The 72,089-nt window shown below is 41.8% G+C and overlaps 1 protein-coding gene and 1 pseudogene across 1 annotated transcript; one reads left to right on the top strand and one right to left on the bottom strand.

Moving 5' to 3' along the window:
- Positions 1-26,768: 26,768 nt before the first annotated feature.
- LOC147617027 (glutamate dehydrogenase B-like) lies at positions 26,769-51,061 on the top strand. The gene is made up of 9 exons (XM_086776661.1): positions 26,769-27,381; positions 30,150-30,263; positions 30,653-30,874; positions 49,367-49,441; positions 49,615-49,731; positions 49,839-50,089; positions 50,189-50,264; positions 50,359-50,445; positions 50,539-51,061. Exons 1-9 carry the CDS (start codon positions 27,274-27,276, stop codon positions 50,722-50,724), a joined length of 1,236 nt encoding a protein of 411 aa, XP_086632787.1. The 5' UTR covers positions 26,769-27,273; the 3' UTR covers positions 50,725-51,061.
- A 12,868-nt stretch (positions 51,062-63,929) lies between these two features.
- On the bottom strand, positions 63,930-64,629 carry LOC147617028 (uncharacterized; annotated as a pseudogene).
- Positions 64,630-72,089: the final 7,460 nt, after the last annotated feature.

Here is a 72,089-nt window from a genome sequence, read left to right on the forward strand (position 1 = left end):
AGTCATACCTGGTAGGACATCCATATAAGGAGAATCTTTTCCATCATCAGTCTCTTTTTTGCATGTATAGCAATACCTTAATGGGGCGGAGTGAATAGTGGTATCCGATCGATTATCGATGATAACCTTGCTTCCTAAAGGATGCGCAGGACCATTCTCAAGATCAACTCGAATGACAGAGTCCTGGAATTGTAGATAGACATGGTTTTTCGACCAGTCATGCACCATTTGTGCTTCCCTCATGAAAGGACGTCCTAAGATCATTTGATATGACATAGGATGCTTGGAGAAATCCATTACAATGAAGGTATGTCGTACCTTATATCCCAGAACCTTGATCTTAAGGTCCCTTAACATTCCAATAGGTTTAGCAATAGTTCCGTTTGCCATCTTAACCACTATGTTTGTGACTTCGAGGTGAGGTCTCCCCATAGATTCCCAACAGTTTTTAGTCACAATGCTCACTCCAGCACCACCATCAAGGATTCCCTTTAGAGTTAATCCCTTGGAAGTAATGGGGAGGGTTGCATTAGATTCGTCACCTTCAAAGTACTGTCCCAACTTGTTAACAGGTATTTCAATGACCGCATCTTCATCTAGGTTGGGTTGTAGATCCCAATGTTCCCCTTCATCTTGAAGCGTGTCGGGTCTATCCATATTTGCAAATTGTGGTAGCCCTGCCTTTAGTTCTCCATTGAGAAATGCCCGAAGAGCTAAGAATAGCTCAGGATCTCCGTATAATTTGGATATGATCGTGGTTCTGATTTCAGAGGACATGAAATCCATTAGCTTGGACACATTAAATGGTACTTTTCGAGATATCGCCCCTTAACTAGGGGCTGGTGAAGATGGAATCACTTCCTCTTCAATGGGGTCAGGCATTCCCTCACTAAACATTCTTTCAAGCAAAAAGGGTGTTTGCCCACTTCCTGATGTCCTATCCTCACTTTCTTCCCGAATGATACTAGGTATAGCTAACGGTTTATGGTTCCTATGAGGCTGAACTTGCGTAGGAAACACTGTGTCTGGAATTTTAATTTTTCTCGGGTTTGGCTCCAGTTCTCTTTGTGTTTCTTCCACCAAACCCCTTAAGTGTTGCACTTGTTCAATCTCCTCAACTGGGTTTGGGTAAGTTCCAATCTTTTTCTTGAGGGTTTTTGGGCCACGTGGCTTGTCTTGGGGAGTCTCAGTCAGTTTTGGTGGTCGAGAGGGCATTAACTGACTTGGTTGTGGGGCCGAGGAAGTTTCCTTCTGTTTCCCCTTATTTATGTACTCGCTTGATTCTCCTTCATTGAGCTCCCGAGTGGGTTCCTCCCTTAAGGTAGTGGCTTAGGTCCCCATGGTTTCTATTGAATCGGAATCATCTTCAGGATCATTCATATACACGGGATCGTCTCCTGTCCCTATGTTAGTCTTTGAACTAGGCTTGGAGCTCGTGGCATTAAGCGATCTCTTCCGCCGTGTTTTCTTTTTCTTTGCCTGAGCGATTGATGCAGTATCCCTCTCTTCAAGAATGTAGTTTTGATTTTGAAGCATTGACCGTGTAACTACATTCGCGGGTACAACGGGTGTGGTTCCTCGTGCTTGGTTGGTGACCTCAACCAAATTTAATGGCGTAATCTTGGGTGCATTAGGATTATGTAGACATTGAGCAATCAAATGATCTATGCCACAAAGATTACATGTAAGTACCGGCATTCCCGATGTACTCCCTTGATTTGGTTGCATCTGAGTAGCGATCTTCTGTAGCCTATTAGGGCAGTCCGCTACACGATGCGGTCCACCGCACTCGTAGCATTGAAGAGGTGGTCTCCTCGCCAAGGTATTAAGGTTTTGCCCTCTTGTGGTGAGAGCAGCCGCTTGATATACAGGCTTGACTTGCCCGAAATGATCCTCCATGTAGTACTGGGGAGTCATTTCAAACGTATCAATCCCGTATGGAGCAGTGGGGTCTGTCTCCTCTTCATAATCCCCACACGCACTATGTGACTCACAATCCATCTAGTTTATTGGGGTAATCCTTGGTGGATGTGGAGGTTATGGTCGTAGCACTGGCGGTGGTAATGGCACAGACTGGACTACATTCGGATTCCTTGAAACTATGTGCTGTGACGGTTGCTCGACAGGTTGTGCAAGCATTAGCGTGGGTACTTGAGGTGTGTTTGAACAGGCTAGTGGTGCCTGATTCCCCAACATTCGCTTAAGTACTAGGCAATCTTTAGATTGATGGCCATACTTACCACATGCATTGCAATTCCCATTGAATTTGACTCTGAATGTGGGACATTCACTCGTGCTATGTGGTCCTAAGCAAATCGAACACCATTGTTGCTCTCTTCTTGGGTACATATGGCTATTTTGAGGAGCTCGATTACCCCTAAAGTATTCTTGGAGAGCCTTAGTAAGGTCAGTCATCACAGACATTTCGAATATCTTGGGCTCCTTTTTGGCAGTAGGTTTTACCGTCATTGGCTCGTGCCCAGATACTTGCGAACTAACGGATTTTGTCTCCGAAGACACCTTTTTACCTGCAATCATCAAGTTGTCTTCTAACTGGATTGCATTGGCAGTGACTGCTTCCCACGTTGTAAGACCTCTTATGACTAGGCCATTGTATATGTCCTCGTGGCGCAATCCTCGGATGAATCTATCGAGCAGTTGGTTATTATTGAAGCGCTCATCGGGAGTGCAGCGAGAATTTAGATGCTTCAATCGACTTATAAAGTCTCTCACTGACTCCCCTTCCTCGCGTTCAGCTTTTTGGAGTTGAGATGCTACTCCCCAAAGCACACCCTCACGTATGTATTCCTTCAAGAACAATCTCTTGAGAGTGGGGTAGTGAGTGCGCTCTTCAACCCTTAAGGTTCGATACCAATCTCCGGCCTTCCCCCTCAAGGTTAAGCCTAAGGCTTTACACTTATGCAGCTCATTGTGCTCTTCCAAGGAATCACACACGTGTTCAAAGACTTCAATGTGCTTCCTAACATCCTCGTTTTTACCACTGAAGTTTTGAGTGAGCTTAGCCACTTGTACTGCTTTGCTTCTAGGTTCTCTCTCAGGCATACCCCGCATGTTTTCCGCAATAGATCGTCCGATCGTCTGAGCAAACGCTGCGAGATCACCTAGGTGAGTAGGCATAGCTGGTGGAGGCACTTCTGGGATAGCCTGGCTGATAGGAGTTGGCGTTGGTCTGAGTATGTTGGCAAATGACGTAGGATATGATATGTGGCTAGGCCTAGCTCCTCTTGGATAAGGGTTGTGATAAGGCGGTCGTGGGGCATACGCCATTGGCATACTAAGAGGCGTAGGAGCTACATGAGCATGAGTAGCGATAGGTACATAGGGTCGATAGGCACTGGCACGCACTGTTGTAGGTACTGTTCCTCTAGGTAGCGGTGTCGTACTAACTACAGTGGTAAACAGGTGCACTTTCTGTCATGCTCATCATTTGGGTAGGCATTGTGGATTCCTTAATGGAAAGTTGAGCCAAGGTTGGAAAGCTAAAGTTACTGCTCGTGGGCTCAACTTGCATTGAGACTCCAGGCGAAACAACATACAAAGGGTCTATGGGACTCACCGAGGGAGTCTCCAATTGTGATAGGGTTGGTTGTTTGGCCTTGCCTGTATCCAAAAATCTCATAGGGCCAGTGGAAACTAGGTTCACTCCCCTATTTTGCCTCTCAAATTGGATAATTCTATGAATAACCTCACATATCATTTGTTGTTGCTCCTCTAGATTAGTGGCGCTAGATGTAGATCGTAGGACTTCTAACCAACCTACATGGTATGTGTAACCCGTGTATAGGTCAGTTAGAGTCTCTGTGTGTAGATCATATTCCCAATTTTCATTGAGAAATATCCCATCCAGACTTGGTGTGCCAAACGGTTCTCTTGAAGTGGACGCAATGTCACTTCTTATGGATTGGCTTCTAGGGACCTCTACTTTAGGAAGAGCATCGGAAGGTGGTAGCTCAGTAGGGCCCTCATTAAACGAAGTGGGTAGAATATCCACATGGACACTCTTTGGGAGGGTAGGGTCTACATAAGATGTGAATGGCGAATCTACTATCCCTCCTTCCTCATTTACTTCGCTTGTTGCATGTTCAGAGCGTGTAGCTCTACTAAAGGTCTCTATTAGACGACTACTAAACACGCTAGATCCGGGTTGTGGGGCCCAAACTGGCATGTTTTGGCTTGTCTCCTCAAGGTTCTTGGTAGGGTGCCCTTCCATGGCTTCTGAGTCAGAGGACGAGTCACTATCCACTATTCGTGGATCTTGGGTTGCACTCCCTTGGGTTCCAGCCGCCGAAGGCCAAGATGCCAACGTGGAGGGATGGTGTGAGCCTACGTAAACTGAAACGCTTTCTAGTGGTTCAGGCTCTAGCACCCGACCAGAACATAGATGCATGTGACATGGGTATCCTACGTGCATTGGTAACTACCCTTGAAACTCACACAAGTGGTTTCTTAGGTGTTTCGCACCCCATTTTTACTTGTTTTTAGATTGTTTTTAACTCGTTTTTGACCCCCTTACTTACGGTCGAACCTGGACTAGGGCGTGTGATAGCTCGAAACGAGCGTATCGTTCAAAGGGTCCTAGTGTGCTTTACAGCACCATGTTCGCCTATCCAGATCTCTCGTGGTCCTCAAAAAAGTCCGTTTCCCTATGGGGGAAGGGGCAAAAGCCTATTTGCTTGTGGAGGAAAGGGTGAGGGCTTTATCCCACATGCTCACTTTACTCCTTCGGGAGTGGGCTACATATAGGGCACGACTTCCCATAAGCTCTCACTTGAAAGAAAGCTATGGAGGCTCACTCTCCTATATATATATATCAAAAAAACCGAGACCAAGACCGGGGTCGGGGTTAAATGGGGGTTTTTCTTTTCAAAATTTTTTTCTCCAATTAAAAAATCTTTCCTCTCCACACGTTTGGTTTTTTCTTTAGAAATAAAATTTAATTTTTTTATTTTTTATTTTTTATTTTTTGAAATTAATTTTTTCTCTTTTTTTCTTCTTTTTTTTTGAGATAAGTTTTCTAGGGTCTCTTTCTAGGGTTCAGCCTTGGCCGCGGCACAGTTCGCACACAGCACAGGTCTGGGGATTCAGAAATCCCCCCCTCACACGCAGAAAACCAGATAACAGAATGCACGCCCACACGCGGAGCGGGAGAATAACAAAAGAAACAGAAATGCAGAAGACAAATTGCAGAAACAGATTGCAAACCACGGAAACACCTCAACAACAAACACACAGTCGCTTTCCTACAGTGTAAATTAAACTTCACGCAACTGCCCAAGCTGCAAACTGGAGCTTAGTGCACGGAAACTCCCCGACAGCGACGCCAAAAATGTGCGCTTTTGCTGCACAGGTCGTAGCTGGGGACTTGCCGCGAACACCGTACACGAGCCACGAATGGCTGCAAGCATACAACCACGGAAGCAAGCTCAAACAGAATGCAAAAGGTGTGTCACTCACCGCTCAACCGCCGCCTTGAAGGATTCCCGTGTCGCAGTGAAGAAGGAGCCGCCGTCGCCGCTCTACCGCCTCTCCGTCGCCGTGCCGCTACTCAGTGCTCGATCGCTCTCTCACTCTCTCTCTCTCTCTCTCTCACACAGGAGAAGGAAACCAAGCAGATAAGGCAAGAGCACTCTTGTATTCACAACACATGAGAATGGGGGTTTTAGGGTTACATTTGACTCTTATAGGTGACTTGGCCGTTCACACATGGGTGCCCATACATGGCCGGCCGATCCCAACCCTTACCCTGCTGATATTCAAGGTGCGCCTCTCATCGGCGAGATCACCCAATCCCTTTATCCTTAACATATGGTGCCGACAAGCCCGGCCCATGACTCAGAATATTTAAATTAATGACGTAAAACATAGTACGTCTCAATGTCCGTCATGGGTTAACAAAGTACAATGCACCTAATTTTCTCTAGAGTGATGACCTTATCTGCATTCTCAAAATTCAAGGAAAATAATTTCGATTTCCAGACATCTCCAAGCTGTGGGTCAAGGAAATTCAAGACCTACACAACATTAACTCGATAGTAAGAAGACTCAAACTTCTCACACCACTCAAAACCACTTACGAATGTCAAAACATAGAGTGTAGATAATATACCATGCCCATTCGATCAGATATTTTCCATTGCACTGCCCATTTAATTTGGGAGCCCTTTAAGGCGTGAGAGCCTTGGCAACCGTGGCTTCTCTTAGCCCCTTGGCAACCTTCAAAGAGGCTAATATAAGATTTTTTTCATATGTAATTCTTTTGTAGAATTGTATATGGGTGAAAGTACAACTCTTCCTTTAAAGACTAGAGGGAAGGGCAAAGACAAAGCCTCAACACCTCCAAAAAAAATTGGGAGAAAGAGAAAGCCTCCAATTTGTGCAGACACTGAGGAGGGTGACCATGGTGGGGATAGATCCGAGATGGAGGCTCCTACTACTACAGGCACAGAGGACACATCTATAAATGTCCATGATTTAGATGGAGGGGGAGATGAGACAGACTCTTTCATTGAGGACATTAGCTTGGATCTTGTTGGAGGGTGTGACATCATTTCTAGATGTAGGCTACTTAGTTTAGATGAGTGCCCTAGAATCCCCTTGTGTAGACTTATTACCTATGCTAGAGTAAGGGGATTGAGAAGTGATGTCGCTGCACTTAAGAGTGCATTCTAGTATGAGGGATACGTCCCAAAAAAGGGTGCATTTTTAATTTCTATCTACACAGGCAGTGGGGAGGAGATCCAGGTTACACTAGCACTGAGGGAGTCTTGGTCACCCATGTGGAGGGATACCTCCCAGAAAAGGGTGCATTTATAAATAATGCACAGGCAGTGGTGGGGAGGAGACCCAGGTTACACCAGCACTGAGGGAGTCTTGGTCACCCATGTGGAGGGAGGTGGATGAAACCACATGGGTGGTGGATGAACAATTCGAGAAGGAGTTAGAAGCTATGTGGAGGGAGTCTTGGTCACCCATGTGGAGGTGGATGAACAATTCGAGAAGGCGTCTAGTACCTTTCTGGGAAGATGTTCTATGTGTGGGAGGGCAACCATACAACAATGGCTTGGATGTCAGTGTGAACAGAGAGATTCGAGCATGACATATTCGGGTCATGTGCACTTTGATAGACCCACGGAAGACAAGTGAAATTGCGCTGCTTGCAGGGCTACAGAGGATGAACTCGTAAGTCTTTTTCTCTTTTTCCTTTCTTGTTTGTGTTTACTTTAATTTTGATTAAAGTAGATTGATTAATTTAATTTTGAAAATTTATGTTTGTAGATTGAATGAGCATGCAGTTATTAAACCAAGCTTGAGGGATATACTCACGAATGCTAATAACATTTGTGAGTACGATGCTCAAGTTTTCATGAGCTCCTTGACTCCCCAAGAGCGTCAGGTCATAAAGAATGCAAGACCCAGGGAGGTGAAAGGAACTGTGGGCTGGTACCCTTTAAGTAGAGGGTACTTAGTAAGGCTTGTATTTTAGGTGAGAGCAACGTCCCTTTTCTTGCCTCTTGTTTGTTTGGGGTATTGACTCGTATTTTTTGGATGTACATTCTGTTTGCTTTGTCAATGTGTTGCAGGTTGAGTTTACATCAAGAAAGCACCGGAGAGGATAAAGGCTACAGTTCCCATGGAGGAGAGAGCAGAAGAAGAAGGAGATTGACAGGTTCCCAAATTAAATAGGTGAATATTTTAGGAGATATTTATATTGGGCCTTAGAATTAGGGTGAAATTTAGATAAAGATAGAAACTTCATTTTACAACATAGGTTATGTAGAGTGTGATGGCATTATATGAATCATGATGGGCTAGATCCAAGCATCTAAATCTTTTCATGTGAGATCAGTAGCATCATTCAGGTTAAAGAAGCATGCCTACTCTCTCCAACACTATTTGGATTTCACATTGATGATATCCAAATTTTTATTATAGATTAGGAGTCACAAGCTCATAATAGGAATAAATGATGTTAAATAAATTGGAGAGAATGTAGCCACATAACTTGGATTACTTATTATGAGGCTTTAAGTTGATGATTGAGCATAAAGTCGTTTATAAAATCAAAATATTCGTCAAAGACACAACCAAAAAACTAAAGCATTCATATTGCCAAAATGCAAAAGAGATTTGTTCTCCTTTACTAGTCTTCACCACACTCACCATCAACAAAGACATTTTTTCCATGACATCGATCAATGTCAGCTTTATCATATCATCAATCTCTTGTTGATGGCACTGATGTGGCTGGTCTCTCAACTCTTTGAAGTGCCATAAAAAATGAGCAAAGGGGGTAATCGTAAACTCTAAACCCTAAACCCTAAACCTGTGAGCCCCTTTTGCTTGTTTTTGATGGCCCTTCAAAGAGGCAAAAGGCAGCCATTAACATGCCCTTTGGTGGGCAAAAAAAATGGACCAAGAGGGCTCCCAGAAGGCTGCGATATCGCGGCCTCCGGGGAGCCCTCTCTGCCCTTTTTTTGGCACATTACAATGAAGAAAAAGACGCTTGAGAGACCAACCTCGATGCTTGGCGACCCTCGACCTTTTGCTTGGCGACCCTGCAACCCACAGTCGTTATTGAAGCCAAGAAGATGAGAGCAAAGGGGGCTCCCGGGAGGTTGCAATATAGCCATCTTTGCCATTTGATGGCACTACAAAGTGTTGAGAGACCATAAAGCTTTTCCCTTTAATGGAGAAACAAAATGGGCAGAGATGGCTCCCAGAAGGCCGCAATATCGCAACCTTCGGGGAGCCCTCTCTGCACTTTTTTTTGCACGTTAGGACCAACTTGGAGGAGATGGGAGGATCTATTGTGACCCCGATTTGCTGCGATGTGGAGTTGAGGTTTGGGGGAGGGGTGTGTGGGAAGAGATGGGGAGGAGTGGAGAGTAAGGGAGGAGATGGAGAGTGGAGGAGTAAGGGAGGGTATGGAGGAGTAAGGGTTTAGGGTTTGAGTGAATAAGACGTTGGGAGAGGGAGTAAGGGGAGGGAGGAGAAAAGACTAACTAACCTGCTAATAAAGACTACTAATCTATGTAGAAGACTAAGTAAACTGAGACTAAACTAAAGACTAACTCATGATTAAAGACTAAACTAAAGACTAACTCATGATTAAAGACTAAACTAAAGACTAACTCATGATTAAAGAATAACTCATGATTAAAGACTAACTAAACCAGAACTAGAACTAAACTACTAACTGAGACTACTAATCTAGACTGAAGACTAACTAAACTAAAGACTAACTCAAGATTATAGACTAACTAAACTAGAAATAAAACTAAACTACTAACCGAGAATACTAATCTAGACTAAAGACTACTACTAAACTAAACTGAAGACTACTACTAATCTAGACTAAAGACTACTACTAAACTAAACTGAAGACTAACTACTAAACTAAAACTACTAACTACTAATCTAGACTAAAGACTACTACTAAACTAAATTGAATACTAACTACTAAACTAGAAGTACTAACTACTAATCTAGACTAAAGACTACAGCTAAACTAAACTGAATACTAACTACTAAACTAGAAATACTAACTACTAACTACTAAAACTACTAACCTAGACTACTACTAAAGACTAACTTACAAGTGCTAACTAGAATCGGCTAGAATGTAACAAGTAGTAAACATTATTCACAAAGATTTGATGTGGTCTATATTGGGTTAGTGGCAATTAATGGTGGTCCACAATAATCCATTTAGTATAGCTACCATAAATGGCAATTAACGGGCCATAAATGGCAAAGCCATTCTATCCCTTGTTGAGGGTTGAGAAAACCCTTTCTCATCCACTTAAATATTCCATGACTTGTAGAATCAAAAAACATTATGGAGCACAATCTCCTCACAATCCTCACTGCATTAGATGGCACATACTAAAACATAATTGTTTATGCCTACAAATTATATGTGAACCAGATAGGCGCCACTTCTTGATTGAGCATTCAATTCAGAATATGGCATTTGTTGTCATTATTTGGCCACCATATTTGTTTGCGACGTTTAAGTTGGACTATGCCATATCAGCACTTCTGTACACCATCTCTCTGCCTTGGTTGCTCTTTATTGTGTTTCTTTCTCCTAGCCATCCTTGCCTTAGCAGTGCTCTTCTCTGTCTCCCTGCCATTCCTCATCTTTTTTAATTTCTCATTGTTCCACTCACAATGCCGTCCTTCCTTGTTATCAACCATGGTGCTCAGACTTTGGAAATCAGATACGACACTGCCATTTGTGAGGTTTCACTGCTAACAACTCATTGATTCTTTGGTTTACAAAGTAGCGACATTGTCCTCCAAGAGGAGACATGACTTCAAGATGTAGGGATCATTCATCGACCACTTTAGTTGGAAGCTAGAGAATTTGGATTCAAGTTGGAGCCAAAGTATGGTGGTGTGTTCTCTATTGTAACGACACAGGAAGCTACACCTTCTGCCAAATTGAGGGACACTGTGGGTGTGATCAGCTTGCTTGAAAATCTCCCACTTAATAGTTCATTACATGTTGCTTTCTTAAGTGCCACCACTGTAGAGCAGGTTTCAGAGTTGCCCCAACACTATAATGGCTACATTGTGTTTGAGCTCTGCCATCTCCTCTGGGGTCTGCAATGTTTGGGATAGATCAAAAGTTTGATGGTCATGTCTGGATGCTATACTCTACAAGCTTGCAAGACTCTTTCAATGGAATGGTTTGAATAAGTAGGTGTGCAGGCTACTTAAGGTGTTGCAATTTGGATTGTCCTTATATCGATCGGACAAAACTATGCAATGAAACACAATGGAAAGGAAAATTTAGAAAAACATGTCCACTGGGTCCAATTAATAGAGAGTGTGGTTCCCTGGTATGCATTCATTGTGGTGAGATACCAATCTATGTTGCACAATGTAAAGATTTCATTTACTATTGCATTCTGCATTATCGTGAATATACTTCAAGATGTGCAGTGCATGTGGGAGTTTATGAGCATCCTGTTGATGAGGGGAGCAGTCGAGGTTTTTTTTTTAAGTAGATGAAATGGTATCAGACTGTGCAAGAAAGAACCCTTTCATGTCTTGCAAAAATATTGAAGTCGGTGTTGCCAAAGATATTGTCATGGGCATGTTGATTGTTGGGGTAAAGAGGAAGCAACTGAGGAGTTGGATGAGCTTGGTGTTCAACAAGTTCTTGAGACAATCACACCATTGTCACAAAGAAGGAGGATTCAAAGATCCGTGCTATCAACTAGATATGGATTAGGAGTGAACTGTGGGCTTGATTCATTGTTGCTGGATTTGAAACGACGGTGTAGATATCCATTTCTATAGAGTATCCTTTTTCCTGGCAGATGATCAGCAACCTCATGTCTTCAAGATGTCTACTCTTGGTCCAGGTTCAGGGGTTAACTTGGTGAATAGAATGAGGCCAGGTGGTAGCTTGGGGCAACAATGGTTGCACTTTGACCATGTCCACCGAGTTAAGGGATGATCTACCATGGGTGCCCATGTGTATGACCCTTTCATCAGAGAGCTTCTCACAATTGCTACATGTGAATTTAAGCTCAAAGACACTGGTGCATAGATAAAGTTTTGGCAGCTCATTAATGATCGAATATTGAAAAATGGATTCCCTTTGCTAGAATTTAGAGGCTTTATGGCGGGGCAGATGGAGCAGGTGCAAATTGTCTTGCAGTTAGAACAATGTATAATGGTGGACCTGATAATGTGATGGACGGTAAAGAGAGAACATGTGGTTTTCATTGGGAAATGAGCATGATAGAGCATACAAGGAAATGCATTAGGCCTCCTTTTCAAGAAGAGCGTAAGCAGATGTGTAGAAACTAGAACAGAGTGACATCGGGTGCTAGTGCATAGATTTGTAAAGACGTAAGCAGATGTGTAGAGCGTAAGCAGATGTGTAGAAACTAGAACAGAGTGACATCGGGTGCTAGTGCATAGATTTGTAAAGACGCTTTAAAAAAGTGGTGGACACCTATGCATGTAAAAGATGGTGAATTGTCTGCCCTTGAGACATGGTTGGCATGGTGAGATATACGGGTTTGCCAATGGGGGGGATCATTCATGCAACAACATAAGGACACAAGATTTTTTCCTTCTGTAAATTTATTAGAGACAAAGCATTCACGTATGAGGGCTGCTCATGGATATGCTAAACACATAAGCTTATACGAGGCCACTGCTTCAGACCTGGTAATGTCTGTGCTTCAAAGTGTAGACTACAATGCCTATACTACCCTAGACAAACTTGTTAAGATTCTAGAAATGGGATTGATCATGGTGAAGGACATAGATTAAGCATAAGATTAAGGTGGATTAAACCACACTAAAAACTCCATGACTAGAGAGAGAGAGAGAGATTGCACACTCAACACTATTCCCTTGTATTGCATATCACAATGAACCATACAATGATATAGGCTCTCTAGCCTTATCCCACTTTACACATCATCATCCATGTGGCAACTCCTTTTCCACTCTTTTGGTCAACTCTCACACACCATGCAATATTACATGTGGCATTCTTATCTCACCACAATATCTTGCACCTCTAGGGTGCTTTCCCACATACACACAACACCACAATATCTTGCACCTCTAGGGTGCTTTCCCACATACACACAACACCGCGATTATATCTCTCAACACCCCCTCTTAATCGAGGTGTTCCACAACTCACCCATCATCCATCAATGTAGCATTGCACAACCGCAATCGCTACCTCTCAACACTCCCCCTCAATGATACATTGGAGTGTCCATCATCCAAACATGTGTGCACGTGTCTACCAACTTTAGACACCTAGTCCATTTTGAGCCGACTCGCTCACAGCGGAACCACTGAGTCCGATTTGAACGTAGAAGTTCGGGTGGGATCCAACCCATGCGCATGCACCTCACACGTGCATCGCTCATGTACACATCACAACAACCATTTTGAGCTTCTCGGTGAGCTCGGGCATGGTTACCCTTATACCATGGGTGAATAATACATATCGTTTTGAGCTTTAAACTCGGGTACGATTACCCTCATAATCATGGGTGAAACAAATACAATTTTTATCTCCATTTTGGTCGCAAACCGGGCAGGGGACCCTCAATGTGTGTGTGAACATTTTCTTAAAAAGCTTTGAAAATTGGTGTGTGTGAATGAGGCATTACATATAGTAAGGTTAAAACCTTACGCTTGAAGTTTGAACCAAATAACTTCTTTTGGCCGAGGTCAAGCAGCGAACCCTTGTGTGTGTAATCAATTACCATGAAGCAGTTGCTGCCCACCGTTGAATGCGTGAGCTGTCATGAACTGTTTTGTAGCACGATCAGCAGACTCCAGTTGGTTTACGCGCCAGCTTTGGGACCCACAATCAATGGGTCGTCTCATTGCGTGCTGCGCCAAGCTATGGCGACCTTCTTCCTGCTCTGTTGTTGCAGAATAGGCGATGATGCCAGTCGTGTGCTGCCGGCTTTGTCTATAGCTTCCACCACCTCACTGATGCTGCTTCTTCTTCATCTCATCTTCACCTTCTGCTGATATCACTGCTTCTTCTCCCTCATCTTTGCCTGCTATTAATAGTGCTGCTGCTTCTTTTTTAATTTCGCTGATTCCAGCTGCTACTACCTTGGAGTCTTGTCTGTCGCACTCTCTAGTGCTGTCCGCTTTTGCTGGCTATTCGCAGTGGAGATTTTCTGCTCTCCACTGAATGCAAGCTTCTTCAGTGTTTTTTTAAAAAAACCTGATTCCTTTTTGTTTCACGCAGCTCGCTTGCACCTACTAGCCTTCCTCATGCTTACAAGTTTGTTCTCCTCTTCTTTTTCTTATCTTCAAATGTGATACGCCTGTGTGCTGTAGTCTATCTCAAACTGCTACTTCTATTGCAAGCTTGGGCTGCCTTACAATGGTGGTCTTTGCGCTTCCTCATCGAGCTACTTTGCTGCATTAGGCCAGCTATATGTGCCTGTCCACTTCTGTAGCCTTGTCAAAAATGTTTTCTACTCACTCTCTTTCTTTGCATATGTTTTCTTTCTGGCATGGGCATCCATTCTTCCTTTCTACCTTTCCAAACAAGGCATAAGTTATCCACATGAAAGTCTGTCTATTGCTTAGGCACAAATTGCCTCAACTTCTTACATGAATAAACCTCCTCCTTAAGGTTTACAGAGCCATCCATATGGCTACAATAAGCTTCATAATGAGCTTCAAATCTACATGCTCTTCCTTTTCATGCAACCATTCAAGGCTGCTTCACTTAAGGTTTCCCACAAGAAACCAAGGTGCATAAACATGTGGAAACTGCCAAGGTTTCCACCCCTTTCTTTTCTCTCCTTCATTGAGCAAACATTCACAAGTGCATCCTCTTCTTGATGCACACACATGTGAACTCCATTGAGTTCACTATCTCACTTGCCATCATCTTGACAAGCATGCACCTCCTCCACTCTTTGCTTGGAAGCAAAGAACCTTGGGATTCTTCCATCCCATCAAGCAACCCTTATACATTGAGCATTTTTCCATACTCAAGCACAAAACTTTGAGGCAAAACTTCACAAAACCAACCTTCTTGAGGTATAATCAGCAACATATCTTCTCTTGGCAGCTTCTCCTTGATGATGATGAAGACTCCATAGCCTTCATAATGCTGAAATCTCCATTTTCAGCTTCCTTGAGATGATGAGAGCTCTCCATGTTGCAAAACTCCATTTGCAACTCTCTTGGGCAGCTTCTATGCAACCTCCTTGTTGCAAATCTCCTCTCAAATCCTCACAAATGCAAATCTCCTCTCAAATCCTCATCACAAATGCAAATCCAAATGATAATATGAGTGTGCATAATTTTTTTCATAATAAACTGAAAATAATGCTTAATCAAACAAACACACAAACAAGCTAATATACATAATAATCACCCATGACCAAGAGCCCATTTGGCTCTGATACCATGTTAAGATTCTAGAAATGGGATTGATCATGGTGAAGGACATAGATTAAGCATAAGATTAAGGTGGATTAAACCACACTAAAAACTCCATGACTAGAGAGAGAGAGAGATTGCACACTCAACACTATTCCCTTGTATTGCATATCACAATGAACCATACAATGATATAGGCTCTCTAGCCTTATCCCACTTTACACATCATCATCCATGTGGCAACTCCTTTTCCACTCTTTTGGTCAACTCTCACACACCATGCAATATTACATGTGGCATTCTTATCTCACCACAATATCTTGCACCTCTAGGGTGCTTTCCCACATACACACAACACCACAATATCTTGCACCTCTAGGGTGCTTTCCCACATACACACAACACCGCGATTATATCTCTCAACAAAACTAAGGGAGAGGATTATGACAAGAGATTCAAGCAATGTGTCAACAAAGAGACTAGTTGATGTTGCCCACAGTGTTATAGAAGAGGTGGGCTTCAGACACCTGAAATGCAAAGGCCATCAATGGAGCAAACCCAAATTACAAGGAGAAGAGGCTTTGCTGCTCCTGATACAGTGATGGAGCATGACAGTCATAGGCAGGAGTACATTTATGTTGTTATAGGTAGGCGACCAGTTGGTGGGAGGAGACCTACCTCTTCAAATGTACATGAAGAGGAGATTCTATGCAAGGAGAGTGTTGTTCATGACACTAATTGGGCCATCAGAAGAATAGAGCCGCATAGTGTGGTGACATGCTTTGAGTTCATTGCTGCCACAAAGGCTAGATGTGGAGTAATCATAAGTGCATTAGGTTGAAGTGCAATTGAGGGTGTCCCTGCACCTTGCTTCAAGGGGAGAAGACAACATCCTAATGGTATTAAAGAGTAGTTGTGTGTGGTTTTGCAACACCTCTGTAGCCCATACATGGAGTGTTGACCAGTCTATCCTTGGTGTGCGTGGCCATTCCTCTAGGGTCTGGAAGGTTTCTGTTGGGATTCCATAAAAAAATATGAAAAGGAGCAATTGCAGCATGTAGGTTTTGTGCTTGAGGGGGATGAGAGTTTGCATGTGCAAGGACCAAACATGCAACGGAGTGCAACAACATGAAGACATGTTCGGGCTAGTGGAAGGGATAATAGGATCGTGAAGTGGAGATCCAAGCTAAGTAAAGATTTTCAAGAGAGGATTCAAAAGGCTCAATGTTTGAATGCTGAAGTAATGCAAGAGAAGATAATAAGTCCAAATGAAATGCATTTGTTCTACGTGCATACAGAAAGTTCTATTACGAAGGGTCTGACATACACAGTGATAATATCAGAGTTTCCACGCTGCTCCTACAAGGACTTCATGCAACGAGATGCAAAGAAAGGGATGTATATTCCATGCAAACATATCTACTTTATCTTCATCGGTGTTTTGAAATTGAGTGATAAAGTGCACGAGTTTATGCACCAATCAGCTCTTACAAAGGTGGAATTGTTCCAAGCACTAACTTCTCATAGAAACCAGCCAAGTATTAGCCGGCCACTTGGTTGAATTTTGAGACTGCATGGGATCATTTTGGACCAGCCTTATGTATTTGGAATAGGTATGAGGATGCATTAGCTTTTTTTGGGAGAAGAATTTGAGAAACGCTTATATATGTTCTGATAAATCTTCAATGTAATTTTGGGAATGTATAGAAGCATCAATGCTACCCTTGCTATAATTTTGCTATTTTGATGTTGGGTAACGGTCTAAGAACCCTTGCTTCTAAATGTGTATGGCTTTCTTTGTATTCAATAAAATCATGTGGAGTTTTGGATTTTACATTAATGAATGGGAAATAACTATATTTGGAACAAAAATGACTTGAGGAAATCTTTAATGAATGGAAATAACTATATTTGGAACAAAAATGACTTGAGGATAATGAATTGATTTGTACATATTGACAATGATATAGATGCTCAAGTGGTTTTGGTTTTCAATCTTTAAGAGACTATTGTTGTTTGAAGGAAGGAAAAGTAATTGCTAAAATTTTAATCCTTGAAGTTCTTGACATTAAAATAACGCGGACAAAACATTAACCATAAATAAAGTAGAGAGGGCTATATTTAGAGATGTTTTCAATAAATAAATTTTAACTGGGGATATAACTACAATGTAAATTTTTATAACATATAGATGCAATCAGATAAATTTGCTTTTGATATTGGATATATGTTCTTAAGACCGTTGATCCCATGTTTCTGTGGATTTTTCATACTCAATAAAATTCATGTACTTACACTCTTCTCCAAAAATGAATGAGAGAGATCTCTATTTACAACATAAATAACTTGCACTTTGTTGTAAAAATCAACAAAAGTCCTCACTTGAACTGCCATCTCGATTGAACGCAATCGCTCAAATTCTAGTAATCCTCATTTTTTTTTTTGCTTTTTATATCTTCTCACAGCCCGTTTACAGTCGCAAGAGGTCTAACATACTCTCCATTGGGTCAAACGAGTGTCCGTTTACCCTAAATAGCTTAAACGCTACATGTGAATGACCTTAGGGATATTTTTTCGAAAAAAGTGCATGCTACTAACCTCCCAGATGGAAGAGGAGATCCTAAAACCTATTTTCTATCATTGTCTCAAAATGAAAATTTTTTCTAGGAATTTTTTCCCTGTTTTATTGTCTCAAAATGAAAATTTTTTCTAGGAATTTTTTCCCTGTTTCGTAGCACGTTTTTTAGGGTGTTCCAAAAGGAATTTGGAAAAACTCTGAATGAGAGAGTTGTAGTTACTACAACTTTGTCTCCCTGAGTCATTTGTGATTTTGTTGTTTAGACCCTTAAAAAGTAGCCCGAACATGGTTCGACGTTGTTTTCACACTGTTTTTTACGATTTTTCGTGCTCTTGGGCCTATTTTTGCCTCAATTTCTAGGTCGAATTTGGAGATGCTGGTCAAAGGCCAAAACGATAGATTTTGACTTCAGACAACCAAGACCAAATTTGAAGAGCTCGATGTCGGCTTTTCGATGAGCCCTAGAGTGCCTTCATTGGATTCTCGGTTTAGAAGATACGAGCCTCCAAATAGGAGTGTTTTCCAAAGTTTTTTTTTTTAAAACCGATGGACCCCCTTTCACATCGTGAACTAGCAGGGTGTAATTCACGACGTGAAGTAGACTTCATGCATTTTATCAAATTTAAATTTTTTTTGGACTGTTTCACGTCATGAGATGTTTAGTGTTTCACGCAATGAACCGGACTTCACGAGGGAATTAAATTTAATTATTTCTAACTGTTTCACGTCGTGAGATGCCTAGTGCTTCACGCCGTGAAATGCTTAGGGTTTCACGCCGTGAACCGGATAGACTTCACAACAGAAAATTTTAATTTAAAATTTTTTATTATTTCATGTCGGGAGATGCCTAGTACTTCACGCCGTGAAAATCTTAGGGTTTCACGTCGTGAACCGGACTTCACAAAAAATTTTTAAAAAAAATTTAAACGTGAACCTTTAGGCCGTGAAACCTTAAGGCATGAAAGTGCAGAAAACGTGAACCATTTTTTTGATTTTTTTTTTTGGGTGTGAACCATGGCCGTGAAACCTTAACGTGCGTGAAAGTACATAAAATGGTTCACGCGTGAACCATTTTTTCGATTTTTTTTGGGAATCTAGTGGGAAATACGAATTTCCTTGCTGGGGGGATCTTTTTTTAATTTAAAATTAAGGAGATATGGGCATTTTTTCAAAAAGGTAAGTGGGAATCAAGTCAACCTTTTTATGACACCCCTTACATCCTTCATAAATAACCCCCAAAATGGACAATTTGACAACTCATGAGCATCTACTGATTGAATGCTCATTAGCTTTAATGAGTTATATAAAAAAGTGATTAACAATTAATCAAAGATTAATTCTTTCACTAATCTTTTCCTCTTTTATACTAATCAAGGACTCTAATTAACCAACTAATCCCTAGCACATCATTGGATACAGCAAGGGAATACTAAGCTATGTGCATCAACAATTGTGTAAATTAATCTAAAATAGGAGATTAATTAGACTCTTAATTTTGGTCTCTTCTTTTAAGGTAAAATTAAGCAGAGAAGAGACTCAAATTCCTTCAATTGATAAAGAAATTAATGTAATTAGGTGTTTTGAAGCATGTAGATGCTCTCAAAACACTCAAAAACACTAATTTCGATTACTTGCATGATCAATTTAGATCCCAAATAACATATTTTCTAAATTTTGGTCTCTTGAAGTGGATTAATTACTCTTAATGATAAAAACCAATCCATTAAGAGAAATTAGTCGAATTCAAGGGTTTTTTTATGGTTTTGAGAATGTTTTTGAAGGATTAAGCTACTCTCAATGCTTGCGAGCACTCTAATGCAAACAATTTCAATAAAAAACACATAAATTAAGCTAAAATTAATGATTTTAATTCTATGTTTAATACTAAAGAGAGCTAACATTCACTAAAAATTGGATTCTAATGCATTGTTTGATGCAATGGATGCAAACTAAGCCTAATACAAACTATGTGCAAGCCCTAAGAACATTAAAAACCACATTAAAAACAACAAAAACAACAAATTACGCTTAAAAATAAGCAAAAAAGCATTCTTTACAAAAACAAAAAAGAGAGCTATTCTACACCAAATCACCATCAAATCCACATCTTTTTCATGGGAGACGATTAATAAAGATAATGAAAAATGGGTAATGCGTAGATTAGAGAAAAAACAATGAAAAAAGCCAAGGGATGGCTCCCAGGCAACGACGCCAAAAATGTTATGGCTCACCCTAACCTCCCTTGAAACACATCCAACAAGAGATTACCTAGTGAACCGCAACTATCATGAGAATCTTTTCGATGGCCGAGCTCGTAACCCTTGAGGTCTCCAAGCTCTACAACTCCTTGAGAAGCAATTCCATTGTGCCTCCCGTGAGCGTTCACACCGTCGCGTTGCACTACGGGTACTCGTCCCTCCTCTCACCTCACTTCACTCACACACACTCATTAATATGCATTAGGGAGAGAGATTAGCAAGAGCAAGGCTCAATTACATAATGGGAGAGTGTTTTGTATTATGAGAGAAATTCACTTATATACATGGCCATAAGCGTTCACACTCACTTAAATTGTGGCCTCTCGGGCACTGTAGGCTCCTAAGAGGACTAATGCTATTACAATGACTACTCTCATAATATATCCATGAAGTACATCACTTAGGACTTCATCCTACATGCTACCACATGCTCTTGAAGTAGGAATCGCCATAAATACTTTGTCACATGTAAATCTTTGTGCTAAAATGCGAACCGCTGCATTGGATGGTTCTTCCTACTTATTATTAATGACTTTAATGGGTGTATTATCTTGGGATAAGGTCGAAGCTTTTGGAAAATTCAAAATATGGCATAGTTTTGTGGAGAGAATAAGATAGGAAAGAAGCTAAGGAATCTTCAAACAAATCAAGGAGGAGAATTCATACCAGAAGAAATCAATGCCTATTACTACAAGCAACATAGGATCAAGAGAGATTTGACAGTTGCCGCAACAAAATGATGACAAAGTGCGAGAATCGCACATTTGTGGAGATGAAGCGGAGTATATTGAAAAGGAAAGGAATACCTAATGGATTGAGGTAGTAACATTACAATGTATATCCTTTAACACAAGTTACACAAAGGCAGTGTGAAGGGCATGACACCTCAAGAAAGCTTAGTTTGTGTGGTAAGAAACCATCAATTGCATATTTCAGAACATTTGGTTATGATTTTTTTTTGTGTATGTTCAAGACTCATCCAGAACTAAGCGAGATTTTAAGAGGAGGAAGTGTATCTTCTTGGGGTACAGTATGGAGTCAAAGGGGTGCTATACAACCCGGAGGAAAAGAAGATAATTTCTAGCTGTGATGATGAGGTGTTTGTGGAACAACCTCATTTGGAGGAGAAGGCTCCCACTATCCTTCAACAAGAAGGCTCAACACTATCCTTCAACGAGAAGTAGCTCAACAACCACTAGTGACAGTCATACCTCCACAAGAGATGGATTCATTAGATGATGAAGAAAATAACCTTACAACACCGCAAAAGGGGGTCATATCCTAAATGGGTGAAGTAGCTCTTGGATGGGAAAGCTTCATTTCGAAAAATCACAAAAGAGCGACTAGCTATTCGTAGATCTAAGAGGATAGAGGAGAACAAGCAGGCATTTGATCACATGGTCAATATGACCTTCATGGTTGAGATAATGAAAGTATAGAAGCCAACCAGTTTGGAGGAGGCATTTGAAGATCTGAATTGGAGGTGGTCTATGTAATTGGAGTATGATCTTCAGCTAAGATAGTGAAAGTACATGAGCCAACCAATTTGGAGGAAGCATTAATAGATCTGAATTGGAGCTGGGCTATGCAATAAGAGTATGACTCAATTATGAGAAACCACACTTGGGATCTTATGAATCGTCTGGCAAAACGGAAGGTTATTGGCACCAAGTGGGTTTGAAACCCTAAGTAAGTTTAATGTTACATTGGATAAGTACAAGGTAGGGCTCGAAGAAAGGGTTTTGCGCAGTCAAAGGGTTTCACTTTTAGGAGACATTTGTTCCCACAACTAGATTGACCACTATTTGTACAATACTAGACTTGGCCACTCATGGTAAGTGGTTGGTAATGCAAATGGATGTGATTTGTGTTATGAAGGGCTTCATTTTTAGATTTTTCCTCGATGGCCATCTTTAACTAGGAAACATATGCTCTTAAGAAATTGAATTGACTACCCTTTTTTCTCGCTAGGAATGAAACATTTTTCTCGCCTAGGAATGAAACATTTTCACGTACGCAACCTCTCATTTTCTTGATTATAAATATTAATTGAATCTCCCCTTGATTGTGAATACATGCATAGATTTTAGACAAACTTAAAGGGGTAGGAGGTTGTTGCTCTATCTAACATTTTTTGCTACTTGTGGGTGGTGTAGTAGTAGGTGAGAAATTCATAGAAAACTACACTATATCTTCTACTATTCAAGGATTTCAGTTGAGGTCATCATAAAGCTTATAGGACTAGTGGGTTAGAGAAGGTGCTAGGATCAAGCCCAGACCCCCAAACCTGGAGGCAGAGTGAAAGACCTATATATGCATATTACATACATTCACATATCTATCTCTATGGCATTAATTTCATGCTTCTTGTGTGAGACTGGCATTCACCTAAGTTTGTTTAAAACGTGAAATACACCTTTTTTTCTTTGAAATCATGCAATTTATGTAAACTTGGTTCATGCATACCCTTGAATGTGCTACTTCTTTACACTCAACTAATGAGAATGTGATCACTATATATTATGTACCTCGGATTGCGCCATACTTCAGAATGTTACATTTTTACACTCAACTAATGAGAACTTGATTTCTATAAATTACACACACTCAACCAATGAGAATGTGATCACTATAAATTACACACATCGGCGAATTGCAAATTAATATAACATAGCTTTCACCAACCTTAACTACCTTATGAACACAACAAGATTATTTAGATTGTAAGAAATATAAGGATCTATAGCCACCTCAATGTTATTTAGAAGAGAGAAAAATTCATTACAAAGCAATGAACACAAGAACCTAAAGTCGGATTATGTTAAAAACATACATTCCACAAAGTTATGAGATCAAGTGTCTATGGTCAAGGTAATCATGATAACAACAAATGAGGAAGAAGAGGGAAATTTGTAAAACATAAGAGGCCATGCTTGTGAGCTACTTGTTTAAATTAAATCATACTACGGTGTAGCAATCAAGGAGCCTAGGGGCCCACTCACGCTAGCAATCAAGGAGCCTAGGTCCTTAGGTTAGATCTCGCTAGCTTGCTTATTATGATAAAGCACACAAGGCTTCCCACTCGATAGTCAAAGCCCAATCTGAGCCACAATATGTGGCAAAGTTTGCATCAGTTTTGTGACCATATCCTAAGGAGGTTGTGGGACCCTAGATAGGGTGGTGAGGAGTTGCAATATGCACTATTTACAAAGACTTAGCTTATGACATGTAAAATCCAACCACTTTTTTATGAAAGAAATGAAACTAAGAAGAAAGTTGTGGGGCCAAGAAAATCACTTTTTGTGTTTCTTTACTACCAAATGACATTTTGTAGTGCTCAAATCATCCCCCATCACATTCCTGTGCATGATGCTTTGTTTTTTACATTGATTGTAACTTCAATAGTTTTTTTCTATCCACAAGGCTCACCCTACATTTGTCTTTTCATAATCTTCCATATTCATACCGTGGCTTCAATAGAATAACTATAGCTTCAATAGTTTTGTTCTCTCCCGCAAGGCTCACCCTACATTTCTCTTTTCATAATCTTCCATATTCATACTATGGCTTCACCTTCTTGTTGGTAATGTTGTTGCCTAAAGGATTACAAATGATGATTAGGATACCCAACATCTTCCCCTTCATATGAGGCCCCAACTTGAATGTAAAATTTGGTCAACACTCTACCTAGAGCCAAAAATTATTCTAAGCATTTAAATTGCTAACCTTCTGTTTTTGGTTTTATTCTAAGCATTTCTATTCTTAACCTTTTATTTTGGGTTTGTATAAAAGATTACAAAGTTGATGATTATCACCCCATCAAAAGAAGCTTACATGTTTTTTTGGAAACCATTAAAGTTAATCTTATTAGTCATGAAAAGTTTCATTTTCAAGTGGGTTTTTGAAAACATCATTTTCCCTCTTGCTCTACCATTGTGTGCTCTACTTTCTAACCTTTTTAAGTAGGACCTTGTGCACCTGTCACTTGTTTGCTTTTTTCTAGCACATACTTATGCCATTGTGTGTGTGTGTGTGATTGAGAGAGAGAGAGAGAGAGAGAGAGAGAGAGAGAGAGAGAGAGAGAGAGAGAGAAGAAGAAGAAGAAGAAGAAGAAGAAGAGGAGGAGGAGGAGGAGGAGGAGGAGGAGGAGGAGCGGTTTTTGATGTGATAGGCACAAATTCATTAATCCATGAAGGAGCATAAGATGAGACACACCAACTTTAAGTTATTGCGTTGTTGGTGGCCGATGAAATAATCAAATACATTATTGTGTGTTTTTCTCAGCCCCATGTGTAAAGTGCCAAAAAGGTATGGAGATAATTAACTAATAGATCTGTAAGAAAGTGGGTCAATGGTAGGGAAAAAAGTAAGAGATGGTGGGGGTGAGATTAATTCCCATCCAATCAAAAAGAGGTAGCAAAAAGATACTCCCACCAATCTACACCCAACCCCCCCTCTTGTTGGTCCAATTTTTGGATTAGTATTCATGATTTTTCCCCTTCATATGAGGCCCTTTTGAATGTAAAATTTGGTCAACACACTACCTAGAACCAAAAATTGATTCTAAGCATTTAAATTACAGGCCTTTTGTTTCGGGCTTATTGTAAAGCATTCCTATTCGTAACCTTTTATTTTGGGTTTGTATAAAAGATTACAAAGTTGATGATTATCATCCCATTAAAAGAAGCTTACATGTTTTTTTGGAAACCATTAAAATTTATCTTATCAGTTATGAAAAGTTTCATTTTCAAGTGGGTTTTTGAAAACATCATTTTCCCTCTTGCTCTACCATTGTGTGCTCTACTTTCTAACCTTTTTAAGTAGGACCTTGTGCATGTGTCACTTGTTCTCTTTTTTTTTTTTGGCACAATAGGTGTCATACTTATGCCATTGGTGTGTGTGTGTGTGTGTGTGTGAGAGAGAGAGAGAGAGAGAGAGAGAGAGAGAGAGAGAGAGAGAGAGAGAGAGAGGCTTTGTAGTCACACAAACTTTAAGTTATTGCGTTATTGCACTTGTATCAGTTCGATTGAAATAATCAAATACATTATTGTCCTTAGAAGGATATACATCAATCTTACAAAGAAAAAACACCTAGGTGTTTTTAAATAAGGTATAAGAGTAGAGCCATCCATAATTTCAATCAATATTGTATATGTATGTGTTAAAATAATGTTTTGGTTATTATATTCATGTCAACCCTAAGAACCCTTTCACATTTTAAAGATGTTCCCTCTTTTGATGAAAACTATGGAGCCCAGCTAGTTTAGGTGGAATTGGTTGCAAAAAGACTTGTGAAAGAATGCAAACAAAGGATCAGTGTTTATCGCATAAGATGCTTCAAGTAAATAATATATTACGAACCATGTTGAGGTGCACTTTTTGTATCATTTCAAGGGGGCTACACACCTGCCCCTCATAGTTAGGATTCCCACATTAATGTTGAACTTGGCCATGAGAAGTTGGCGAAGTTCCTGTAAGATGAACCCTTCCTTGTTGCCAATGGAGATAATATTTAATCTCACCCTCATCTATTTTGGTTAATTAAGGCCACATAATAAATTTCTCCTAGCTTAAGTAAAATTTGGCCATTTAAGATTTTTCCCTTGGTAATTTTTTATCCAAGTTGCAAGTAGGAGAAGGTGTAGTTCCTAAGGCTATCTTTCTACAACCAAGTTAAATGTGGCAAGAAGGTGTAGTTCCTAAGGCTATCTTCCTATGACCAAGTTGAATGTGGCAAGAAGCATTCAATTCACATCTATTATAGTTGTGGTAAGAAGGTGTACTTCCAAGGCTATCTTTCTATGACCAAGTTAATTGTGGTAAGAAGCATTCAATTCACATCCATTACAGTTGTGTGAGTTCATTCTCATGAATAGTGTGGCCTAGTTTTCCAAGCAAAAATCTAATTGTGCCATTTTTGAATAGTTAGAAACTCCATGACTGTGATAAAAGGACATTATTGTGCTACGTATGCATAAATACCTAGTTAATTGAGCTTTTGTGCCTTGTTAATTCGATCACGGGAAGGCCCTATCAAATAGATTTCCGTGAGCGAGGTTCACTTTTTGCAACCTGGAAAATCATGCCACAATTGTGCCAAAAGGGCACAAAGGAGAGCTCTAGTTGCCCAGGTTAGATCTCTTTGCATGGGAATGTGAAGTGGGCCATGACACTTAATATAGGAAATGTTTTCATGGCCAGGTTAATTTGGATGTGGGAACCCCACCTTAGAAGAGATGGAAGAAAGGGTTTCCCTTATGTGGAGGAGAACTAGTACCTTGGAAAAGAAAGGGCTTTAAACATTAATGATAAATCTAAGAATTTCACAAGTGACAATGAAATACTAATGTTCCCCATTGTCCCTTTTAATCATTAGCCGTACTTCATTATTCCACGCTATTGTACTACTTGGAGAACGCGAGCACTCTAATTTTTAGTGTTTTTTTTCCGATCAAAACATATAAAATTTAAAGTCTACACTATACATAAAGGAGATTGAAGTCTCTTTTGACACGTGTCATCAAAGAATGCAAAGAGCGGGGGACGAGAGCGAGGGAGAGAGACAGAGGGGAGGGCCGAAAAGAGCGAGGGAGAGAGACAGAGGGGAGGGCCGAAAAGAGAGAGATAGAGAGAGACATGGCAACATGCCGACTTGTTATTTTAGGAGAGGAAACTTTATAATTTTTTAAAGTTAAAAAGAAAAAAATCTTTTGGCGAAGACTTCAGTGCCCATCACATCATCACATCTCATTCTGAAATTTTAAAGTTAAGAATAACCCCAAAATAAAGAGTTGCCACGTCATGGGATTAGGTTGCGATGTAGCTGTGAAGCTGACGTGGACCGTGCGTCAGCGTGAATAATTTGAGTGGAGCACGGCGACGAGGCGCCGAGTCTGCCACGCTGGAAGGTGACGTGGTGGCGGTCGCGTCGGTCAACAGACGCCACGTGGTCAGATTTAACGGGAAAAATGCTTAGAAAAAAAATCGTTTTGCGCGCACGCACACCACTACTACTCCCTACAGCTGAGCAGCCATGGCGAACCTCCTGCCTTTCCCTGCCGACCTTCCCTCCTCTATAAATCCAGGCCCCTTCCTTCACCATTTCTCACCATCTTTGCCTGCTACAAACCCTAACTTGAATTGTCTATCTGTTTCCTTGCGGAACCCTAACCCTGAACGTTTTGTTTTCCTGCTATCTGCGCCCTTTCCTATCCCTAACTATCTGATTTTTCTTCTTCCTTCCTCCCAAACCCTAGTTGTTGTTTTCCTGCCACCTCTCATTTTTCATGCTTCTCGAACGCTAGCCCTAGCTCCGATCTCTTCCTTTTCCAGCGGTACAGGTCTTATCTTCTGCCAATCGCTTGCATTTCTTGCTGCGAAACCCTGCCTTAACCTTAACATTAATCGTAGTCCTAGTCCTAGTCCTAGTCCTAGTCCTAGTCCTAGTCCTAACCCTAACCCTAGCCCCGGCCCTAGCAGTGCGCCGGCTGAGTGTTTTACCCGGCCATCATGAACGCCCTATCTGCTACCACTCGCTACTTCAAGCAGGCGGTTCGAATCCTGGGCCTGGACTCAAAAGTGGAGCGCAGCCTTCTCATACCATTTAGGGAGATCAAGGTTTGTACCAAATTCTCGTCTTATTGCAGGTTTAGTGCAAGCGTCTCATTTTGTGGTGAAACTCGATTTAAGGTAAAGTCTGATTAGATTAAAGTACAATTAGATTAAGGAGAGGACCGCTGCAGATTCTTTTGCAAATGCTTCTTGTCAAATCTTTAAGAGGTATAAACAACATCTATAGGAGGGAGCCTTTCAAAGGAATCTCTTCAACAGTTAAACTCGCATTAAGTGTACATGTAGAATTGCTACGCTCTTCTATCGACTCGGGAAATGTCTATTACATTAAGGTAAAGGTTGATTAGTTTAACGTTGTTTGTGTACGTCATCTGTAGACCAATGAAAACTTTCAGTACGATCGTTTCTGGGAAGTCATAGGCAGATCATTTGCATGCAACTTCAGCTTAGGCCAGGCTTTTATTCAAATCTAATCCTTGATGCCATGCTGTTAGGAAATCTATGATGGCAAGTAATCTTGAATCATTTTGTGCACCGGGACTATATGTATCCCACTCAAAATCATGAATCTTTGATGGCAAGGCTCCTAGCAGAGAAGGCTTTGAGGGTTCAGTAAGATTGAAATCGTGGCAGTTAATGATGCCAGTTGGATCTGAGGAAAAATGAGAGCACCCCACCTGACAAATTTTTTGTTAACAAGGCTTGGATATGCATTTCTTTGTAGTTTTGCAGAGAGAAGAAAGAATTTATGTTTGCAAACCCATCATTTCCATGCAGCCCCCTTACATTCCAAACCCATCAATTTCCATGCAGCCCCCTTACATTCCAAAGCCAAAAGCAAACCCCCCGCACTACTGGCATTAATGCTAATCAGGTGCTCAAAAATGGTGCCTTAATCAAAGGCTTGAAGAGACTTAATACAAGGCCTTCTTTTAATCATCGCTTGTCAGTGCTATTTGTTGGGATAAGTCGGAGCTTGTATGTGTGTGAACCATGTGTGAACAGCCACTGTTAGTGTGTTGTTACGTGTGAACCATCTCTTAGGGAGTGGAGGTCATATCAAAGGCCTGTACTTCATTCTCAATCAATTAATCAAATCATCTTGAGTCGTGGTCTCTCTCTAGGGTTTCCAGTAATCTCTCTCTCTACAGTTCGCATTTCTCTCTTCCTCCACTTTGCACCCATGGCCTGCACCTATGAGCCCCCTGAGCGCGTTAAGCCTTTATTTTAAGGCTTGTTAAGCCTTAATATGATAAGGCTTTAATAAGCCTATTAAACGGCCCTCCTTCCCGTTTTCTCCATCGTCCGCCACCTGCAAAATTCAAATTTAGAGGTAAAATCATCAAATTAAAGCACCTATGTTCTATTTCATTGAAATTTAGGACTCTTGCTGAATTTAGTAAAAATCAGCAAAATTGAAGGGCTTGCATTCAAGAAAAATTGGGGTTTTTTAATTTCAAGGCAAAAATCATCAAATGGAAGCTACTGTAATCATAAAAAATTGGGGGCTTTCTCCTAAATCACGCCATTCAACGCATTGAGGTCTTCATAAGACAATGGATGGGTCGGTAGCGTGGAAGAGATGCCGGAAAAGGTGATATCACCGGCATCGAGGGAGGTTTAATCTCCTAAAATCATTTTCTTGTTGTATGGGTTCCCTGCCCGAGATGTTCCCTGAAATGGATGTTCGCCTTGTGTGTCAGTGTTTGCTTGTGTTTTGTACCGATAAAATGTTTCGTATCTCCAGTTTATTTGAGTAAGGAGCCATGGGTGTGTTTGAAGTGTAGGCCGTGCTACCTCGGTTGCATTATGAGATTGGAGGGCTATTATGACACAGGAGATGTGCATGATGATTCGGCTGTGATACAACATATGATGGGGTTGGAAGGTAGTATCTTTGTTTTGCATTTGGGTCTCACCACCTTCATTCCAAAGGGGGGATTGTTGGGATAAGTCAGAGCATGTATGTGTGTAAACTATGTCTCTCTCTAGTGAAGGAAAAGGTTGTTAGTGTGTTTGTGTAGTTACGTGTGAACCACCTCTTAGGGAGTGGATAAGCATATATTAAATAAAGTCAAATGGTTTGATACTAAGGAAGGCCTATATATCAAAGGCTTGTTCTTTATTCTCAATCAATTAATCAAATCATTGAGTTGTGGTCTCTCTCTAGCGTTTCCAGTAAGCTCTCTCTCTCTACAGTTTTGCATTTCTCCCTTCCTCCACTTTGCAACCATGGCCTACACCTATGAGCCCCCTTAGCCTGGGTTCACACTATTAAGCACTAAGTAATTGACTAATCACAATCTTAATGCAAAGGCTTTAAAGCTTTAACAAAACATCTTTGAGAGAGCTTGATTCGGACCTTAGAGCCTGCCATGTGGCGATCCATGGGTGAGGATGGGTGCTTTTGTTCCATTCTTCCCGTTGTGTCCCCACAATTTTCTCTGGCTGCACATTCCTAGCATTACTGATGAGATCTAAGCTTGAGAATGTGTTTCACATGAACTTTCCATTCTATTACATGAGATTGTGATGCACATGGAATTCCCATTCAAGTATCATGATATTGCTGTATGTATTGATCATGCATGGTGTGAACTTGTTCCCACCACCTTCAAGCAGGTTTTAAAAATAAGTGTTCTCTTATGATCCATGGCCTTAAAAATAAATGTTCTCTTATGATCCATGGCCTTATCCTTTCACACAAAGGTCATAACAACTCTCATAAGAAGACTTGGACTTGGTTGCAACGCATTCGCAAGATGTCTTTATGTAGCATAATTTCAGAAAAGCTGATGTGGATGATTTTGTAGGTTGAATGTACCATTCCAGCAGATGATGGTTCAATTCTTTCTTTCATTGGTTTTAGAGTCCAACATGACAATGCACGAGGTCCTATGAAGGGAGGCATACGCTATCACCCTCAGGTATTCTGTCTGCCTAGTTGCATCATATTGTATAAAGTAAGAGGACTTTGCTGCCCAACTTGCCCTTCTAGCTAAGCAAGTGGTTTCGTTGGGGAAAATTTCTTATAGTCACCCTGTTTGCCTGAAGGCAAGGTTTAAATGTGGAGGATTCCAAGTAAAACTTGGATTTCTCAGTCACTTTGGTAACCTGTTTGCCTGAAGGCAAGGTTTAAATGTAGAGGATTTCAAGTAAAACTTGGATTTCTCAGTCACTTTGGTAACCTGTTTGCCTCAAGGCAATGTGTGAATATAGTGGCCTTCAAGTAAAACGTGGTTTTCCCTTTCTGTGTCGTAGTCTTGAGTTTACATTGTAATTCTCAATTTAAAGCAGCATCTTGTGCTGGGTACAGGTTGATCCTGATGAAGTGAACGCATTAGCTCAGTTAATGACATGGAAGACGGCTGTCGTAAGTGTACCGTATGGTGGTGCTAAAGGTGGAATTGGCTGCAATCCTAAGGACATGAGTGCTCCTGAGCTTGAAAGGCTGACACGTGTTTTTACACAGAAGATTCATGATCTGATTGGCATCCACATTGATGTCCCAGCTCCTGATATGGGTACAAATGCACAGGTATCCTCTTATGGAGAGTTTATGGTAGAAAAGTATATCTGCTGATATTTTCATGTATATCTTCTTATGGAAGGTGTTTATGGTAGAAAATTATATCTGCTGGCATTTGCATGTGTAACCACACCTGTAAAAAGTATATTCAGCAATGCTTAGCAATACTGTTACCAACCTGATCGAATTTTGTTCTACTCTTGAAATTGCATCCTTTGGTTTTGCATTTTGAGGTTCCCTGCAAATTTTTTTTCGATATTGATGTTTATAAATTCTGACCGATGTAGAGCTACGACAACATCGAGCATGAATCATCATCTGCAGTAGTGATAACTAAGTAGTGGTAGAAAGTCAAATGATCTCGTTAGTTAAAATCAGGCTTGGTGATTGTCAAGTCTCATCTTGTGCAAGACTAGAGTACTCGCTTGATACATTAGTTCTTGCGACCCTTAGTAGAGAGGGGAAGCCTACATATTTTCCCTGAAAATTATTTTATTTGATTTTTAAAGGAGGGAGAGAGAGGCTGTACCCTTTTCGGCCCATCTGAAGCTGCAAGCTTTTTTTCGATGTTGATCTTGAGAAATTGACTGCTATCAATGTAGCATGCAATAGGTTGATCGTCGTAATGCGGAACAAAGTTCTTTATATCCGTGAGTTTATGCAATTCCACTTTACTTGAGAGAGAAGAGGAGAGAGAGAGAAGATAGAGTCGACACAGTACTGGGTTCTAATTACCCACCAAAAGCAGCCCCCCCCCCCCCCCCCCCCCCCCCCCCCCCCTCTTGCGCCTCTACAAGTAGGTATATTTGCTTAGATTTCTTTGGAGAATTTTTACAATGAATATGAATGATGATTGAGGACTGCCAAACGCAAGGACGAAGTAGACCGAACGCAGGCTGAACCATATGCTATCCAAGCACCTTTCGAATAGCTCTTCAATGATAACTATGCAAGCCCAAAACTGAGGGATGCACATATGCTGGCTGAATGGTGAAGAAATTCTTCGAGGAAGCCTTGGGACTGAAGCACTCTGAGGTGCTGAATGCTGAAAGTATGCACAAGAAAAGCAAGAGGCTTTTGGCACACTAGACCTTTCGAAGGATTGATTTGTTGATGAATGATTTATTCTTCTTTTGCTCCTCAACCTCACCCTTGTGCTTATCCCTTTGCTGTGCCATAAGCACGAATGAAGACTTTCTTTTGCTCCTCAACCTCACCCTTGTGCTTATCATCAAATACCATTGTGGGTACTGCGTTTAAGGCGGGTAAGAGTTAGATCGTGTTGGTGGCCGATGCGGGAGGCATGGATGCAGTTGTGGAGGTAGTTACTGTGGAGGGTTGGTGGCAAAGGTTTTAGCGGCTTGTGTAGGCTGCTACTTGGTACAATTTTTCTTACCATGCCCCATGGTGTGGCAGAAGAAACATTTGTTCTCCCCCTTATACTGCGTTTGCTCTTTTGGTTGGAGATATCCACCAGTGATACCCTCGGCCTTTTCCTTAGGTGTTTTCTTAGGCATGAAGGTTTTATCCTTTTTGCCTATTGAGGTGCTCTGGGATTCTTTCTTAGTGTCCTTGCTATTTTGAGCTCCTTTCCCCCTTGAGATGATGACTGTTGGGTAGTGGATGACTGCTGTTGGGGTTTGGAGCTAGCCTAGAGTTGCTTGGGCTTACCTCCCTTCAGCATCATTTCCTGATTCTGAGCAAGAGTGAGAGCCCTGTCATAGGATTGTGGCTCAAAAATACGTATAGTAAACCTAATGTTAGTATCCAGATCTTGAATAAATTGTTTCAACTTATCCTTCTCGGATATACCTAGCTGTTGTGCTGATGTGATTACTTTATCAAAGGATGTTAGCACGGATGACCCATTTTGGGAGATTGTAAAACTCATCCTCAAGGTTGGTCGTGTATTCTGGAGGTAGAAACCGTTTCTTTTTAGGTTGGACACAAGGGTATCCCATGCATACTGCACAGCCCTTGTGAATGGGTCTGCATGTAGAGACTCGACCAATGCTACCACCAAGTGACTGCTTCGTTGAAAAGGTGAGGTGCTGCGAGGTGGACTCAATCTTGAGGATCTGAAAGCTTACCCAATGGAAAATATGCTACAAACTGATGAATGAATTGCATTATTGCAGCATGGTCACACGTACCATCATACTTACTAAAGTTCGGTTGAGCTCGTATGATGGCGGTGGTTGGGGTGGTGGAGGAACTCGCTCCTTGGTTTGCCAACGTAGGGAGAAGAGACAACACATTAGCTTGCATAGCGGCTATCAACTGCTGGTTTTGGAGTTGCATAGCTTCACGTTCAAGCCTTTCTCGGGTAGCTTGGTCTACTCGTCTTTGGTCTTCTTCAGCCCTGCATTTAGCGTCCTCGGCCCTTCGTTCATCCTCACGTGGAGCTTCTTTGGCGTGTTGTTCTTTTGCCTTTTTGGCGTCTTCTTTTTGCCATTGTTGCTCCATGAGAAGGAATAATTTTTCCAATTTTGAGAGCTCTTTTGGCTTTTCTGCCGTTTTAGCTTTCTTAGTTGCTTCTTTGGCTTTTTTAGCCTGCTCCTTTGTGGCATACGCCAAGCTAGGACTGTGTGAAACAACGAGACCACCTTTAAACTTGGGTTTAGTGAGTCTTTAGCAATCCTTTAAATAGCACACATGAATTTGAAAGATGTCGTCGAGATGACACCAGATGGGGTTCCAAATTACCCACTGAACCCCCCCCCCCCCCCCCTTCAAGCAGGAGTATTTGCTTTATTTCTTTTGGAGAACTAAATACAAGCTGCTGAACTGTGTCCACAAGATTGAGCAGACAAACTGACTGACTAATTGCCAAACGCAAGGACAAAGTGACCAAACGTTGGGCAGAACTGTGCATAAGCTAGAGGCGCTGTGAAGCTATCTTCAGAGAGAAAACTGTCAAAATGGGCAGCGGAAATGAGACAAAGTACTGAGAGAAGAAGTACATAAATGAAAGAGAGGAGAAGGTGGTATAAACACTACTATATACACCAGAATCCAGTACAAACTGAGTGGGGGTGCAAGGCATGCTGTATATGCAAGAAGGGCAGCCAGTTGGCTAGTAGCAATTGGGCCGACAGCCCCCTGATGAGCCCATGATTGGAAAATGTCCAGTTGGCCAGCAGAAAAACACTAGTTGGCCAGATGTACAACAGTCGGCCAGCTCATATAGCCCCCCCCCTTACTCCTAGCAAAATTGGAAAAAAATGGAAAAAATGGAGAAAGCTCCTATACGGGCGGGCACACCCACAACAATGGCCCTCACTCCCTATTGAGTAATATGGTACAGACAGGAGATGATTGCTAACACCCCATTTCAACTCGTGGATGTGGAACCAACCCCAGTGAGCTAGAGTGCTGATAGACTATCTGTCGAGGTAGAGGTTTCGTGAAGAGGTCCGCTGCATCGTCCTCTATCGAACAAAAGATAAGCAGGATGTCACACCAGCCAAAATCTTCTCACGAACAAAGTGATACTGAAACTCGCGGCGGGTGCCCAGGGGACTAGGGCCTTTGACACACTTGTTGATACCATCAATGCATATTAAAACACTTAAACATGGCCACAGCCTTAACACATATCCATCATCACTTTGCATAAAACATAAAAGCTGGACAAAACATCCACAAATGCTGAAAATGGAGCTTGCACACGTGACACCGCATAGAGGCCGGAATGGGCCGACCCCCCCCCCCCCCCCCCCCCCTTGGAGTGTTTTATTACCCAAGGAGAATAATATCATGTACAAGCTTTGAGGGCCTTACTCTCCCCACGGGAGATGCCGGATTATCCCTATACAAATGCCATAACACAACCCAACACAAGGCTACCAAGCCGGAACATAGGCTGTCGAAATGCCGAGCCAACAATATAATCCATATACCTCCGTGTGGGTATTGATTCTTCCCCAAAAACCACGGGTCTTCATGCAATAGAAAGGGTATAGCAAGTACAACTCTCCATTCAGCCGGTACAGCAGGCACAATGGTTGGTACAGCCGGTACGGTGGCTTCAGTATTTCTTCGCGATGGAAGCCTCCAAAACAGTCCCCAACAGCCGGTATTCTTCATGGGCAGCCTTCAAGAGAGAGAGAAAGAGAGTAGCCATCATTAGGGCAGCCTGTAACGGTGGTAGTGGCTAGTGTGCAGCAATGGAGAGAGGGCTCCAATTTATAGATTTGGCCCTCCCATGAGCTAAAATGGCAAGAGATGGCTACGATGACAAGTGGAGAGCCACACAATAGCTGAAGTGACAAGTGTGAGGCCACTTGTCTCACTTTGATCCACTTTCTAACAAGTGTCAGGCCACTTGTCTCACTTCGGTCCACTTTCTTGCCACATGTCCCAATCTAAGAGATGGGTCCTTCCATAAACTTTATCGCTAAAAATATCCCAACTGGTAGACATTCTGTCATAGGCACTTTGCCAACTCTTGGTATCTCCTCAATTCCAGATGTAATGACGCGAACAGAATTTCCATCGGAGTCGGGCCAAAAATAGCAACTCTCCTAAATTTTAGGAGTGTGGTTCTTTGTATTCTAGGATAATCCCCCATTCCCAAAGCTTGTACTTTCCAAATATTTAAACATCCCGGAGTCCACCAGATCCCTTTCAGACTCGAAAATGTCCAGGCTGGTGACATCCTCCCCAACTTCTTAAAAGTTGTTTGCAACTTTAAGCTTTAAGCCATATGATCAAGATATAATCATGTCCCATCGATTGGGTGAGACGAGAGAGTCTCAAAAATCCAATATAACTGAAGAATCTATGTTCCAAAGAAATGGGTGAGACTAAATAAGTCTCCATAATACCAATATCAAAATCATGTCCCAAAATAAATGGGTGAGACAAAAACAGTCCCATAAGTCTAGATTTCATAATCATGTCCCAAGATAAATAGGCGAGACAAATCAGTCCCATAAGTCCAGATATCATAATCCATGTCCCAAGTAAATGGGCGAGACAAAACAGTCTCATAAGTCCAGATATCATAATCCGTGTCCCAAGTAAATGGGCGAGACGTCTCATAAGTCCAGATATCATAATCCATGTCCCAAGTAAATGGGCGAGACAAAACAGTCCCATAAGTCCAGATATCATAATCCATGTCCCAAGTAAATGGGCGAGACAAAATCTCCTGCCAACAAGACATCGGTCCACATGACCCTTGGCATAGACATAAGTCCCGTCATGTTCACTTTACCACTTGCACTCCGTGTTGGTACTTTGACCACACACCTTGGATGAGAGGTGGGCTCAAGTAACAAGATAAAACAATCACTCGCAGGCATAGATAACTTGGTGTTCCATAAGCATTTCTGCTACACATAGTTTATAGGCATTTCGGCCACCAATAGTTTGTAGGCATTTCGGCCACCAACTCACACTACCCTCTCAAATGCCCATGTTCCCTTCCATCTGCTTTCTATTGTTCCACCCACCATAGTTGTTTCTCGTACGCGTACGAACCTATTCGTACGTACGAGTCGTACGGTACGATACCGTACGAATTCGTACGATATCGTACGGTACGAGTTAGGTTTTTTTTTTTTTTTTTTTCCAAAATTTTTTTTTTCCCTTGAAAAAAATTTCCAAATGCTTAAAAAAAATAGAAACCCTGCTTTACGAAGATCCCAAATGCTCGCAATACTTCGCAACTTTCGTGTCCACTCAGTATTCCATATGGGGTTGTGGAGAGACCTAAAAAATCTGGCGAGGTAGACTGGTAGTGTACACTTGATTGGTAGGATGAGAGAATCTTGCTACATCACTTGGGGATCCCTGGTATAGGCAGGCTAGACAATTAGATTCTCAAGTTATGCACAAGGGAGAACATTTGGACATGGCCATTTTGATCTAGAGAGGAGTCCCTAAACTTATCACCCTAGATGCACTCCTCGTATTTGTGCAAGGACGGTCCCTTAGTCATAAACGCTACACTGGGAGACCTTTGGTATTGCATTACCCATCCAGGTTCTTTTTTGGAGACAATTGGGAGATCCAACCGGGAGAGACACATATCCATGTACTGGTTTCTCAAGCACTGTAGACTCCTCCCCTCCCAACCTTCCCTCACATTCAAGCTTGAAGCTCCATAGCTTGTAAGTGTAAAAAATAAAAACCGTATTTTATCGTACCGTATCCCAAAATTTCATATCGTACCGAATATTCCCGTACGGTATCGTACCGTACCGTACCGTATTTTCGTACCGTGACAACTATGCCACCCACACATGGTAGAAACAATCTTCAAGAGAGCACGTAGGACAAGAGAACACTACACAGGGTATGTTGTGCTTGTCACTACCCTTTGAAGTGCCCATGTTTCCTTCCATCTGCTCTCTATTGTTCCACCCACACATGGTAGAAACAATCTTCAAGAGAGCACGTAGGACAAGAGAACACTACACAGGGTATGTGAACCATGAGTTTCATAAGTCCAATGCATCCCAAATAAAGGGAGCCAAAAAGAATAATCCATCCCAATAAAAGGGAGCCATAGACATAATCCATAAACCTGAGGATGGATCCAAATCCCTAGAAGAGAAGTCCAGAAATCTATAGACCTGTATACCATAACTCTTACCACATACTCCGTGCTAACCACACACCTTGGAGTAGAGGTGGACTTTATCCATAAAAGCATCATATCCATGAGATATCCAAAGATTTCTTCTCTATAAACTCGGACAGATTCGTCCATAGAAATTGCTTGTGAAGCCCAATATCTATATAAATCTCGGCCAAGAAAGAAAACTCCATGGATATAATCCATGCCAATAAAGGGAGCCATAAACAATGTTTCCCTGAAACCATCTCAAGGCAAACAACAACACCTTTCTCCTTGCATAGCTATACAAGGGGTAGTCAACATAAAAAACACTTCATAGTAAATAGCCAAAGCACCAACTTTGCAAACTCAAAGTATACTTAGTTTTTCTTTGCCAGGTTGGTCATGAAGCCAAAAGAAATATCTCGTCACCATATCCTTAAGATATCCTGAGATATATCTCCATATAGCTTGCCTGTAAGCTTGACAATATAATCCACAACATCCATATGGAAAGAGTGCTAAACGTGTGCACATAAACCCAACTTCACACTTCCACGATAAAATTCTGTGAATTCATTAATCCTTAGATCAACAAGCTGTCTACTGCTCATGCTCTTGCTTCATCAGCTATGAAGCGGCTGGCCATGCTTAACAGCAATGATGGTAAGTGTGGTCCCCACTTGAGATCTTTTCTCTTCCTTATTGATAGAAGGAAGCCTCCGCTTCCAAGAAAGCCTATGCTCTGATACCAATGAAACTCGCGGCGGGTGCCCGGGGGACGAGGGCCTTTGACACACTTGTTGATACCATCAATGCATATTAAAACACTTAAACATGGCCACAGCCTTAACACATATCCATCATCACTTTGCATAAAACATAAAAGCTGGACAAAACATCCACAAATGCTGAAAATGGAGCTTGCACACGTGACACCGCATAGAAGCCGGAATGGGCCGACCCCCCCCTTGGAGTATTTTATTACCCAAGGAGAATAATATCATGTACAAGCTTTGAGGGCCTTACTCTCCCCACGGGAGATGCCGGATTATCCCTATACAAATGCCATAACACAACCCAACACAAGGCTACCAAGCCGGAACGTAGGCTGTCGAAATGCCGAGCCAACAATATAATCCATATACCTCCGTGTGGGTACTGATTCTTCCCCAAAAACCACGGGTCTTCATGCAATAGAAAGGGTATAGCAAGCACAACTCTCCATTCAGCCGGTACAGCAGGTACAGTGGTTGGTACAGCCGGTACGGTGGCTTCAGTATTTCTTTGCGATGGAAGCCTCCAAAATAGTCCCCAACAGCCGGTATTCTTCATGGGCAGCCTTCAAGAGAGAGAGAAAGAGAGTAGCCATCATTAGGGCAGCCTGTAACGGTGGTAGTGGCTAGTGTGCAGCAAGGAGAGCCTCCATTAATGAAGAGAGAGGGCTCCAATTTATAGATTTGGCCCTCCCATGAGCTAAAATGGCAAGAGATGGCTACGATGACAAGTGGAGAGCCACACAATAGCTGAAGTGATAAGTGTGAGGCCACTTGTCTCACTTTGATCCACTTTCTAACAAGTGTCAGGCCACTTGTCTCACTTTGATCCACTTTCTAACAAGTGTCAGGCCACTTGTCTCACTTTGGTCCACTTTCTTGCCACATGTCCTAATCTAAGAGATGGGTCCTTCCATAAACTTTATCGCTAAAAATATCCCAACTGGTAGACATTCTGTCATAGGCACTTTGCCAACTCTTGGTATCTCCTCAATTCCAGATGTAATGACGCGAACAGAATTTCCATCGGAGTCGGGCCAAAAATAGCAACTCTCCTAAATTTTAAGAGTGTGGTCCTTTGTATTCTAGGATAATCCCCCATTCCCAAAGCTTGTACTTTCCAAATATTTAAACATCCTGAAGTCCACCAGACCCCTTTCAGACTCGGAAATGTCCAGGCTGGTGAGAGATACTCTATCTCTATGTGCTTGGTTCGGGCATGGAAGACCGGGTTTCAAGCAATAGCTATACAGCTCTGGTTGTCGCACTGGATGACTGTGGGTTCCTTCTGTGGAAACCCAATCTCGCCAAGTAACCTCTGTAGCCACACCACCTCGCAAGCAGCACCACAAGCAGCCCGGTACTTTGCTTAGAAGAAGACAAGGCAATAGTTGGTTACCTCTTGCTGCCCCAAGAAATAGCTCCTGAGCCAAGGGTAAAGCCATAGCTTGAAGTAGATCTCCTTGTGTGTGGATTTCCTCCCCAATCAGAGTCACTCCAACCTCGGAGATTGATTCGGTCCTTCGTTCCCCCTCCAGTGTTATAAAAGAGTCCAAGATCCCCTTTGTACCTTGCATATGCCGCAAGGTCTGCAATCATGCGTCCCATTGAGTCTTCAAAGGTGTCTGCATAAATGAGCTCAACAGTCCCACTGGAAAACTCAAGTCCAATTTGGTGTTCGGCAACTAAATCAATGAACCAACAAGCTTCCGATACAAGGAGGCATCAACCTACTCACAAGGATCATGTACTGTAAGTTTGGTATTCGAGTCCATTGGAGATGAAATTGTTGGAATTAGGGTTGCAGGAATGCACACACAACTTCAAGAAGATGAGGAAGCTTGAGCACAACACAGTAGTGTATTATGAGTGCCAAAAATGAAAGATAACAAGCCCTAGAAGATAATGGGCGTATATACAATGCACGGGGGAAAAAACCTCCTAGTGAGGGAAAAAGTGCCCCGGCGGTCCTAAGTGTGTTCACACACATCACTACTATAATATGGTAACAAATCTCCCCTGGAGTGATGCGGTGAACAAGAGCTAGCACTCATGTATAGGGAAGTGTCTAGCTATGTGGACGAATCCACAAAAGGGAGTAAGCCCAAAGCTTTGCGAAAAGCTTCGAACTTCTCACGAGGCAGAGCCTTTGTGAAAAGGTCTGCAAGGTTATCCTGTGTTGGCACATAAGCCAAACTGATCTCTCCTGCAGAGAGTCTCTCCCTGACATAATGGTAGTGCACCTCAATGTGCTTCGTACGAGCATGGAACACTGGGTTCCGCGCAACTGCCAATGCGCTCTGACTGTCAGTGAAGATGGTGGTGGCAGATGGCTGCCCAACACCCAAATCAGCCATAAGGCGTCTGAGCCACACACACTCAACCGTAGCTGTGAAAGCTGCCCTGTACTCAGCTTCACAACTAGAAGTGGCCACAGTAGGCTGCTTCTTGCTCAACCATGATATGCATGAGCTTCCAAGCATGAAGCAAAAACCACTCGTGGACACGCGTGTGTCATAACAACCAGCCCAGTCAGAATCTGAAAAAGCATGTAAATCTGGCGGCAATGATCCCCCCTTGGGATAAAACAACCCAAGATGCCGAGTACCACTCAAATAGCGAAAGATACGCTTCACTGCCTGCCAATGCTTAATGCCTGGGCTATGCATAAATCTGCTCACCTGTGAGACTGCAAACTGAATGTCTGGCCTCGTAATGCATACATAAATGAGGCAACCAACAGCTGTCTGATAGAGTGTGACATCAAAGTGATCTCCAGCATCATGAAGACTCAACTTCAAACCTCTCTCCATTGGAGTAGCAATAGGCTTGCAGTCTTCAAGGCCAAATCTCCGCAACAATGTTTCAATATACTTTGTCTGACACAAAGCAATACCTCCATCACACTGCTTAAATTGTATCCCCAAATAATGATGCAAATGCCCCAAATCTGACATCTCAAAAGAGGCATTCAAATCAGCCTTAAAATCAGCAATATGACTCTCATTTGGTCCTGTGAGCAGCATGTCATCGACATAGAGAGCAATGATTAGATGTACACCATCCACACGTTTAACATACAAAGTGCTTTCTGTTGGACTATTCTGAAACCCATGTGCAGTCAAATATGCATGTATTTTTTCATACCAAGCTCGTGGAGCTTGCTTTAAACCATATAAAGCCTTTTTTAACCTGCACACTTTGTTTTCCTGCCCTCTTTGAACAAAACCACGAGGCTGCGATACATACACCTCCTCATGCAAATCTCCATTTAAGAACGCAGTCTTTATGTCCAGCTGATGTACATTCCAACCATTATGAGCTGCTAATGCACAGATGCTACGAACAGTGGTCATACGACATGTGGGAGCAAAAGTCTCATCAAAATCAATGCCCTTCTCTTGAGCATAACCTTTTGCAATAAGCCTAGCCTTATGGCGATCCACTGTGCCATCAGGCTTACGCTTCAATTTGTATACCCACTTAGTGCCAATGGCCTTCTTGCCAGGGGGCAAGTCACATAAAGACCATGTACCATTCTTCATAATAGCATCGTATTCTGCTTGCATAGCAGCCATCCAATTTTCTGAACTTTGTGCCTCATCAAATGAAACAGGCTCACTTTCATCGCACATACTAGAAACAGCCAATGCATAACAATCTGACGCATAAGAGGCACCATGAGAGCCAGAACGAGTGCGACTAGACAAAGGGGCATCCAACTTGCTGTCACGCAAAGTCTGCACCAGCCATCTAGGCATATTCCTAGAGCCCTCAATCTCTTGTCTCTCATCCTCAAGTGCATCATGCACATCTGCATCAGATATAGGCTGATCTGTGCCATCATTTAAAACCTGCATAGGCTGAAAAACTGCCTCATGAGGTATTGCACTTGACTGTGCACCACTGAAAAGAGGCAACAATGTATCATAGACATCACGTGAGCTGATATCTGTCTCCTTAGTACATGAAACCAAGGGCTGAACTGCATCTTCCACAAATACAACATCACGGCTAACCAAAATGCGCTTTGTCTGTGGATGATACAAACGATAGCCTTTGCTCTCAGCACTATATCCAACAAAAATACATTTGACAGCTTTGTCATCCAATTTTCTGCGATGTTGCACAGGCACTAATGCATATGCCAGGCAACCAAAAACACGTAAATGGCCAACAGATGGCTTGCGGCCATGCCAAGCCTCATATGGAGTGACAACCTGTAATGCTTTGGTGGGACACCTGTTTAGTACATAAGTGGCACACATGACAGCCTCAAGCCAAAAACCATGTGGTAGACTTTGACTCTTAACCATACATCTTGCCATTTCCATGAGAGACCTGTTTTTTCTCTCAGCCACACCATTTTGCTGTGGTGTATACGGCACTGTACATTGGTGTTTTATCCCACGCTCAGCCAGAAATGCATTAAATTCTGAAGACATATACTCCCTCCCTCGATCTGAACGGAGGGTGCCCATCTTACTTTCTGACACATTTTCAGCCATAACCAAAAACTGTTTGAAGCACAAAAACACTTCGGACTTTGCCTTCAAAGGATATACCCATGCATGCCTGGTAAAATCATCAATGAAAGTCACGAAGTAAAGGTAGTTTCCAAATGATGGAGTTTGCATGGGACCACAAACATCACTGTGAACAAGCTGCAATCTGCGTTCAGCTCTCACTGATCCATCTTTGGGAAAGGAAGCACGCTGCATTTTACCCAATATGCAGCCCTCACAAACATGCTTGACAGGTGCCTCAAGCTTAGGCAAAGAAGACACCATTTCAGATTTCTGCAGGCGCAGCAAACTTGCAAAATTCAGATGACCAAAACGTGCATGCCACAGTTTTGCATTTGAAATAGCCTGCGTATCCATAATAGCACATGCTGAATCCTCTACACATTTGCCATCCATATTGAGCTTATACAGCCCTCGACATAGTGAACCAGATGCTACTATGATGTCACCACAAGAGAGATCATGAACAGTACATCTGTCATCCACAAATTTTACAACCAAACCTGTTTTGGCAAATGCGGAGACTGACAGCAGATTCTTTTTGATCCCTGGCACATACAATGCATCAAAAAGTGTAAAGGTGTTGCCATTTGCAACATTCAGCACAATTTGTCCAACTCCTTTAACGGGATAAGAGGAGTTATTGGCACAAGTGACAGTATTCCCTGTGGGAGCAGACTCAAGGAAAGTGAATAAACTGCACTGCGAGGTGATATGCTTAGTGGCACCACTGTCAAAGTACCATACATCTGAATCTACTGCAGACATACATGTGTCATGCAAAGATGGGTCATAACTGCACTGCGCATTGAATGCCCATTCTGTATCTAGCACAACATTAGCAGATTCATTGTTAGAAGGAGAGGCATCTGCAACAGCCATACCAGCCTCTTTCTTCTTAGCCTCTTTCGCAGCCAGCTTAGGACACGCTTTGATGACATGATCATTTCCCTTACAGTACTTGCAAAATGTCTTCTGTTTGTCACCCTTCTTCTCATCTTTGTCTTCCTTCTTTGGTTGCGCAGCATTTGCAGATTTCTGCTTACTAGAAGAAAAGCCAGCTTTACCTTTCCCGCTTCTCTGACTAGCAACGAAAGCTTGATCTGCGACACGCATAATATTCCTGTTTTGCCTTGACTGGTCTTCTTGCAGCAAAACAGAAACTAACTCCTCAAATGATAAGGCATTGGGATTGCCTTTCATCATCAAGCGAAGAGTGGAAGCAAAACCCTGATAAGAATCTGGTAGACCATTCAAAACAGTCTGCACAAGTGAACTGTCTGACAGGATTTCATCTGCAGAAATGAGCTGCTCTTTGAAATCCTTGATCTTTGTCAAAAAGCTATCCATAGAATCACCTTCGTTCATATGCTCATTCTCCAACTGTTTTCGGAGATAAGCAACACGAGCCTCATTTCTTGCCTGATACAATGTGGCAAGTACATCCCAAGCATCCTTAGAAGTCCTGCAGGAGCGAATATGTGGGATAATGGTACGTTTGACAGACAGCGCAATCAAGGCATGAGCCTGCGCATCTCTACCATCCCAACGAATCTGCTCTGCTGAAAGTGGTGGTTCTCGAACAGCTGCTACAGCACTTGTGCCTGCACCATCATCAACAGTACCTGTTTCTGATGTGTTTGCAGCATTCCCAGCCACAATAGGACGTGCATCAATACCCTGCACAATATTCCATAACCCCTTTGCTACCAATACATGTCGCATCATATATGCCCACAATGGATAGTTGGTGCCATCCAACTTATCCTCAGCAGCCAACATGCGGAATACATCATTGTTGTCAGCCATGGCCAATGACTGTACTACTAGATGTAAATGCTGTCTGCAAGAGGTAAACCTGTATAAAATCGACCTGTGCTATATAGCACAGCCCAAAACAGACGAATGGGCACCTGTCCTGCAGATTTTAATCTTGACAGAAAATCTGCACAGTAGGACGATTTTGCCTGCGCAGTACTTGGAATGCAAAAACGGAGGGCGAAATGACTTCAGATCAAAATTCTGAAACGACCGAGCCCTACGGGCTTACCCACGGCATATACTAACCTGCAGACGCTCGTGAAACCTCGTTGCAATCGGAGGAGATGAAGCGGCAGGTGCCGGTGATGCTGCCCGGGAGGAGGAAGCCTGCTCTGATACCAATTGTTGGAATTAGGGTTGCAGGAATGCACACACAACTTCAAGAAGATGAGGAAGCTTGAGCACAACACAGTAGTGTATTATGAGTGCCAAAAATGAAAGATAACAAGCCCTAGAAGATAATGGGCGTATATACAATGCACGGGGGAAAAAACCTCCTAGTGAGGGAAAAAGTGCCCCGGCGGTCCTAAGTGTGTTCACACACATCACTACTATAATATGGTAACAGAAATAGGCTTGCAGTTCTCCATCCCAAAGGCCTCCAGCAACTCATGAACATGCCGTTGCTAAGAAACAAAGACCCCCCTCTGGGACTGCCAAATTCTCCAATCCCAAAAAGAAATGGAGTAAGCCTAAAGCTGTCATTTCAAACTCCTTTGATAAGGCAGCCTTAGTCACAGCTATGTGCTCCGCATGGCCACCAGTGAGAATAAGATCATCCACATAGAGGATAATCAAGGTGACCATATCGCGTACTTGAAAGAGATGCAAGTTTGGATCTGCAACTGATCTCTGGAACCCTTTCTAAGTAAGAAAGAATCAATCTTCCAAGCTTTGGGAGACTGTTAAGACCATACAAGGCCTTCTGTAACCTGTAAACCATACCTTTTGATCTTGAAACCTCAAAGCCTGGAGGTTTCTCAACATACATCTCCTCCTGCAAGTCACCATTCATGCAGATTTCACATCCATCTGATACACCGGCCACTGTTGAGAAGAGGCAAGGGCAAGATCTGTCCGAATCGTGGTCATCCTAACTGTCGGTGCAAAAGTGTCCTCATAGTCGATGCCAGGCCACTGAGCATAGCCCTTAGCTTGTCCACAAGTTTGGCCTTGTGCTTGTCCACCGACCCATCAGATGTATACTTGGTCTTGTAGACCCACTTGATACCAATGACTGACCTTGGAACCAACTCCCAAGTTTTATTTTTCTGTATGGCTTCAAGTTCCACTTGCATGGCTTTCCTCCAAGTCTCTTGGGAAAGAGCTTCCTAAACTGAAGTAGGCTCTTTATCTCGAATGATACGGCATTGTTGACCTGTAAAAGTTCCTCTGATTGACTTTTATCACGAACTCTGTGCGATCTTCAAGGTCCATCCTCGGTGGTCCACTCGGAGGGATACTCTGTAACACCTGACTCCCAAATGGTGTCCAACAATGACTTTGGTACTCGAACAAAACGTGGAGCATCTTGCTGGTGTTGTGGCTCATCTCCAACCTCGTCCTCAACCTCTACAAAACGGACTGAGGTTGGCTAGCTGGAATAATAGCCTGGGAATCACTCTCATACTCATCTGGTTCTCCAAGAAGTGGTGGCTCCTCAACAGTGGACGCTGGAACATGCTCATCAGAGACTAACATTTTTGCTGACAACAACCTCATTCCGCTCTAGGTCATATAACCTGTAGCCTTTGGAAAGAGAGTTGTATCCCAAAAAAACAAGCTTTTGGGACAATCAAGCTTCCCCCTCTGCTTCTTTGGTATGTGAACATAGGCATCAATCCCAAAAACACGGAATGGGGAGACATCTGGTTTCCTGTCAAAATAAGCCTCAAATGGAGTCATCTTAGGTATTGAAGTCATCGGAGATCGGTTGAGGGTATGGACAGCCATAGCCACAGCTTCTCCGAGTCTCCCCAAAGTGGACGAGGAAGATCACGATGCTCCAACATCGTCCTTGCCATCTCCACCATAGTCATGTTCTTTCGCTCTATCACTCCATTCTCTGAAGGTGACCTTGTATTGGCCATGGCCTTAAGGGGGCCCTGAATGAGGTCATGGGCACAAGTATCCTACCAAATCACTTCTTAGAGGACCTCATGCACTTGATCCCCAAGGAGGGGGGAGATTGGTTAGACGTTAGGTAGTGGTGCCTCACCACCCTGCTTGACACACTACAAAATCCTCAACAAAGTCATCAACTCCAACCCTTCCTGTCGGACACGATTCATAGCACCCAAATAAGCTTCATCCAAGCTAGAAGCATTTTGGACAATGTCAGTGGTGACACATGTTGGATGGACCTCCTAGAAGGATTTGGGGTTTTTTTTTGCTGGACTTGAGAAGGCTTCCGATCAGGTTGACCGGCCCTCCTTTTTGGAATTTTCAGCCATGGGGGTAATTGGAGTGTCCCCTCTATGTCGATAAATAGTTTGAAGCCTTGTAATCGTGTCCCGTATACCCAGGAAATTGCTCATGGCCTCCACCAAACAAGAAGAGAAAAAGGGGCAAAGAATAGCTTTCATGGACTGAGCAGGAGATGAATTACTCATCTTGTGCACCCTATATGTGTACAAGTTGCTATCAATATCACTGTAGAGCAGCAGATTGCTTCCTTCCTCTTTAGCATTCAACATAAGCTCTTTTGCTAGAGCACAACTGAGTTATGGTGGCCAATTATGTCCTTGCTACCATTTGTTTGTGTTGCGGTAAAAGGCTCTTATGCCAAGCACGACAGAGCGCCTGTGGTGGTCAATCAAGTCTTCTTTGCTATGTGACATTTTGTGTTTTTATATAATAAAGGTGGGCACACCTCCATGGGCACCCAGGGCACTGCCCACCACTTGGAACCACCCCATACATGGGAGTGGAAGCTAAAAGGAAGCCATGAACAGCTCTCTCTTAGCACTAGGGTTAGGGATGTACAGTACAGAGCCTAAAGGGGATGGAAGATGTCCATGGTGATTGTGTGAGAGAGAGAGAACAAAGCTCAAAGGAGAGAGTAAAGTAACTACACGACTCAATGATGGATAGATTGATTGGATGTGTTGAAGGTTACACCGCTTTTGTAGGCTGTAAGCCTTATCTTTTGACTCAAGGGAATCTCACACACACACACTAGACAAGTGACACATGGACACAAGTGGGTACACAAACAGGGGTACAGGTGCACGATGGGTACATACACAGAGAATCCGAAATACCCAACAAAGCCCCCCTTTGGAGCGATGGTGGAGCGACATGAGACAGCCATAGTGATTTGGGCACTCTGATACTCCATCTAAGACATGTTCCTCACTATAGACTAAGAGGCTGGTGAAGTGTCGATGAAGATGCCGTTTTTGATGGCGTTGCCAAAGCAAGTGACGCTCGGCCAGTCATTTTAGGCCCAAGGGCCAGGGCAGAGAACTTGGAATGTCTTCAATGTGCCGAAGGAGGTTTCAATTTTGGTCAAAAATTGGAAAAGCCCCAATTTTTCGATCGAGGCGGCTACTGGGACTTCGCCAAGATGCCCTGGCAGACACGTCAATTCAAAGGTTATCAAGCCTTAATAAAATGATGATGTGGCTGTCTGAAGAGTGGCTAGGCATGGGCACTGGGCGCAAGTTTGAGCAACTTGAGCGGCGCTGTTGTGTTGCTGCTGGGCAGCGGGTAGCAGCTCTGCAAGGCAGAAGCAGAGGTGCTGCAGTCCTATGCAGCTGAGGTGTCAATTGTCCACATTCCAGAGAGCCTTGTCCAGGACACTGAGATCAACACACACGAACATCTGTGGGCGCGTGGAGTGATGTGGCAGAGAGAGCGCAGCACTTGAGGTGCCTGTGGCCTACAAAAGCTGTGCTCAAAGGGCAGTGCGCAGGTTGGTATGGTCATAGTGAAGAGCAGCAAAGGCAGCTTTGCGATTGGAGCGCTAGGCGTTGATAGCTTGAAGCGCTTAAATACCAGGCTTTAATACCAATTCTTAGCACTAGGACTAGGGTTAGGGTTGCATAGTACAGAGCCTATGGGGGATGGAAGATGTCCATGGTGACTGTGTGTGCAGAGCGATAGAGAAAGATGAGAGAGAGATAGAGAGAGAACAAAGCTCAAAGGAGAGAGTATCTACACGATGCAATGATGGATAGATTGATTAGATGTGTTGAAGCTTACACTAAGTACGCAGCTAAAGGTGGGTTCACACCCTAACACACTCAGCCCCCCATTTAGAGGTTGTTTGCACACAGACACAAGTGGGTACACAGACACGGGGTACAGAGACTCAGAAATACCTACAGTACTTTTGGATGATAGATTTTGCAAACATCATAACTAGGAGAAACTCGACCCCTTCATCGTTTTGCTCTCCTAATTTCCCATGTTGTTTTGAGGCAATGCGACTGTTGTACGGTGCTCTCCTAATTTCCATCATGTTTTGAGGCAATGCGACTGTTGTACAGTTGCTCTCCTGGTGTACAATCACCTTGGTATGGTAGCTGCCGCATCTGCTCTACCACCTTTACGAGTTAGTTCCTAAAGGCTGAGCCCATGACCAACAAAGTGTTGGAAAAGAATTTGATCAATGCTCCATCCTCGTGTTGTCACTGTGGGTGACAGATGTGCTCTATTTTTTCATTTTCTCCTACTATCAACTAATTGGGATTTCTTAGAGATTTTATCTTCTCATTCTTACCACTTAATTGTCATGTTGTAAACCAACCCACCACCACAAAAAAACAAAGACTGTTCAAGTTTAACTTGGTGTGATTTTCTGCAGACAATGGCTTGGATTCTGGATGAATACTCAAAATTTCATGGTCACTCTCCAGCAGTTGTAACTGGGAAACCCTTGGTAAAAGTCTTTTGATTGTTTCAACTTTCTCCTATGACACGGTTTGCCTGTTTTTTTTTTGGATAGCTTTAAAAACAAAGCTTTAAAAACAAAGCTTGATATGAAGAAAAAAAACATAATTTGGTGTTCGAGTTGTTTCCTAATAATTTGCAATTGATTGTCTATTTTGGCAGGATCTTGGTGGCTCTCTTGGTAGAGAGGCTGCCACTGGAAGAGGTGTGGTGTACGCAACAGAGGCATTGCTTAATGATCATGGAAAAAGCATTTCAGACCAAACATTTGTTATTCAGGTGAAATGTCTGCCTTCATTGCTAACTTTTCTTACCGGTCGGGGAAGCTGATACTAAGAGTGTCCGCTTGAACCAGTCTTCTGTTTTTCCCTTGTTTCATTTTCCAGGGTTTTGGGAATGTTGGATCGTGGACAGCAGCACTTCTTTTTGAACAGGGTGGTAAAATAACAGCAGTCAGTGATGCTACAGGGGCCATAAAGAATATTGCTGGGATTGATATTCCTAGCTTGATTGTGCATGCCAAAGATACAGGCAGCGTGAAAGGGTTTGGTGGTGGGGATGATGTAGATCCAAGCTCCATCCTGGCTGAACCTTGTGATGTCCTTATTCCGGCAGCCATTGGTGGAGTGTTGACCAGGTATCTATCACCTTTCTTTAGATACTTAACAAGTAAAGCTATCACTTTAATGAAACAGAACGAAAGGAGATCTTACATTGTCACAATGTTATTGTTTAGAGAAAACGCCCATGACGTAAATGCAAAGTTTGTTGTGGAAGCTGCAAATCACCCAACGGATCCAGATGCTGATGAGGTGAGTATGTATGATCATAGTCTGTGAGAGCACATGGTGAAGGAGAGTCTGGTTTGCCATCTATTGGTCTTAACAGCCTGCATTTGCAATGCAGATTCTGGCCAAGAGGAATATAGTTGTATTACCCGATATCTATGCAAATGCAGGAGGTGTGACAGTCAGTTATTTTGAGTGGGTGCAGGTATGTAATGCTATTGATGAGCAGTTGTCAGTCTGGGTGCCCATTAGAGTAGGAATAGGTGGATGTCATTAACGAATGTTTCCTTAATTATAGAATATTCAAGGCTTCATGTGGGATGAAGAGAAAGTGAATAAAGAGCTGAAGAAGTACATGACAAAAGCATACCAAGACCTCAAGGACACGAGCAAGAGGCAAAATTGCAGTTATCGGATGGGAGCATTCTGCTTGGGAATTGGGCGGGTTGCCCGGGCAACTTTACTGAGGGGTTGGGAAGCATGATTTACGAACTACAAAGTGATCCGACCTCCAGTATGGAGTCATATATCGCTATCATTCTTTCTTAGCACAGCCTTTGATACTGAACAAACACAACCGGTATAAGAATATGTTATAACAAACACAACCGGTATAATCATTTTTTCCTTGTCATAAGAGGATATTGTAAGACATTTGCTCGATGTTTTTTATGAGCATACCAGTAAGTAAAACCGTGACAGCTGTCTGATTGAATGCAAATGAGAAAAGTGTTTAAAGGCTGAGAATTGGAAAGGACTTTAACATGGACTGTTGTAGCTGCAGTATCACCATCAAAAACACTTAAAAGTGATGAGGTGAAGTTATTGTAGAACAAGGCTTTGGTTAAGGGTCTTTGAAAATGTGCTTTGTTGATGGTTTTTTTATTCCTCCATAAACGTTCTAGTAAGAAAACACAATAACGAAAGTTCTAGTAAGAAAACACAATAACGAAAGCAGAATCTTCACAATGCAAAGCATTGAACTGCAAAAAAAGAAGTGGAGAGTTAAACAATATTACAGCTTGCAAACTTTGATTACAAATTGATGATTGTTCGCTCACATGTGTGCTTTGAGTAAGGAGCTTTGATGGCAATCTAGACAGACTTTGAAAGGAGGATGTCTTGCTTACAAGAGCACTTAAATACAATGAACTTGATGATGAACAAAGGTTTGCAAAACTAGTCTACCACTAGGGTCGGCATAGACGTAGGTGGGCTTATGTCGGGCAACCCACGATATGGTCCAAATTGACTTACCGGACATATTATTTGATCGGGACCATATTAGACTACAACGGAGTCTTGCAGGGTGCAGCTTTCATGACTCGATGATGAACAAAGGTTATCAAACTAGTCTACTTATAGTGTCCAAGGTCAGCATGGACTTAGGTCTGCTATGTCGGTTGACCCATGATGTGGTAAAAATTGATTTATCGACCATATCATATTGGATGGGAGAATATTAGACTACAACGAAGTCTTGTAGGATTTTAGCGCAACTTTCATTGCTCTAAGATGGTTTGGATCCTCATTCGAACCACGCAATCCGTGACAATGTGTCCGATGGTCTAGCCAAAGTCAAAGAGATAAATTGTGTCCTCACTTTGTTGTCAAATCGGAATGCTCTTTTGCCAAAGGGATCTATCTAGTATACATCTTGCTTGACTTTCTTTATTTAATATTAAATTCATGGTAAGGTTGCTTTATATGTTTCAACGTCGCCTTACAAAAAGTCAAGTGCCTATTCGCACAGGCAAGATAGCAAAGCGCCTTGCGGTAGGTTGGGCGGGTTTCGACGGTAGGTTGGGCGGGGGAAACCATATTAACCAACATAGTGATTAATATACTCCCTTTTCTAATGGTGATCGTGTCCTCGCGTCATTGGAGTCGATGGTGAAACTGTTGCTGTGAAGTGGATTGGAGGAATGGTCTAGTATACACCATGGAGTTCACGACGGCCGAGGTTAAGTGGTTAGCTCGGGACTAATCTGCAGAGGCTAAGTGATGGGAAGCTTTGGACAGTCGTGATGGCAAGTAGCTTGTTGAGGTAGCTTGAAAAGTGATAGGCGATGTAGAGGTTCTTCATGGCAGGCCTCCGTTGTTGGATGTGGAAGTGGTGTGGACCCTTCAACATGAGGTAGTTGGTAGAAGCGGTCCGCACCCTGTGTTTGGTGGAATGATTGTCAAGACCCCATGGAATGATTGGTATGGGTAGATGGAGCTCTGGAACATCTTGGCGCGGCAAGGAATCATACTTGGATCTCATAGCATGACGCCTAGAGGTTGGGCTTCTTCATGGCGGCGAATACGTCGGCTAGAGCGAGGTTTTGTTGGTGTCATGTTGGAGGATTCGAAGCAGAGGATATATGCATGGAAGTTCGTTGGAGGGAATTTCCAATCGAGGGTTTTTTAGGCGATGGGTCGTACCATGGGCCAAGCTTGCACCCACCAATTTATCCCCATCCAGAGATGTACCTAGAGGGTTGGAGTTGACGAGATTAGTTGTAGGTGCATGTGTTTGGCTAGTGTGGTTATGCCAGTGGAGGTTTTGGTGAGCCACTTCTTGTTGGAGAGCTTGTGGTTGGGGGTTTTGGTGGTGAGGGGGCCGGAATCTTGGAGTCTCACTTCGCTTTCTTTCTCGACGTCCCTAGCTCTCGGACACCCTTTCTATGCTGCCTTCACACTCACAATCATACACCTGGGTCTCGTTCTCTCAATACCTCTCACTTGCCCTTCTCACCCACACACTCTTTTCGCTCATAATGACTCAACCTTGAAGTTAGTTAAAGCTTGTTCTGGTGGGTAGCACTTGGGACGGTTTGTTCTAAGAAGACCCCAAAATCGAGATATGTAGTACATCCAGCTAGGCCCAGAGCCTGCTTCCAATTTCTTTGAAAATTGTCTATCCTAACTGGAGGTCGGCGTAGGGTAAGGGCACCACACTGGCTGTGAAGGGTTGAGGGTTGGAAACCATGAGGCCAATGCAATGATCCAAATTGAGCTCCCACGGTGATAATGCTGTTGTTTGGAATGAGACGATCACCCAACTTATCTAGTATGTGATCTCACATGCTCACAGGGTCATCTTTGGCTTGGAAGCAACTGCCTGATAGAGAATGGTGTGTACAGTGAGAATGCCCCCCACCCCCGCCCTTCTACCGCCTCCCCTCCCCTTCCCTCCTTTGCAGAGGTTCGGCTCCACATAGTATGCCTCTCCATTGGGTCCAAGTAAACCCGCAGGACTCTTGAACCATCCAGGCGAAAACACACTCTTTTCCCCACAGGAGCAGCCGGATAGTTCCAGAATAGTTTCGTGAACTGCTGCCAGTGTGCGGTTCTCAGGGGCCCTCAGAATGCGTCTAGTGGCAATCCTTCCCGCTGAACTACTTCTCCAGCTCACGGACAAGATGTGCATGGATCTTCCTCTGAAAGCTTTGCAAAGTCTATATGGCACATGGATTATGACAGCCTTCCTGCTGCGATGAGAACAAGCCCTCAGAGCACTTTGCAGCATACAGTCGATGAGTCGATGGCAGCAGTGTCGCTGGGTCGCGCAGGCTGCCACATTTGTTGTTCCCTTTAAAAAAAAATATAAATATAAATATATATAATAATTAATTTATATTACTTTTTTGGTATTTGGTATTTTATTATTATTACTATTATTTGTTTTAGAGGGGAGGGGAAGGGGGAGGGGTGTGTGTGCGTGGAGTGTACGCGATGCATGCGCGTGTACATGCGTGTGTGCACACTTGCACACATGCGCGTGCGAGGTGTGTGCATGTGTGAGTGAATGAATGTGCATGCGTGAGTGAATGTGCAAGTGAATATGCACGTGCGGACGTAAATGAGTAGATGAAAGTGTGAATGCAATGGTGTGTGCAGGTGCATGAGAGTGGTGCATGCACGTGCAAATGTGTGTGTGGGTTGATTTGGGGGGGGGGGAGGGGGTATTCTTTTGAAAGGGCGATGGCGATGTTGCACTATCCAATTGTGTATGCGTGCGTTGTGATAGTGAATGTGTATGTAGGAGAGTGCGCATGTGCACATGTAAGTGTAAATGTGGGTGCACACACAGAGTGTGCTTGTCCATATGTACTTGCACACGTGTGTGCATGTGCAAAAGTGTAAATGGGTGTGCAATGTGCAAGTGTGCAAATGGGAATGTGTGGGGGCGCATGTGCGCATGGGGTGTGAATGCGAATGGGGAGTATGTGTGCACGTGGGAATGTAGGTGTTGTAAATGTATGCGTGCGCGGGCACGCGTGCGTGTGTACATGCATCTACAATGGGTGGGCGTGTGTTTTTAGTTGTTTTTTGACGATTCTTGATATATTTTTGGAATTTTGTGTTTTTTTATCATTCCAGATGAAGATAGTGACTGTACACTTGAGTTTTTTTACATATGTACGTGAGCTAGGGTTCGGGGCATACTGTGCCTGCGTCGAGCAAGGGCGGAGGATCGTTTATCCATCCACGACAAAAGCTTGGACACCATCGTCATCGGCTTTGCTGGTGCGCGTGATTGAGCTGTCTTTCCAGTTCCTACTTGTTGCGAGTTGGTGTAGTAGCATGGCGTGCATAGGTGTGGTGGGGTCATTTGGTGATCCTTTTGAGCCTTGGGGTTGCTCAACGATACCCCAACAATCTGTGCACAGTTCTCCTCTTTGAGGTTCAGCACCATGGGTGGCTCTTCTTCAATGTGGGAACAAGGACAGGTAGGGCCACTGCACATGGGCAAGGTGTTGCCTCTTGTGCTACGTGGAGTCCATGAGCTCTTGGTTTGAAGGGGCGGCAAGAGAACTAAACCACTGGCTTGCTTTGCCTTGAAGGCAAAGTCCGAATGAACAAATCTTGGTGGGATCATTCATATGTCCCATGATCGAAATTCTCTAGGTACTGCATGGGATCTACAGTTCCATCAAATTTGGTCATCATCCTTGAGATATGGATTGGCTTGGTTTTGCCCACCTTTGAGCTTTTCGATGCAGTCACAACCCCCCTTCCCATTTCAAACGCCATCCTCATCTGCGTATTCATGTGGTGGAGGAATGTAAGGAGGTTTTTGCACTAAAGCCTTTGTTTTAGGGTATAGGATCTCTTGCCCTATGGAGTTAGGTTGTGTGGTTTCTAATGGCACTTATCCTCTAATAGCCTCAGGCCTTACGGCTGTAGTCTCATTACAGCTGAGGGAACATTTTGTGAATGCCCTTGTGGATCCTTTTGTGAGGTAGTCCCTGACTTCTCCACGTTCCGTGTTCCTCGTCTAAACGGAGTCCAAATGGAGAATTGGAACTTGGTTCCGTGTTGTAAAGGCACTTCGATAGTGGGCTTCTATGGAGAGTGTGACTACTACTTCTTGCCCTGTGTGTTCTCTTAATTGCTGTTGGGGGATTGAGGAATAATTTGTCCCTAAGAGATATGTCTTATTTACCATAAAACTATGATTGTTGGGTTGTTTGATGTCATGGTTGGCTTGGGATAAACCCAACTCAGGATTGACACCAAACATTATGGCATTTGACATGGTTTGACCGTTTTTTCCATGGGAGAGAACCTTGAGGTTCCAGGTCTTACTCTTGCTCTTTCACTAGAGCAAAGAAAAGCCCTCGACCCTTCAAGGTGTGCTTTCTTATACTTGTCAAGAGTGTCACGGACCTCGGCCTTAGCCTTTCTCCAATCATCAATGTCAAGATAACTCTTTCCTTCTTTCATTGCTTCTTGCACTTCGGACCTTTGATGGGTCATTAGGTATCTCATTCTCTTGAGCTTTCACTTCTTGTTAAATTGCTCTTTTTGGGTTGGCATGAGGAACTCTCTATGGAGCTACTCAATAATGTAGTTCTTTTTATCATCGGGTTGGTCGTGCCACTTTGTAAGGATGTCGTGGACAAACTGTACTACACTAAAAGCAGACGCATATGCATTAGTACTCTCCCACCTAGCGTATCCTCAATGATGAACCCATCATCATAGCATGTATAGGAGCACATGAGTATTGCTTACTGGAAAGCAAGGGGAGTGCTAGCATAAGGAGTTCTTGTTGAAGTGGAACTCGGAATGACACCCGACGTGGCTATAGGAGTGAACTAGGAGTGGCTACAGGAGTGAAACCCGGAGTAGTGCATGGAGTAGTCTGTCTAGTAGGACAATGTGGTGGAGTAGTAGTATTAGTACCACTAGCACCTCCACATTTACAAGCACCACAACCAACACCAGCACCACTGCCATTGCCTCACTGCCACTACAATTTCTACGTCGGTGGCTACCACTACGGTTGCTACTACGAGACATGTGTCATGAACTCTGTACATCACTAGCATCACTTCGAGAAGTAGGGGTGATAGGACTCGGTGAGAGCCAGGAGCGAGTGAGGTGACAACTTAGCTACCTCATGCTGCTCAAGGGAGAGCATCTGGAAGAAATTTCGGATCTAATCCTACATGTAGTCCCGCAGACATAGTAGCTTCAAAACAAAACATGCATTAGGGCTCAAAACAATGCAACATACATTAGGACTCTATGCAACATAGATTAGGACTCTTAGGCATGCTCTATGGCATAATGACTAATGGAATATATATATATATATATATATATATATACTCATAGACGTTTTTTTCTAAACATTCTCCACTTTCTTCTCCTTTTTATTGGTGATGAGAATATGAATGCAACATCATTTAAAAAAACATTTAACAGTATGTATACATAATCTATTTGCAAAGAGCTTAGAGATCTATCTATGTGTACATATAGATAATGTATACATAATCTATATGCAAAGAGCTTAGAGATCTACGTATGTATGTATAAAGCTTTATGCATACATAGAGATCTATGCATGCAAAGAGCATTTTAATGTATTCATAGAGCTCTATGCTCTATGCATACATAGAAATCTCTATGTGTACATTGAGCTCCATGAGCTCTATGCATGCATATAGATCTATGCTCTATGCATACATAGGGATTTGTGCATGCATGCATAGAGCATCGAGCCCTTACATGCATAGAGGTCATACATGCAAAGACCAAAGATCATTTCAATGTCTGCATAGAGCTCTATGCATACATAGAAATCCCTATGTGTACATTGAGCTCTGTGCTCTATGTATACATAGGGATTTATGCATGCATGCTCAAGCAATGAGCTCTTGCATGCATAGAGCATAGAGCTCTTGCATTCATAGAGCTCATGCATGCAAAGAGCAGAAAGCTCAAACATAGATCCCTATGTATGCGTAGAGCTCATGTAAAGAGCTCTTATATAGATCCCTATGTATGCATAGAGCATGCAACTTTATGCATATGTATGCATAGAGCACATACATAGAGCTCTATGCATACATGAGCACATGGATGCATGGCCTTAAGTTCTATGGCTTTATGCATAGAGCTCTAGCAAAATACCTACAACATGAAAAAAAACCCGAGGTGTTCAAGGATGTTATACAAAGAGGAAATAACAAAAATAGAAAGAGTAACGAGGACTAATCTACTTACGAGTTCAGGAGCAGATTGAAGAGAGAATAAAGCCTTAAAAAAAAGCCAAAACCCAAAGCATAACTATTAGTTTACCAAAAAAGAAAAATAGAGAAAAAATAAAACAAAACAAAATAGACTTACTCCTCCATTGGTTATAGAGTGGAAAGAGAGAAGAAGAGATATCCTATTTATAAAAAAACCAAAAAGCACACAAGAATCACTGAAATAGGAAAAAAAGATAATAGCTTTTTTTTTTCTAAATTAAAAAAACCAAGGCCATTACCTCTCTTGTCATGGCTCTATGGAGAAGAAAAAGAGAAAGCAAGATACTTAAAGGCTACCCTACACAAAAAGCGCGTTAGATTTTACTAGCCTCTGTTCGGTCTGTAAGGTCAACTTGTGCCTGTAGCTCAATCGGATAGAGCACCAAACTTCGAATCCGGGGGTTGAATTTTTCAAAATAGCAAAAAAATGAATAAACTAAAAACACAAAAACCAACCCTGGCTTATAGATCTATAGTGGAAAAGATAGCAAGAGGTGAGGGAGGGATGGGTAAGAGGTGAAAAACTTAATAAGAGTTGAGAGGCAAGAGAGAGAGAGAGAGAGAGAGAGAGAGAGAGAGAGAGAGAGAGAGAGAGAGAGAGAGAAACAAAATACGAGTTCAAACAAAAAGTAAAGAGAAAACAGTCTCAGTTTTTTATTTCTGCATCGTGGTATAAGCGTGAGTAGTAATTTTTTACGTCGTCAATATAGGCGTTTGTATATGCTTGGTATAACCGGTGCTTATATCGATGGCTATACCGATGCTATAATTTATTTTCTTCATGTTTTTAATTTCATGGAAAACAATTAACCCTTGACAACTCATAATTTGTACACCTACTTATTAAAGGAGACCCACGTTTTCATATCCCTATATCATTTCTCTTGATCTCTATTATATACTTTCTTGACCTCTCTTGATCCTTATAACATTTCTCTAAATCTCTCTTCGTTTTTTCAATAGAGCGTGTAAACAATTCACCATCTTCAGAGAGGAAGAATCTCAATAAGGAGCATGGTATGGTTAGAGTAGAGTATCCAATGTCTGTTTACGTGCTGCAAGTACTCTATTAGAAGACAATGTTAAATCACTATACAACATGTAAAAGATTTTGACAAGTCTTTAGTTGAATTAGCATATAATTCTGATGAGGTTAGTTGATTGGGCCCTTTGTTACACCCTCTCCCTATCCCTCTCACTCTCCATAACCTCTCTCCAAATTGTTTTAATAATTATTTAGAATGTAGATGATGTGGAGTACATGTGAATTCAACCCAAAGAGGCCATATAATCTAAAAAATCTAGGTGATGGAGAAGAACAACAAAATAATGAGAAGAATTTGGTTGATATGGAGCAGCACATGAAAGAGGATATAGAGTCACACGCACAAGAAGATTTTGTGGAAGAGCTAATCGAAGCAACATTTGTAGGTAATAGATAGGATGGACAAGATATGATGTCCAAGGAAGCACATCTTTGAACTCTTGGTTCAAATAGTTTTTTGATGGAGAAAAAATGTCAAAATTACAAGCTTGCCTGGCATTGCTCAATCTTCAATCGCTCTATGGTTGGTCATATGCAAGTGTCTTAGAATTATTCAAGTAATGTTTATATCCTCTTTCCAATTCTTCTTTCTCTCTCTTAATCTCGTCCTCTTCATAAAATAAACTAGCTAACATCACATCGTCAGTCATAATTTACAAGGTTGTTAAAATATACAATATTACAAAAGAGAAACTCTATGCTCAAGTTGTAAGTTGATGCAAAGAAGATTTTAAGTTCCATTGGTATGGACTATAATTGTATACATGCATGCTCGAATGATTTCATCCTCTTCCGTGGGGGGATCTTCGCAAACTCTCCATTCTATCCAAAATGTGTTATACTCGATGTTATAGCAAGATTTACAAAGGTGGAACCATTCCTTGTAAAATTCTAAGGCATTTTCTAATCATCTCAAGAATCCAACACATGGTTAAGTGGTGTAAGTCCATAGAAGAGCTAATGACTTGGCTTACGTATGCCTACTGACTGCGCTATGTGTGGAGACACATTGAGGAGACATACATCTTGGTTTGGCAAATGGATGCTGTTAACCCCGTGCTCTATGGTTGGTCAAATGCGAGTATCTCATAATTATTCAAGTAATCTCTATATCCTCTTTCCAATTCCTCTTTTTCTTTCTTAATCTCATCCTATTAAAAAAAAAACTAGCTAACATCACATTATTAGTCATAATTTATAAGGTTATTAAAATATACAATATTACCAGAGAGAAACTATATACCTGAGTCACAAGATGATGCAGATAAGATTCTAAGTTCCATTAGTATAGACCACAATTGTATACATATATGCTCGAATGATTGCATCCTCTTATGTGGAGATCTTATTGAACTCTCCACATGTCCAAAATGATATTAACAAGATTTACAAGGCGAAACCATTGCTTTTAAAATTCTAAGGCATTTTTCAATCCTCCAAAGAATCCAACACATGTTTGAGTGCAAGTTCATAGCAGAGCTAATGACTTGGCATGCTAAAATAGATCCATCATTGGATGGCATCTCACACATTCCTGTTGATATTGCATTGCGTGTGGTGGAGACACATTGAGGAGACATGGTTTGAATTTAAGGAAGATCCTCGATACATACATCCCAATTTGAAGATAAAGATAGTAAGGGTTCTCGAGATGACTTGGCGATAGTTGAAAACATGGAAACATTGTGGGCATAATTAGATTAATCAAGCAAACTAGTCTTACATCTTAATCAGGCAAAGTAGTCTTACCCCCAAGACCTTGGATTTTATCCAAGAGAGAGAAGAAAAGAGTAAAGAAGATTGTTGCATCCTTTTGTACACCAAATGGGACATATGCATTATCATAAGGGCACATTTACTTCAAAAAAGAAACTGAGTGACCTAAAGTCTCACGACTGGCATAAGTTTTACAAGTATATATAACTCATTTTCTCTCTCCTTTATCATATATATATTCATTACTTACTAACATAAGTGTGTAACATTGCAGTTTGTGATTCCTATTGCAATTAAAGATTATGTGGCTTAGTTTTATGGATAAACTCATACAATCGAAGATGCAAGAATGGACTCCTTAGAAGTAGTGTGTTTGATTGAGAAGCACTTTCCACTGAGTATTGTCACCATTTAGATGCACTTACTCATACATGTAGTTGAGCAGGTTGCAATTGCTAGCACTACTCGTAGCTGATGGATGTTTTTATTTTAGAAAGATTCATGATGAAGACCTTGAAGGGGTTTATTTGACAAAGGGCAAGGTGTTAGAAGGGAGCATGGCAAAAGGTTGGTTAGTACAAGAATCATTGGTATATATCTTTGAGCTCCTTAGACAAATTGATCGTAACATGTCTTGAATTTGGCACAACAAAGAGGATGAACAAATAGTTGGACATGTACCACAAAGGGCTAACTCGTAAGATGGATGAGAAATTATGAAACAAGATAAATAGATTTGGCATAATGAATTCTACAAAAATGGAAAATGGCTTAATAAATATAAAGAGGCACAAGTGGGGACATCAAACACATGAAACAATTTCAAGAGAAGACAGACATCTTTCATATCCTCTTGAGCTTGCACAACTCCCTAACAATATGACACTTATATGGCTAGTAGAAGAACAAACCATAAAGAAAGAAAGAAAGGATGGTGAAAGTATCAAGTGAGCAAGAGATGGAATTTGTAAAAGTAACACATTCATATTTAATAATTAATTTTCTTGACATACAATTGAAATAGTTATTGATCTAAAAGTTATTATTATTTTTGTATATGTAATGTAGTATTAAATATATGGAACAATATGGTCTCATGGACATCATTTTTGTGTGCAACGAATAGATAAGAAAAGAACAACTTTTAACTATAATGGCTAACTTTGTACAAGAGAGTGGAGCTAGTGCTAGCGACTCTAATGTTATTCTCTCCAATCTTGATTATTGTGGAACTATATAAGACATAATTGGAATGGATTTAGACAATTTGACATGTTCATTCTTCATGTGCAATGGTTTAAAGTGGTCACCAATGGTCCAAATGTAGTGGTAAGAAGAGATAATAGTGGATTTATTGCAGGTTGACTCCCTAAGTTGTGGATAGATTTTTGGGATACATTTGTATTACTATAATAATAATAGTGAGTCATGAAAAATTAGCATGAGTCGTGAGTAATCATTTGCAAGGGCTCATCCAAAATTTCACAACAACTTGGAAAATGGCCACTTTTTCAAACATGTAAACCCATTTGTAACAGAGTTGTAATTTTGTTTAAAAGAAGGCTATTTGAAAAACATATTATAGCATTACTCAACGGTTTCTCTGTCTCGACAAGCAAGCTATTTTTATTAAAAAAACAACATAGACACCACCTACCAAGCTATGTAAGAAGATTGATGAATTTATAACCCACAAATAAAACTCCATCACATGCGCATTAAAATTCAAAACATGGTAAACTTCAGCAAACAATTGCTACAAACAATTTGAACTACAAATCCAAACAAGTATCTTCTTAAAAAAAAACGACAAGCTTTTGGAAACTAAAAGTATGTGTTAACGTGATCTAAAAAGTCATGACAACTATGCTTGAATGGGATGCTCATATTCCTCCTCATTCCTAGTCTACTCTCCCATTGGAGTGACTGCAAGAGTAGTGTTAGTAAATTTTTCCTCAGCCTTTGCACCATCTAGCTCATAATCCACAAGGTCAACTGTCTCCCCAACCTTCTCACTACCAATCGGAGCCTGTGGCTCTCTAGATGCATCAAAAAAATGAGAATCAGATTCCATGCTCTTCATTGCCGCCTCTTGGAACTCATCTAGTAACTCCTTGAGAGCTATCACTCTTTGCTCGATAAATTTTACCTGGAGTGGATCATATTCCTCTTTTCAATGCAATGACAGTTGTGGTACTAGTCCCCACAAAGAGATCCATCAACCACTCTCCTTTCATAGAAAGTAAATCAATTAAATCCATCATTAAAAGCTGAGGTTTTTGATATGGATTTATGACTTGTTGTAGACCCGCACTTGTGTGCTTGAAATTTTTGCAAACTCTTGGTCGTTCAAAAACATTTGTGCGATTTGGTTTCACAACAAAATTGTATGATCCTCTACTTTTCATGCCCAAAGATGAATAAAAACCAATTGTAGCAAACTCACAAGTCCAAGAGAGACGATCAAGTTTATAACCATGGATGTTTGGCTTTGTTCTACAAAACAAAAGTTAACATGTAAGAAAAGAGCAACATATAATAACACCTTAATGCTAGTATTAAAATATTCAAAGGTTTCACTTACCATGTCTCATTTTGACATGTCCTGTTTGAGTCGGTGAAGGCTTTTTGTGATGCAGTAATTTGATCATGGGCATGAAAAAATACTAGTGCCCAAGAGTCACAAGTAGTGACCTTGCTAAAAGCTCTATGAAATTTTTGTAGGTAGATATTCTATACTTCACATCGTCATTGATTGAGTTTGGAGCACAAAAACCATAAGGAGCATCTGCAATGGCCAAAGTGTAAGGATGTGTTGTAACAAAAGTGTCCATGTCTTCAACTAGGCCTTCATGATGAACACACCAATGAGTTGGAGACTTCTCTACATCATCAGGAATGAAAAGTGTACTAGGAGTGATTTCAAAGCTTTGGGGTTGTCTCCTCCTCCTCTCTAGACAACAACGGGAAAGAATTTACTCAAACTTAAGAGGGATTTGCTTGATTGCAACCTATGGATCTTTGTTCTAAAAAAACCAACAAGCAAGATGTGAGAGGTGAAAAAAAAGGTTTGTTAAACAAAGCTAAAAGCAAGATGAACTACTCACCGTGTTACCAAATAACAACATGTACTTCTCCAACACTTGAGGTTTGCTTGAGTCTAGATGGTAGAGCTTTACCTCATCCCAATTAGAGCAATTCAACTTTTCAATCATTATTCTCTGCATGTGAAGCATGGTTTTTTGCCTAATATACTACCAAAGAAATTAGAGCTGATGAAACAAGTAAAACTTCAAAAAACAAAAGAGTAAATTTATCAATCAAACCTTTTAAATTCTTCTCCCATTTGCTCTAAAGAGATGATTCCACCTTTCACACATAAGAGAACTGCAATGATCAATGATTTCTCATGAACCTTGCAAATGATTTCTCACAAATTCCTTGCAAATGTCTCCACACTGTTATCTTTGTTTCTTCGGGAATGGGCTTTGGTGCTTCTTCACGTGAGGCACCTTTGCCTTTGGAAGCAAGCGACTTACTGAACTTTTGACCTTTTAACTTTCCCTTCTCACGAAGCTTAAAAATATCATCTTGTAGATCCCAAATTTCTCCATCATGAAAGGCAAGTTGAAAATAGTTATCATATTGTTTCACATTGGACTTCTTACTTGCTCCATGACCACCTTTATTTCTTAATTCAAGACCACATTTTCACAAACTGCAGCTCGAAACTTGTCATCAATTTTCTCACCACACTTGAAGAAATCAATCTACTCATTTTATGAAAGAGTCTTATCTTCTAAATGAAAATCATTTCCATTTGAAAGTCTGAGTCAATATTATGGTCAAGGGCAACTACCTTTGCCTCCTCATTTGTTAAACCAACATACACCCAACACATTGCCGTTTTGTAAGTATCAACATGCTCATATTTGGCAGCAAGCTCTTCCTTGGCAAGCAAAGAATGAGTGATCCCAAGAACCCAATGTTTGTAAGACTCAGCATTGGCCTTAATCCAAGATTTCTTATTAGGACACTGTTGTCTATCCACTAAAACAAGCAAGGGTAACACAATGGCATTCAGATTATTTTTCATTTTGTACTTTAGATTATGAACAATATGTTCAACAACAACACGAACCTTTAAGGGTCTTCTGCCTATTTGGGGATCCCCATTGGTGAACGCTCAATCACTCTTATGGGCAAAAATATAGGTAAAGGATCCACCATGTTATTTTGTTTGACCCTCTGTTTTAAAACATTGAAAGAGCTTGAATCTCTTGTGTCGGGTAAGGGGGCACCATGACCAGATGGAACAATCTCTGATTCATGAAGAACCTTAGAGTCCTTTGATTTACCTGACTTTTTGCTTCATTTCTTGCATGTAATAGGGGTTTGCATCAATGGAGAGGGGGGGATTTCTTTCTCAACCTCCTCATCACTTGAAGAAATTGACTCTTCTTCTTTCTTTTTGATGTACTCACTTGAAGAGTTCTTATCTGAGCCAAAAAACCCTCTAGCACCTCACTGTAGGCTCTCCCAAATGTCTACAACTAAAAACAATGAAATCAATGATATGTTTAAAAACAAAAGAGACAAAAGTTCAAAAGAGAATGAGAAAAGTTTAGTTCTTACCAAGCCTCGAGTTTGCCTTGCATCAACCATCAAGTTTTTTACGCTCCGAGGATTTATTTCATCCATCTCAAAGTCCTTCAATAAAACATGAAGGGCAAAGCGAGTGGAGTCATCATGCTCAACAAGAAAATATACCCTATTTTTGCCTTTGTGCTCTTGCACTTTCTCAATGCGTCCAGAGCAAGAGTACTTATTAGAATCACTTGAAGGTCCTTTGTGTTTTGTAACAATAAAAGAAGGGGTTGTTGAATCGATTAATTGCCTACGCTCCCCATGATGCCCAAAGCTAAGTGTCCAAGCATGCTCATACTTGCTTTCGGCAGGAACTTTATCCCATATGTCTTTTTCTTGAGAGCTTTGAAGGGTATCTACCTCTCTCTTCACAAGTGTTAGGTATTGCCTTTTTCCCTTTCTAACCTTTTGGGGCGATGCTCTTTGGTGTGCTGAGTCATTGGCTCGCGAGGGAATTGTTTAGCACAGCAAGAAGCTCTCGACAAGAAGAACAAGATGGACTTTCAAAAAGCCTCGTTACTTCAAAATCCGGACTCTGTGGTGCGGGAACTAAGAAGACATCACTGCCCCTGTGAATGTCCCCTCCTTAAGCTTGAATTGGGTTGAGGTTGCACAGAAGCCAGCCTTGAAGTTTTAGACTTCTTGCCTGCATGAGATTGAGAAGTCATGATCTGCAAAAAAATAAACAACCATGGTGGCTAAAAGTTAATCATGGATTCTAGAATCCACCAGAGAGAATAGAAGAAGTGATCATCAAAACTAGAATCCAAAAATAAGAAAAAACTGAGATCAAGAAGCCATGACCTGAAAAAAAATTAAAAAACTATGGCTCTATGTTAATCATGGATTCTAGAATCCACTAGAGAGGACAAGAGAAGTGACTGGAAAAACTAGAATAAATTTGTGTTGATGGTGGTATATCCACCTCTCATGTGCATAGGATGTATCTTTCTCCATCTTTTGTTGTAGCTGATCACATGAACGTGGCAATTCGAATTTCTAGCAAGTCAGCTAAATGAGGGTTGGTGAGCCTTGTGTGTTTTGCGACATTGGCCCACAATGTGCCTTCTCTTGCCAGAGGGAGATTCTTCTAAGTCGGGTCGTGGGGCATGGAGAGGGTATGGTACATAATGTTGCCTTGCTTGCCTTGCTGGTGTGACTGTAGAGTATGCTTCTGGCATGATTTGGAGGGTAGGGTCGAATGGAGTAATCTACATTAGTACTTTGAACACGAGTTTTGGCTTTAAAACTGGATTGCCTGCTTGAATAAACTCCTCGTACTCTGCAACTGTCAAAGAATCCAAGACATTACTTTCAATAAAAGGCGCAATATTATCATGTGGAGTTAGATCGCGTACCTCCTGACGTTGTCGTGGTGGAGAGGGGTTAGGTGCCAATACCTCCTTGGGGGCGAGAGTGTTAGTGGGAAAGTCTAATTCTGACAGAGAGAAAGAAGAGTAGATACAATAAGCTTGGGAAGAGGTCGTAGGTGGCACGCTAGGATAGGAATTGAGAAGCATACTAGCTGTATTAGAATATACAAGGTAAGTGTACTTTGAAACTGAAGAGGGACCTTCTTCTTCACCTTGACTAGTGCTAGGGGGTGGGTGGCTAGGCTTTTGAGCTTTAAAAAAGTTTTGTATTTTATAAATTTTGTTATTATCAATGTTCGGGTAGTATATGTGGGTGGTATCAAAATTATATCTTACATTGGTGAGCATAGCCTCTAAATGCTTGTAAATATTAGTATAGAGTTTAAGGATGCTGACAGGGTGATATAATGTGCACTCACAGAGATTCAAATGTTGATGAGTATTGTATACTTCCAGCCACCCATGGCTAATTACCCATTGATAAGTATTTGCGACCACCTCATAGTTGGCTGGCGTCTCTGGTATGCCATCTGGAACAAACAGATCAAGTTTGTCAATACTGTTGTCCAAGATTTCAGAATTTTGGAGCACGACCAACTACAGAGGTTTAGCACTATAGAATGAAAGGGGTAGAAGAAGATGTGTTGAGGGTTAGTTAATACAAGGTCCCCCCTCAAAATGCCCATGATGATGGTTGGGTCAGTTCTCTTTCAGTATTTTGTTTAACTAGGGTTAATTCACCTAGGTCTATATCTTCAGCTAAGTTTATATCACACTGAAGTAAATGAGAGTGTTAGTGTAGATAAAAACAAAGTTTGAGTGTGAGGAGGGGCCCGAGGGGTTACTGGTATAGCTGGCCCAACTCCAAGGCACAGTCAAGGAGGATTCACAGATCATTTGTCGGCTCCGAGCAGCGTAGACTCTTGTCTTGTGCCGCTAGCTGATGTGCCAGATCCTGCATGCGAGCGGCGTCGGCATTGCTGAGTTGGTTGGAGATGATTGTTTCCCGGATCATTCTTTCAACATCCATCTCCTCAAATCTCCTTGTTGCATCTTCTTGTGCTCGCCGAACAGTGGCTTCCCTTTGTTGTTCTTTAGTAATCTGATTGAGCCTTTGTGCCGCCAATCTTTGTCTATCTTGTAATTATACTGTTAGTTGTGATATGGTCTCTTCATTCTTTTGCGCCTCTGCCTGGTTGCGCTGATGGTTTCATTGAGGGCCTTGATCCTTTTTGCATGCGCTTTGTTTGCTTGTTCTCTTTCTTGTTGCAGACTTTGCACTCTTTCTTGTTCTGCTAATAGTAGCTCAACTTGTTGAAGCACATCTTCATTAGTATTTGCACTATCTTGGCACTCCTTTATTTGTCTAGCATGCAGAGTCGTGAGGTTCTTTGTGTGGGTGATTTCTTTTTGAAGTTGTTCTTTTGCCTGCTCTAGCTTTGCATTTAAGTCAGTGTTTTCGTTGATATTCTGTATAATTGTTTGACTTAAAACGAGGTTATTACTTTCCAAGGAATTGTATCTCTTTTCCTGTTGTTCTGCAGTCCTTAAGCTCTTCACGATCACGTCTCTGTGAGTTTACTCTATTGCTTCAAGGGTTGCCTTTATGCTTTGTACTTGTGCGTTTTCATCTTTCATCTACTTCTAGAGGGTGGCATTCCTGTCGTCACATGTGTGTTGTTAATAGGTGGCAATGCCATACCTTTTGATCTTGTCCGAGTGTGTACTTGTCTTAGCTTCTTCCATTTCTTTAAGTGGATCATGAAGGAGTGCCTCTAGGACTTCCATGGTTTCTTGGATGAAGTGTTAAGAATCCATGTCTTGGAAGGAGGCGAGTTGGGGCAACTGCTCTTTATCTTCCAACTTCCATCTTTTGCTTGGACATGAAGGATCTGGTGATCGTTGTCTCTAACTTGACTCTAGGGGAGCCTCCAGTTATTGTGTTGTGATTGGTACTTCTTCTAATACTTATCCCTCCATAGCTTGGTTCCTCTGTGCTTGTTCCTCTGCTGCCTCTATTGGTGTATCTGCTAGGTGTGAATCCTTGAGGGAAAGAGAGGTCCTTAAAGATGAGCTTGCTGGAGGGGTGAGCTGTTGTTGTGGTTCTTCCACAGTAGGACTAAGTAGTTTTTTCTGCAGGGCCTCTTGGTATGTTCGGATTTTAGCCACTGCCGCTTCCAGTTGTTGTGATTCTGTTGTTACATCCATAAGTATTCCTCTCATCTTTTTTTCTATTTTCTTTGCGGTCTTTTTTGATTTTCTTGATGAGATCCTGTGTTTCCTTTAATACTGCCTGTCCCTCTTCTTCTAACCTTCCAGTCGTTTCTGTAGGTTGGTCGGGGATGAGTGCTAGCTACATCTGCTCCTCTGGTTTAGGCTCTTTCTTCAGAGGTCACTTTGCTACGTGGTTAAGTACCTGAGTGAGGAGGTAAGGATTGCTGATTTTTGATTGATGGGCTTTCAGGTAATTTTCCATCTCCTTATGTATATAAAAAGCCCAGTCCTCCTCCTTTTCCATCTCCTTATGTATATAAAAAGCCAAGTCCTCCTCCTTTTCCTCATAAGCTTTAGCTATCCTGTTTAAGCCCACCCTGTTGTACTTGTCTACCAGCTTTATTTGCATCATAAGTGACATTGCTCTGCATGCTTTTTTGGTGGCTTCATCTCTGATGTTGTCATATTCTGCTCCATTTGAATTGTAAGAATCTCTCTTGAGCATTTCGTTGATTGGCATTGTATCAATGTTGTGCTTGTGGGCCTTCACTCAGCTGGGAGTTGTAAGGATTCTTTGAATAAGTCCTTTGTGATGAGGAGTTGTTCTGTGGTGCCATCTGCCTTTGTAATCTTTCCTCTCTTTGTTTGCTTGTCGTATGTCCTTAGGTACTCGACGCAGAGGTCAGTGTCGACTATGCGGGGCAGTACCTCTTCCATTTTGCCGAGGCCTACTTTGTTGAGTGTTTCTTTGACTTCAGTATCCTCTAATAGATGGAGGCACTCCGAGCTGTGGCATTGTAGAGTCATGGGGTGTGATGACTTCCTTCCTGAATGAGGGTTCTTTGGAATGACTGGGCATAAGGACCCAAGAAATTGGTCTTCAATTTGCTTGACCCTTGTAGTCGGTGATTGGCTGGGGACCCAGTAGCACTGCTTGCTTGCGTGGTTGATGGTTGCTCGCGTGCTTCGGATTCGGAGACCAACATTTGTAATATCATATACAATCAGTTGGATGACTAGTGGGAAGTTTTTTTTTGGTTCTGCCTTGAGTTGGTAATTTAGTGTTAGTATGTCAATCCGGATGAGAGACTGTGAGTGTATTTGTATTTTAGTGATGAGTTACTAGAGGCATGAAAATGACATGAACCACCATGACGTGAATGTGCAGACGTGAAACAGCTTGGCATGAAACAGTGGGTTGTGAATGTGTAGACGTGAACCATCATGTCGTGAATTCGTAGGACGTGAAGCATCAAGACGTGAAAGATCAGTCTCGTGAGAAGAACCATCATGACGTGAATTGGTAGGACGTGAAGCATCAAGACGTGAAAGACCAGTCGTGAACCATCATGACATGAATTGGTAGGACGTGAAGCATCAAGATGTGAGAAAGACCAAGCATGAACCATCATGATGTGAATTGGTAGGACGTGAAGCATCAAGACGTGAAAGACCAGTTGTCGTGAATCATCATGACATGAATTGGTAGGACGTGAAGCTTCAAGACGTGAAAGACCAATCGTGAACCATCATGACATGAATTGGTAGGATGTGAAGCTTCAAGATGTGAAAGACCAGTTGTGAATCATCATGACGTGAATTGGTAGGACATGAAGCTTCAAGATGTGAATGTACAAACGTGAGACTACAGGGACGTGAATCTGTAGTCGTGGACTTATACCATGCGTGCACATGTTCAAGATGGAGTTTTTTCATATTATTGAAACATGACATGTATTGATTTCATACAATGGATTTATATGCAACACAAGGCATTCAATCATTCAATCAATTGATTCTAATGCATATAAATATGTTTAGTCTCACATGATCAATTGACATCATAACAGACAAAAGTTAGAAAAAAAAAGGAGAAAATAAAAAGAAGAAAGGTCAAGCTCCCACCTCGAAGGTCTTGGTTGGGCGGTTGAAGGAGGTTGAAGGTAAGCGCTTGATGCACAAAAGTAGCTTGAAGATGATGAAGATGCAAATTCCACATGATGCAAAGTGATAAAGATGCAAAGTGATGAAGATGCAAATTCCACATGATGCAAAGTGATGAAAAGAAGACAAAAAACTGATTTTATAACGTAGCAATCAGAAAGGGTGGCTACGTTTAATAAAGAAGCCACATGTCATTTTATAATTGGCTGCCATCTTACCATTTCATGGCATGAATCTTGTTGCACTTTTTTACGGTATGAAATGCTAAATAATGGTTCACAACATGAACGATTGTAGGGTGGTTCATGGCGTGAACCATTTTCCTACGGTTTCATGTGGATTTTATAAGATTGATTCTTTATCTTTCGTGCTCAAACACTCACACATGCATATGATGCTGCATTGCTTATCTTGTCCCTTTAATTTTACCATGAAAACCAAGGGTTTACCTTGGTACTTTTGGGAATTTGCTGATGTAGTCTTTTTAATTCTATGTGGGAGCTTCTTATTGTTCCTTCTACCCAACTAAATATTTTTGTTGCTTTGTCTGGTTGTGTATGGCTTTCGTTTGGAACATCTTTGCCTCTACCTTCACATGTCTTATTCAATTCTGTAGGTCGTGAGAGTAGGTATTGTTGTTGCCTTGGTCATACTCAACTCAGTTGGCTGAATTTTCTTTATCCTCCACACAAGAGCCGGTGTGGTGTTGGTTCTTATCGAGGAGTTGATGCTGCAAGCCCTCACATCTCTTTGTATATTTATTTGAACCTGTTGTGGGTTTGGCCATGGACTTTGTTTTGGGTACCCATATTGTTATATTGCCTTGATAGTAGCCTTGAGCTCGCAGTAGGTCCTTTCAGACCCATAGACTTTGTTTTGGGTACCCATATTGCTGTATTGCCTTGATAGTAGCCTTGAGCTCGTAGTAGGTCCTTTCAGACCCATTGTTGATGACAGTCATGATGAGGCCTCTACAAAGTGCTTGGAGTTCTGCCACTTAGTAGTAGGTGTTGGCCATGGCTTACTTTTGAATTGTGTTTTCCACTAAATCCATCCATTGTTGTCTCCTTCCTCTCTGGTTGATCCTTAAGTTGATTCAAGGGCATCCATTTATGTGTGCCCTTGTATGCTGGGTATTGTGTAAGCGATTTCAGCACAATGGGTGCAGATTCTGTTCTCCGAGGTGTTGCCTATGTAGTGATTTGTTTCCCTTGATTTTTTGAGTTCCATAATGGTATGGACATGACCTTCTCACCGATGCTCAGCGATGCTATTCTTTCTTCCCATTGGATATTGCACTTATTGGCATAGATCCAAGATCGTCTCCATACCCCTCGGCCTTTGTGGTTGTCAGGTGCACACTACGAGCTTGCACATC

This window comes from Cibotium barometz, chromosome 37 (genome assembly GCF_041138505.1).
Source record: "Cibotium barometz isolate CiBa-2024 chromosome 37, ASM4113850v1, whole genome shotgun sequence".
In the NCBI taxonomy this organism is placed as follows: Eukaryota; Viridiplantae; Streptophyta; class Polypodiopsida; order Cyatheales; family Cibotiaceae; genus Cibotium; species Cibotium barometz.

Coding starts and splice junctions, on each gene's coding strand:
- LOC147617027 (XM_086776661.1), top strand. CDS start 27,274: ATGAACGCCCTATCTGCTACCACTCGCTACTTCAAGCAGGCGGTTCGA. Junction 27,382..30,149: donor TACCATTTAGGGAGATCAAG/GTTTGTACCAAA, acceptor ATGATTTTGTAG/GTTGAATGTACCATTCCAGC. Junction 50,090..50,188: donor ATTGGTGGAGTGTTGACCAG/GTATCTATCACC, acceptor GTTATTGTTTAG/AGAAAACGCCCATGACGTAA.